We start from the raw sequence: 72089 nt of genomic DNA, 5'->3' as shown, positions 1-72089 counted from the left end.
TGCCTCAAAGAATTTCAACAGAAATGTCAGGCAAGATCTCCCCTTAAGGGAACTATGTTGAATTTGGCCTATTTTATCATGTGCTTTCATGTATCCTGAAACAACATCCTTAAAATGTATCCTAGAATTTTACCAACCACTGAAGTCACGCTTAATGGCTTATAATTTCCAGTCTTCTGCCTCCCAAGTCCCTTTGTACCTCTGATTTCTGTATTTGCTCCCCAGTTAGAAAACAATCTGCACCTCTGTTGCTTCAACACTAATATAATCTTGCACCTTATGGTCTACCTGCACTACACTTTCTTGTAGCTGTTGCACTTTATTCTGCATTCAGTTATTGTTTTACCTTGTACCACCTCAATGCATTGTGTAATGCTTTGATCAGTATGAACAGTATGCAAGTCAAGCTTTTCGCTGTATCTCAGTATACGTAGCAATAATAAACCTATTCCAATCCCAATGACGAGCAAAAGTCAAATATGATCACATCACGTGTGAACTGAAATTCATACTTACGATTTGTCACCAAGTAAGGCATCATCATTTGTGCACTAATGTCAAAAGCTGCTAGATCACTGTGACTTCCCTCTCTATCATGTGTCCTAAATGCAGACCCCTTTTAAAGCTACTTGTATGCTGAAAATTATATATAACAATGTGAAATCAGATGATGTTGACATGAAAATTTAAGTTTATATTTCAAGTAAATTTTCCTTGTGCTGTTCAATTTTGTCTTTGATGGTCTGATGCTACTTCACATGCTCTATCTGTAGCTGTTGGAAGTTGGATCCTTTTTCCTGGATGCACAAAGATGTCCTTCTGATACATGGTACACTCTTGCTGCAATTGGACTGATCAATTGAGATGGCAGTCTGGGACAACTGGCAATGGGGATGAGTGCGAATGCTGGAGTTGCCTAAGAGCTGATATCATAAGGGGTTGAGAATCAGGGAGTGCAGTATCCTAATAGGGTCTGGGTAGACAATGATCTGCTGGTCAGCTGCACCTAGTCCTGGTTACTATCCTTCCACTCTCCAGATCCATAGCTGTATCAGATAATGGATCCTGAGAAATGGGTACTTAGGCTCTGACATCTTCCTTTGTCTGCACTATTGGAGCAGGACAAGGGGTGGTGGTGTGTGAATGGGAAGAGGCCTATTGCTGCTCCTCAGGAAGAGTGATCTGCTCATGGATAGCTCCTGTCTGCTTAATCAGAAAAAAGACACTGCCGTATTGCTCTCTTTGAGGAGAACAGCAAGTTGATATGAAGCATGCCTTTGCTCTTGTACTCATTTTGGATAATCCAGCTGTCGTCTAATTTTTACAGAATTCTAATATATCTTCTACAGTGTCATCATTCTGTGCTTCAGCCAATAAAGACAAGTAACACATGTTCTCCTCTAGCCACCTTGAATGTCTGTACTAATGCCTTCTGCAATATATGGAAACACACTCCACCATTCTGTTGCTCCCTTGCACATTGTTGTATTTTACCATTTATCATGTATTCCCTTGCTTACTTTCTCTCTACAAATGCAACATCTCATAATTTTCTGAACTGAACTGTATTTGATACCTGTCTTCATCCAATCACTCTAGTGCTATCCTTTCATAGCCTAAAATTTTATTCTTCACATCTATCACAATAAAACAAAAAGGATCAAGTATAATGTTTCAACAATTATTGCTTAATGCTAAATGTTTACAAGAGACAACAGGCTGGTACTAGAGTCAGGAGATAAACATTTGTTGGTTAATTCAATCTAGAATTATTTTTACAAGATAAATCAGTTTTCTTAAGAATATCTGAGATTTCTCTCATCTTACATTATAAGCTTGAGTTTTTTTGTAAGAATAGGTCTTTAACAGAATGCATCTATTAATGTTTATAACTTCTGTAATATAAAATTCACAATGGCAAATCAGACAAGCAGCAGATTTTAAACAGCAACCTTAAACTTTAAGAATGAAAGCAAAAGAAATTGTTAGCTGATGCTCATTGGAGTTCAATGAAAAACAAATACAGTCTGCCCTTCCCCCATGCATTCTACTTCATTCCCTTGTCCATACAGGATAAAATAAGGAATAATCTCCTTCCTCTGGTGTGTGGTCTGTTTTCTGCAGCTTCATGCAGACAGTACAGAGACACAGGGTCAGGGGATCAGCAGAATACTAATAAGAAAGCTGATTGATGGAAGTGTCAGCTGAATAATGTGTTAGTTAATTAATGACTTCTGCCCGTTTAAAGGGCCCTTTTAAAGGAAGCTCCTGATCTCACCACTTCTATTTTGGGAAGAAGCCACCCCTGTAATACCAAGTTTTGCAAATAGCCACAGAGGGACTTCAAAGGCGAACATGACCACTGTTGTATTTGGGCTGATTCATTTGTCCTTTTTCAGAGCAGTCAGGCTTGATTCCAAGATTTAAAAATAGCCAAATGTTATTGAACTCATTCAGATTAAAACTTTAAAGGAACTTGCAATATCCCTATTAGATTTCTATATGATAAAGATGCATTATTATTGGGTCTGATGTTGCCTTGTCATCGATGCCCACACTCCATAAATGAATAAAGCATCTACAGCTTTATAAGTAACAAAAATTATGAATTAATGGACAATAGATGAAAAAAACAAACAAAAAGAAATAAATAACTGATGTAAACAACATTAAATGAAGACGTGATAATCAAAGGTAGCATCAGAAGATGATGAAGATATGAAGATGAATGAGAGTGGACAAGGATATTTTTAAACATATTTTATCATGGCAATAACCTTCCTGAATAAATATATCTCATTACTTTCCTTAGTAAAAGAAAATCAAAAACTGAAGATGCCGGAAATCTGAAACAAGAATTACTGGAAACACTTGACTAGACAGGCAGTGTCTGTAGAAGAAGAAATAGTTAACAGTTCACTTCTGGCAATTCTATTGAAGAGACCCAGACCAGAAATATTAATGGATTCTCCTTCAACAAATGCTTCCAGATATGCTTGCTGTCCCCAGCATTTTCTGTTTGTGTTGTTATTTTCTATTTACTTTTCTTTTTTTATATAATTATGTTCAAGAATGGCCACTTTTTAATCCTGCTTATGAAGAAGTCCTAACCAAATCTGCGTTTCTTGAGGTAACATTCAAAACTATAAGTGTCCATTTTGAGTATAGTATAATTCTAATCATGTAATATTCTGAGCCTATCCATGTGAAGTAACAAGCAAATTTTAACAGGATTCTATTTTCAGTTTTGCCCATCTATATTATTAATCACAGTATGTGTCTTACATTACCAAGACATAGAAAGACTGTCCCAAATATGAGATTTAAACTCTAAGACTGCCTCTTCAATGTAATATTGCATGAGTCGATATTAAAAGTATTCTCAAGTCACTGATTTAAAACACAAGAGAACATCAAGGAATGATTATATAATCTACAATAACCAGTTCATGTGGGGCATTATGGCAAGCGCAGTTTACTTATTGTTCATTCCTTTATTGATTGTGTGGTCTGTACATCAATGAAAATTAAGCTAATCCTAGCACTATTTCTATTTTTTTTTATTTTACACAGCTCACTGACTCTAGTCCCTGACACTGAACTCAAAACATTTTCTGGCAACTGAAAATGCAGATAAATAAAGGCTGAAATTTTACAATCTTTTCAAGAGTGTATATTATTAGCATCATGAGCTAAGTTATGCAAAACTGATTTTGCAATGACAGTACTTCATATTGGGGGCTCATCACCTTTGAATTATTACTGAGGAATGATGTTATATTTTTGGTAAACCCTGAAAGAGAATCTTTTGTATTTTTTATTTTAAATTATGTTCCTCAAATATTTTTGCTGGTCAATTAAGATTGGATTTATTTTTTGTGATACACAAAATAATTCAGCTAATTCAAGGAGGGAACAAAAAAAATTGGAACTATTATTAGAAGCCACTCAGGCAATGCAGGTGGCCTGCCGAGGAAACCATATGTGGTCTTCTGAGAAATACTGATCTCAATAGTGACTAACCAATAAGCATCTGCAGAGTGAAGTCTACCAAAGTTGAACCAAAGTTCCTTCTGAAATGACGTTAAGTCATTTTAATAATTTAAAAGTGTTCTTTAGATGTAATTTATTGCTGTTACTGGTATGCCTAATTTTTTTTTTGCAGACAATTACAAAAGAAAGAATATTGCCCATTTTTTGAAAAATCTTCGAAGCATCCAGGTAGCTTACATACCAAACAAAGACATATTTTAAAAAAGTCAATGTGAAGAGCTATTGAAATAATGTGTGCCAAATGGAAACAGGAACCGTAGATAACAGAAGAAATCACTGAATGGAATGGATTTCCCAAAATATCGGTAAATGAGAAATGTGGGATTAGAGGGGAAATTATACAGGTCTACACAAAGAATATTAACCTCTGTTAAAAGTGAACAAATTGGACACCTAACAGATGAGAGACTAAATACTGTAACTGCAGGATTAGAATAATTGGATTATTAAACATTATTGACTGTTTAATTGGATTTACAATGAATACTTGATACTATAGCTACAATATTCAGAGTGCTATTGCAGTGACCTCTAGCAGCATGTAATGGACTGTTGGAAAACATGAAATTCTCAGCATGCCTGCAGCGCAGCCTTACACCCTGAAGAAATTCAGATGTTGGAAATCAATATGATCTTGGCTCCGAATAATCCATACAGCATTTTCTACTTTTATTTCAGATTTCAGTTTCTTTAGTACTTTGGGTGGTAGCAGGGTCCAAAGTGAGTGGAGACGCTTCTCGTTCAGAAGGAGAGAACACATATAATAACAGAACCAAACTATCAGTATTGATTTTCCCTCAGTGTAATCCTTGCTGTCAAAGACATCATTTTGATTTTGGTCTGAGAATGACTCGGATTGCACTCTGCTAGTATGATGACACAGCACAACAGCAATGACGTCAGAGAGGATATATCCATGATTTAAAAAAAATGATCATGGTGGGACAGGTGAGAGTCTTTCTAGCAGGAGACAGATATACCCAGAGGTGATTGTGGTATTTAGGGTGGTAAAATCAGACTTGGTTGCTAATATATAATGTAGCTCTTCAAAGAGCACCACATAATGATAAGGATGAGGCTATCACAAGAGAGTCTTAACTTATTGGAGCTAAAGGCAAAAAAACACAAGCATATAATTTGGGTGTGTGATATGTAAATATTACTAGCACAAATTGGATAGCAGAAGCATCAGTGTGGAATATGAAGGAAGGAACAATCCATTCCCCAGGGTACACTCTCTACAGTAGAAGTGCTCCTTGTTCGTTGAAGGTAGTTCTCATCAGAACCCTGGCATTTATTCTTAGACTTCAACTTGTACTATTAAACCAGGAAGTCCACCTCTGCCAGCACACTCCTTTGTTGAACTGCAAATTAAGTCCAAACTTAGGCCTGAGTCTCTGTGGTAATCCTCAACATTATGGTGAGAAATCACTACTTGTGCCCTTGCCGGAACATGAGATCTAAACTTCAACAAAGATTTGCTTCATTTGCAAACTTTTACACTCTTTCAGAATTATACTCGTTATTTTTTGTCTCTCAAATAATTGATAGTGTCAGGTCTAATGTGAAATCTGGTAGTCTCAGTGACATCTGCCCTTAACCCTATTTCTCGTGACAGAACACCCACTGATATTATTTCTTATAAACCTACTGACTCTCAAAACAATATTGAGTATAGCTCTACCCATCCCACCGTCACTCCCCTTTCCTTATTACCTCAGCTCTGCCGCATTTGTACTCAGGACGATGCTTTCCATTCTAAAACATCTGAGTTGTCCTCAGGACGGGTTTCCCTTCCACCACCATCGATGCTGCCTTCGCCGCATTCCTCCATTTCCTGCACAGCTACCCTCTCCCCATCCTCCCGCCGCCCCAACAGGGACAGAGTTCCTCTTGTCATTACCGACCACCCCACGAGTCTCCATTTCCAGCACATCATTCTCCGTAACTTCCACCATCTACAACAGGATCTTACTACCAAACACATCTTTCCCTGCACCTTGCAAACAGAACAAGTACCACACTTGCCCCTACACCTCCTCCCTCACCACCATTCAGGGTCCCAAACAGCCTTTCCAGATGAGGCGGCAGTTCACTGGCGAGTTTGTCGCGGTCATCTGCTGTATCCAGTGCTCCCGACGCGGCTTCCTCTACATTGGTGAGACCCAACGTAAATTGTGAAACCACTTCGTCGAGCACCTTTGCTCCATCCTCCACAAAAGGTGGGATTTACTGGTGGCCACCCAGTTCAATTCGACTTTCCATTCCCATTTCATGTCAGTCCACTACAGGATGAGGCCACACTCAGGTTGGAGGAGCAACGCCTCATATTCTGCCTGGGTAGCATCTAACTTAAAGACATGAACATCAATTTCTCGAACTTTCGATAATCTATCCCCCCCCTCTTTTCCCATTCCCCTTTTAGTTCCTCTCTCACCCTTCTCCTCCTTCTCACTTGCCCATCACCTCCCTCTGGTTCTCCTCTTGCTTCCTTTTCTGCCATGGTCCACTCTGCTCTCCTATCAGATTCCTTCTTCATCAGCCCTTTACCTTTTCCTCCTATCAACTCCCAGCTTCTTACTTCACCCTCCCCCACACATTCACCATCCGCCTCAGCCAGTCTCATTTATAGTCACATAGTCATAGTCATACTTTATTGATCCCAGGAGAAATTGGTTTTCGTTACAGTTGCACTATAAATAATAAATAGTAATAGAACCATAAATAGTTAAATAGTAATATGTAAATTATGCCAGTAAATTATGAAATAAGTCCAGAACCAGCCTATCGGCTCAGGGTGTCTGACCCTCCAAGGGAGGAGTTGGAAAGTTTGATGGCCACAGGCAGGAATGACTTCCTATGACGCTCTGTGCTGCATCTCGGAGGAATGAGTCTCTGGCTGAATGTACTCCTGTGCCTACCCAGTACATTATGTAGTGGATGGGAGACATTGATCAAGATGGCATGCAATTTAGACAGCATCCTCTTTTCAGACACCACCGTGAGAGAGTCCAGTTCCATCCCTACGACATCACTGGCCTTACGAGTGAGTTTGTTGATTCTGTTGGTGTCTGCTACCCTCAGCCTGCTGCCCCAGCACACCACAGCAAACATGATAGCACTGGCCACCACAGACTCATAGAACATCCTCAGCATCGTCCGGCAGATGTTAAAGGACCTCAGTCTCCTCAGGAAATAGAGACATTTCTGACCCTTCTTGTAGACAGCCTCAGTGTTCTTAGACCAGTCCAGTTTATTGTCAATTCGTATCCCCAGGTACTTGTAATCCTCCACCATGTCCACACTGACCGCCTGGATGGAAACAGGGGTCAGCGGTACCTTAGCTCTCCTCAGGTCTACCACTAGCTCCTTAGTCTTTTTCACATTAAGCTGTAGATAATTCTGCTCACACCATGTGACAAAGTTTCCTACCGTAGACCTGTACTCAACCTCATTTCCCTTGCTGATGCATCCAACTATGGCAGAGTCATCGGAAAACTTCTGAAGATGACAAGAGTCTGTGCAGTAGTTGAAGTCCAAGGTGTAAATGGTGAAGAGAAAGGGAGACAAGACAGTCCCCTGTGGAGCCCCAGTGCTGCTGATCACTCTGTCAGACACACAGTGTTGCAAGTACACGTGCTGTGGTCTGCCAGTCAGGTAATCAAGAATCCATGATACAAGGGAAGCATCCACCTGCATCGCTGTCAGCTTCTCCCCCAGCAGAGCAGGGCGGATGGTGTTGAAAGCACGGAGAAATCAAAAAACATGAACCTCACAGTGCTCGCTGGCTTGTCCAGGTGGGCGTAGACACGGTTCAGCAGGTAGACGATGGCATCCTCAACTCCTAGTCGGGGCTGGTAGGCGAACTGGAGGGGATCTAAGTGTGGCCTGACCAAAGGCCGGAGCAGCTCCAGAACAAGTCTCTCCAGGGTCTTCAAAATGTGGGAGGTCAATGCCACCGGTCTGTAGTCATTGAGGCCGCTGGGGCGCGGCGTCTTCGGCACAGGGACGAGGCAGGACGTCTTCCACAGTACAGGAACCTCCCGGAGCCATGTTGAATACATGGCGAAGTACTCCACATAGCTGAGGGGCACAGGCTTTGAGCACCCGAGGATTTTATCACCTTCCAGATAATATTCCTTCCTCCGTCCCCTCACCTTCGTATTCTGCTTCTTCCCCCTCCTTTCCAGTCCCAGTGAAGGGTCTCGGCCCGAAGCACCGCCTATTCCTTCCCTTCTATAGATGCTGCCTGGCTTGCTAAGTTCCTCCTGCACTTTGTCTGTGCTGGACAATGAAGCCAGCGGCCGAATCGCAGGTTACAGTCCCGGAGATGTGATCACACATAACAGCCCCTGCTCTCAGTGAGCGGTGATCTGGTCCCACAGACAGGCGGCTGAGACTTCCCAGTCCACCGCCTCAACATTAAAAAAAGTTTTGCCAGAGAAGGGAGACTTTGAGCGAGCTGGGCGTCCACCGGCCAAACCCAGCGTTGGCCGGTCTGGCGGGAATCAGACACTGGTCCCAAAGCGCTCATTCGAATCATGCAAATATTGAGCCCTCCCGCCGTGTTCACCCCGGTCTGACCCGAGTAATATTGGATCCGTTATGTCTGTATATCAAGGGGCGCTGGGAGGGGGATGGGGGAACCTCTACAACCAGTCCGTTCTGCAGCTGATTCTCAATGCACTCTATAAACACACAGATACCTTGAACTAAGGAAGAAACCAGCTTCCAGTGTTAGCTCCTAAACTCGGCTCTACAATGTCGTTTAAGTCGATCTAAGCCCCGTTCTTTACTCGGTGAACCACTCGTTCAGTCTTCCTCTCTGAATGATTCTGATAAGCTGTTTGCTTCTCTTCTTAACCACAGCCCTTGCACTTGACCGACTGAGCTGTTTGGTAAATTAACATTATTATTCCGTGTCTCGAATTAATTGACAGTCAAAACTCGAAAGATTTTCCCTAAACCGAACGATTACGATGACAGACTATTCACGCCGGTTTCTTAACTTCAAAGGACCGGACAACTTTAATGTATTGATTGCTTTACACCGGGACTCGAGCTGATGTTTTGCGAATGTTGGACATCTGCCCGAATTCCTCGTTTTCTAACCCTTTAATTTCGCGAATCTGTAACTGTGGCAAGAACGGTATGTGATCGGGGGTGCAGGGTAACCTGCATAATTAAGGTAAAGAGGACTGCGTGTGGTGAGGTGGGGGTGGGGGCAGTGGTGGTTGGATAGATGACCACTGATCCTGATAAAAAGAGGAGGAGGTTTAAACCGTGTACCTGAAGGCAACTATAAAAGACCCCTCTGTCCTTAAATGATGTTCCTAGTTGCTTAAAAGCGCGCTTTTCTGAATTGGAAAACAACTTGATGCCTCCTGTAGCATTTGGCAGTTGTCTGTAAGTGTCAGTCACCTCTGGCCCTTCAGTACAATGCAGAGCATACTTTGAATTTAGAGCTGCCAAAATGTCAGCTATTTCGCTGATGATGTCATTTTAACCAGTCAGAATTGATGGGAAGGCACTAACAAGCAGCAAAGACATGTTTTACATAGTCTATAAAACAAAAAGGAAATTTATTTATTCTTCGGGCAAGAAAATATTCGAAACAGACTATTTCCACGAAGAAGATGCTCACTGCAAGTCTTCTTGCATAAACAATACGTATTTATTTACGGGTGTCACAATCATCAATTGCACAGAGGGAGAGAGAGAGAGTGAGAAAATCTCCAATAAACCACATTTACATATGTCAATTATTTTAAACCTTGCCGTTTAATTTAATAACAGTTAATACAATAAATTAATTGATTCTAAATTAATACTATCATATTTTAGTCGGCTTGTCACGATAAATCACACTCTAAAAATCGCCTATACAAATGCGAACCTAAAACGCTCATAAAATCGTCCTTTGTGGAGGAAAACGAAGCGCGTTTTTTACTGTTGCTAAGGTTCTTATTGTTTTCTCACAGTTTTTGTGCTCGAAGGTCAGCCTTTCTCTGAGTCTCTTTCAGTAGCTTTTCTGTATTGGGCTCAGATAATTAGATCAGTGCTATCAGTTTCACTGTCCTTTTTCTCCCTCTATTTACATGATAAAGGCAGTTTATGCAGGTTGCTGTTTCCCTTTAAATGTACTACTTTCTTCCACAGTGAATAATTCAGTGCATCACCTTACCATGTACTGGCAGGGATACCTAGGCCTTTGGGAAAAACAAATCGATGCTTTATCCAAAATATAGAGCTGTTTATATAATGTTATCACCAGGTGGGAAGCGGCCGCTTGCCAAATCGTAGCTATTGGCGATTAGATCACATTTACAGGATTTTACCCAGCGCTATCATTAAACACCATAGGAAATAGGCATTAAAGCGATTGGAACCGCATTACTGTGCTTTAGTCGATGCCTCCATTGGAATCTGTTTCGACAGTTTCCAACTTGTACATTATGTTCTCTCTAGGTTGAAAGCTATTTCCTATTAAATTAAAATGAAGCGCCTTAAGATCAAATTTTCTTCTGGCAGATTGAGCCCGAACTGGATTTCTCCTTTAATTTAATAGCTCCAGAAGCTTTTTCAGTTAAATCGACTGTTCATTATTTAGCACCATTTACGGAGCTGTGTGGTGAGTTTTAATGAATCCTTGGCACAAAGCGTCCTTTCAGGCGAGGGAAGAATAGACTCTATTTAGACCCTTACGGCTGTACGTCAAAGGCTAACCATAATACTTGTCAAGCTGGGAAAAATTCCCACTGATATGGGAATGTGTATTTGCGCCTCCAGCTAAGAAATCAACCGAAAGAAAAACAGGTATACAGAATAAAGCGAGAGGTTTCCAATGAGAAAACAATTGGTACCTGCTCAAGGTGAACCATGCGCAAGAAGTGAACACCTGAAGCTGGTCCCAGATCTTTTTTAGGGCGGGATGGAAGAGGGGGCAGTGGTTGGTGGATGGATAAACAGTTTGGCAGTGTAGTCACATTTTGTGGTTTGGCAATATTCATTTAAAATGGGCCTAAATATTAATAAAAAGTAGCAATTGCCTTTCTCCAGATTACACTCTCCTTTGAATTTGACTGTTTATGCGACTGTATTAACTCTTGTAGAATAATTCCTCGATGACTCACTTGAATAATAAGTCGCATTTTGTTGGCTGAAATAAACAATAGCTATGAAATTAGAGGTGTTTCTCATTGACTCCCCGCCCCCCAGGTTTTGTATCTCTGCAGAATATACAACCAGTGGGAAATTTCTGGAGAGAAATAACAACATCTATAAATTCGCTGATGATACAACCATTGTAGGCAGAATCTCAAATGGTGAAGAGGAGCGTACAGGAGCGAGGTAGGTCAGCTGGTTGAGTGAGGTTGCAACAACAAATCTTGCACGTCCGTAAAAGGAAGGGATTAATTGTGGGCGTTAAGAGTGGGAAATCGGGAAAACACAAAACCGTCCTAATCGAGAGGTTGGCAGTGGAAAAAATGAGCAGTTTCAAGTTCCTGGGTGACAACATCCCTGAGGATCGATCCTGGGTTCAACATATCCATGCAACTATAAACAAGCCACGACAGCGGCTACATTTCGTTAGGAGTTTGCGGAGAACTGGCCTATCACCGAAGATACTCGCAAATTTTTACCGTGGAGCGCTTTCTCACTGGTTGCATCGCCGTCTGGTATGGGGACGGGCACTGCACAGGATCAGGAAAAATGACATAAAGTTGTAATCTCAGCCAGCTCCGTCCTGGGCACCGGCCTCCCCAGTATCCAGGACATCTTCAGTAAGCACTGCCTCATGAAGCAACATCCATCATCACAGACCCTCACCATTCAGGGCATGCCCTCTACTATCAGGGAGGAGGTACAGGACCCTGAAGACGCACACTCGCGTTTTTGGAACAGCTTTTTCCCACCGCCATCGGATTTCCGAACGGTCCATGAATCCATGAACATTATCTTACTATTTTGCCCTCTTTTAATACTATTTATTTATTTATTTATTCCATTCATTCATTTATTATTATATTTTCTTATTGCAATTTTTATTTTAATGTATAGCATTGTACCGCTGTAATGCATTTCACGACAGAACTCAATGACAGCAAACCTGATTCTAGTTGATTCTGAACCTGCATAAAAGACCATCAAATCGAAATATCCCAAGGCGTTTGTCAAAATTTCACCAATAATTGATAAAGAGTGTCAGAAATAAATATTATTTCAGACCACAGGGGTAGATTTGAAGAACCGGTTTAGCAGGAGAGGCGGTGGAGATTTGGAGCGTTTCTAGTGCTCGCAAGTAAAAACAACGTCAAACATAGTGAAAGATTGAAGAACATGCAGCGAAGGGTGACAACTTTAAAATACAGACGTCGCTGTTACGACCAAAGGTCGCCAAACATGGAGTGTCAGTTGGTTATGAACACACTATTGGATGACCTCACTCACAACACGCTGGAGGAACTCAGCAGGTCGGGCAGCATCAGTGGAAACGATCAGTCAACGTTTCGGGCCGGAACCCTTCGTCAGGACTCCTGGCCCGAAACGTTGACTGATCGTTTCCACCGATGCTGCCCGACCTGCTGAGTTCCTCCAGCGTGTTGTGCGTGTTGCTTTGACCCCAGCATCTGCAGATGATTTTGTGTATTGGATGACCTCAAATTTATTTTCTATATGAAGGTCAGCCTGTTTTCCATTGGGACGGTCTAAAGATACCGAAGACCTAGAGGAGTCTTGTACCACAGATTTTTTTTCTGTATGGATCTGTGATGTGAAGATCTTTTGGAGACAACATCTAAAACAATGGTTGCCAATCGTCTAGCTGTCGGGGTGATGGTTTCTAGTAGAGTTATTGACTAGGAATCAAGATCTGTGGCAGAATGATTAAAAGTTTTAGTCTGCCTAGTGTCTGGTTGGAAGAAAATTCTCTTCACGTAACACTGGGTGTTAGACAACTTATAGAGCATAGAGAAGGATATGTTGGTGAAGTAAAATTGGGGTCGTCGGAGTTGATAGGCGGTTTGATCAGAATGACAACATGTTGGTGGGAAACAGGAAGGGGCCAGCGACTTCACAACTACCTCCTTTTTGAAAATATCGATTCTGCAGAGAGTGATAGATAACTTAGAACATTAGAAAAATCGAATATTTTCAGGTTGACTGTCTCTCAAAATACTTTAAGCACATTATTTACCAGAAGTGCAGACAAAACCAAATATATATTGATGAGAACTATTTTCATTCACTACGGGTTTTAAGTGCCTGTCCATTTCTGAATTTCCAAACTTTACACTGAGGTAATAAAGTGTTTCTGCAAACCGTGTCCAACCTCCTTAAACTGTCCGATTTAATGAATTCACAGCTCTATAATAGGCTCTGGGTTCCATTTGACTCACTGATGCGACTGACGGGAAACGGATCTTGTTTCCAGCCCGAGCCTAGAGCAAAGCACATTCATTAAAGCGCTATTCACAAGGTGGAGGCTGAGGGGCTGGGGGAGGAGCTTGCTGAGAGGCGGGCTGCAGGCAAAGCGATGGGATGATGTATTGCCCAGTTTATTTGGAGCAACCTTTCGGCAACTGAAGTCTGGGCTAGATTTAAGCTTGAGAGTTCGCTCGTTTCCTAGGATTTCTCACCACTCTTTTCCACTCTCAAGTACCGAGTCGCCTACTGCTGTGTGTTCGCTCAGAGCCAAAGTTTTCTTGAAACCTTGGAAATGTGCAGGAAAACTTTGTAGGCACTTTGAAGCGAGTGAGGGGCTGGCGACTGTTGAATCTCGACAGTGGGGGGACGGGAGATGGCTGTGCAAGCTGCCGTCATGAACCCTCACTTCATCCATTTCTGTTTCCCCGGCTCCTCGATGGAATATGAGCTGGAAAGTGCTTACAACGGGGCCCTCTTGGGAGAGATGGAGAGCGCCGGCGAGCTGAAGGAGACTACCAGCGCCCTGCTCAGTTTCATAGACTCAGCTTCCAGCAACATTAAACTGGCTTTGGACAAGCCGGTCAAATCGAAGAGGAAGGTCAACCATAGAAAGTACTTGCAGAAACAAATCAAGCGCTGCACTGGGATGATCTCCGCGAGTGGTAGCGGCGCAGGACCTGGACTGGAGGCAGGCGGCAAGAGGCAGGCTTCTCCCCCGTCCTCCACCTCCTCCTCCTCCACCACCAGCACCGGCCACTTCCAGTGCAAACCTCCGCCGAAGAAGGACGGCTCGCAGTCCAGCCTTCAGAGCAAGTCACTGGCGGCCCTCTTCGACTCGGTGAGGGACCTGCAGCGCTCGGCGGCCGGCGGCAGCAGCAAGAAGGTGCCGTTGAGGAATCGTAACTTGCCGCCGTCCTTCTTCACCGAGCCAGCCAACGTTAAGATCACCTCCACCTCGGGCATGTCTCTGAAAGACCTGGAGAGGGGCAATCCAGAGGCCGCAGAGTTCTTCGAGTTGCTCGGGCCGGATTACAGCAACATGATCTCGGGGCAGGAGCCATTCCCCGGGCGGATCCCGCAGCAGGGGAGTTGCGAAATCGGAGCTCACGACTCGTACCGCAGCAGCACCGCTCTCAGCGCCAGCTTCTCTCACTTTCCCGAGCCCTGGTTCCAGTGCAACCCCTCGAAAAAGAGCCCTCCCGCGGGTTGGAGTCTTGCCGCCCCCGAAAGCGCCCGGACAGCGGGCGGACTCACGTCATTGTACAGCAACAGCCAGCCGACGAGCAGCTCGCCCATGGAGGAGCCGCCCGCAGGTTTAGCAGCCTTTTCGCAGTTCTTCCCCGAATACTCGCTGCCTCCCGTCTCTTATGAGTATAGTCCGGGATTTAATTGCGGCAGACAAACCTTCCCCGGCCTTTAATTCTTTTTTTGAAACACTGCGAACGACCTTTGAACTTTTGTATCTGTCCAGGTGAACTCGAAAGTTCGTCAAAGGGTCCTATTGTACTTCTGAACACGAGAGGCGAATACCCAAGCTCCGCATGACAATGGAGAGAGCCACTGCGGGCTGAATACACTCCACAAGGGAAACGCACAGACACGCGCGTTACATGGAATGCACCAAAGATAGGAAGTATCTTGGTTGCTTAGTTTCTTTAAGGTCAAACATAATGATCCGTCCGTTACTATTCTGTGTTAACCTAGTTCAGAAAAGCGAGCATTAAGTGTAATAAAGTTGGCTCTGATTTTGTATAAACCTTGTGCTGACGTGCAAAACGGGTCATTTCAACTGCCAATGTTGCATGAAACTCAGAAGGAAAGAACTCAGACGGGCGCTGCCCTTCAAACGCCGTGTAGATGCAATTGCACTTTGTGGATTGAAAGATTTGACCAAGTAAATCCGTATTGATTGAGCAAACAGTTGTGTACGTGACAACGGACGGCAAGTCCCGCATTATCAGGATGTAATAATAATACGCTCTATTATCATCAAAATTTGTCCGAAATGATATAAATTTGAACGCATATACCAAAACATTGGGGAGCTAAATACGACATACCGAAATTGTGTAAAAGGCACTAAGGTCAAACACAAGGTTAACATTGAACCATAATGGCATGTAGGTTTGAAACATATAAACATTTCTACATTGTTATTTATAGTCTGAAGGACAGACGGTGTTAATGCTGAGTGTCCGCATTAATACTTAGCCTATTTCTTGGTTTTCATTTTATAAAGCTGTATTCCTGATACCCTGCTGACGTCAATGTTAGTTTGCCGATGTTATCTTTGTTCATTTCCCAAAGAGACAAACAACTTTGTCAACAACTACCCACCGGGATGTTCATCTTCTAGTACGTGCTGTACTGTGTTTTCGTGTCCTGCCTGTTTAGAAACCACTTCATCCGTGAGTTGTATTACGAGAAAGGTACCAATTGCAGCTACCTCTCGAATTTAAGGTCAACAGACAAAATAAAGCTGGTCTTTATTTTCGGAATGGATGCCGCCTGTTTTGAAGTTTATTTTCTTTTGCTGAGGGGCGGCGGTGATGGTGGGTGGGGATGAAACGCAACCGAAGACGACAGGAAGCTGCAAAATTGCTGGATGACACGGTCATTCTCTCCTTCCTCATGGCCCGGCACTATCTGCGCTACCGACCAAACGTAAAGGGAGGAAATCACACTCGGTGGGAGATAGCTCATCCCTTAATACTCGCTCATCCAAATGCGAGAAGGCGCCTAACATATGTTCAACCCTTTTAGTTGAGCAAGGCTAATTGCAATACAATCGTATAGTTTGTCACATTGTGATTTACAAATGGCTCTGGTACTGATTACTATTCAGAGGTTTACTGTTGTTCCATTTATAACGTTATTTATTGTGCTGCATCATTCAAGGATTTTCACTGAGGAAAGCATGATCAATTGAAATGCTACCACATTAAATGTATATTATGTATGCATCAATAATCCTCAAATAATTAAAAATTCTCGATGGGAAAGGCCAGTTTTCGACAACTTTCAGGAAAAATGTCCTATTTTGTTAACAGTCGAGTGATTGTTAAAACGTTACTCATAAAATCTTATGGTAGAATTCAATCCATTTAACATTAAAATCAACGACCCCCTTTTTGTAGGCCACAGATATGAATTCAATTTGTTGAGTTTCTTTCTCTCCGGGAAAAATGTATTTATAACAATATTCAAATTTTCCAGATTTCCAAACGTGAGAGCTGCACTGCCGCTTGAAACATTCGCAGTCTGAGATTTCTAACTTCATTTTTTGTCTCAGTCAGATGCACATAGAATCCGAACATACATCAGTTGTGACCAACGGCACACCTGCATTTTAAATATAAGTTTTCTCAGGGTTTGCGAAGAAAGAGTTCGATCCGGGATTAACTTTATATCAATTTTATACCTTCAGGGATCGATCGTTGATTGGAATTGGAAACCTTCACGGGATTTAAACATTCGCGGTGATATTGAGTCTTCCAAATTGCTGACGGAAACTGGTCAGATCTCCAGTGCTGTGGCCGTCGAATGAACTGGCAAAGTACCTCCCTGTTTTGAGCGGTATGCCTAATGGTATACCGGATTAATTCAATGTTAAAAGGGTATTTGAACGGTAGTTAAGGCAATCCTTTTAATTTTTCTTCAACACTACAGTATTCTGAACATGTTTGACCCGGGGAGTCTGTAAGACATGCACAGATGAGGGGACTTGTGCAAAGATTGTGTTCCCATATAACTAAAATTCAATTAACTCGATTCAATCAAGAAGAGGGTTGAAAACTACATATAATTGCATATGCCGTTCCTCACTATAAATATTATGAAGCATGCTGTCCCCGTGTCTCTTATTTTTAGTTTCTTCCTCGTTGTTTCGCAGTATTACTTGAAACGTGTACAATAGATTATAATAAAGTTGTCCTTAAGTTCTTGTCTTTATAAACGAACGCCAATTTACGTTTCAGGATGATCGCTGAAACACATCTCAGAAGACATTATTTTAAACAATGCTCAGCAATGGATATCAAGTTAATCTCTGGTAATGCCGGCACGAAAATTAAGTCAACAGTAAGTAAATGATGAAAGGCAGCGTGAACCCGGAATAACAAGCCCAGCAGAGAAGAACCTGAGTTTGGTTATTCCATTCAGCAAATGACCTCAGTTATTTTTTGCGATTAAGTAAAGGTAATTAAAACGTGTATATTTCATTTCAGTAGAGCAAGAACAACCAAGCAACATATTTTGATGTTGATATTTGAAGCAACTAATAATTCTGTCAGTATTCTTATTTATTGTTTTTCTCGAAAACTTCATCTTCCTCCAGGAAGGCATTTTCTATGTGCTGGTGTGATATCATGAGCAGTCACCCCTTATCTCACTGCAGGCTGGATCCTGACAACTGATTCTAAAGTAGCTCTTCTTCCAAAAATATTTTAAATTACTGCTGGGAGTCTGATATAATTGGGATATTGGGATGAAAAATGAACAATTAAATATTTTGAGCAGGGCACAAACAGTATTGTTATTTTACTGGAGCCACTTTTTTTTTTAGGATTTTGCAATTTGGGGGCAAATCGTACCAGGTGTAAAATGAAAAAAGAGTAAATTTAATCCATGTATAAAGTGACGTTGATCTATGTATAAAGTGAATTTACTATAAAATGACCCAACAATACAGTTCTAAATTTTAAAAAAAAGACCAGAAAGTACTTTTTGCTTAATTTTAAGAATATGTTTTAGCTGTCATTGTTAGACTGCTTTCATATGCCCTAAAGCATTTGTTCTTTTGAGTATGATTCTCACTGTTTCTGGTGTTAATAAAGTAGGTCTATGTAGAAAACTGATGTGAAATCCCCATGTGAGATTCTTGCCCATTTCTGATTACCGTACGATTTCAACCAGAACAGTTGCCCACTCCTTAATATTTTGAGGAGATGCCAATTATAGAATGATGTCATGTGTCATTTTCTATGACCATATTTCAGGTGAATTGAGGCAAAATTGGAAAATCGTGAAGTGCAAGCAACCTGTGTTAATTTGACATGGTGCAGTTCAACCAAACAACCACATTTATTCTCTTTCTGTTACACCATGATAACAACACGATATCTAGTCACTTTCATCTATATGGTTTATTCCATGAGTGCTTAAACAGTGGGTGTAGTTTCATGAAATCAGTGAATACTGCTTGTTACACCTTAAAAAGAGTGTGATAATTTATTCTTCAGTCTGCTGGAAGGTATTCCAAGGGCTTCAGAAGATTGATAGTAGCCATGATGGAAAGTGGCTGAGTGTGGGCATGTTATGGTAAAACAATAAGACAATAGGAATAGGTGCAGAAACAGGCCATTCAGCCCATTGATTCTGCTGCTCCACCATTTCAAAATGGCTGATTTATTATCCCTCTCAAACCTGTTCTCCTGCCTTCTCCCTGTAACCTTTGACATCCTTACATATCAAGAACCTACCAGCCTCTGCTTTAAATATACCCAATGACTTGGGCTCCACAGCTAGCTGTGGCAATGAATTATATAGATTCACCACCCTGTGATGAAGGAAATCCTCCTCATCTCTGTTCTAAAGGAATGTCTTCTATTCTGAGGCTGTGTGCTCTGGTCCTAGACTCCATCAGTATATGAATCATCCTCTCCATGTCCTTCCTATCTTAACCTTTCAATATTCAATAGGTTTTGTCGAGATTCCCCCCTCAGCATTACATCCTAGTTTTATCCTTGAGTCCTCTAAGATTGTATTTGACTGCCTTCCCACTGATCAACCTGCAAGTTAACCTCTGAGCTATCCTACATGAGGTCTCCCAAGTCCTATGCACCTCTGATGTTGGAATTTTCTCCCCGTTTAGAAAATAGTCTACATCTTTATTCCTTCTACCAAAGTGCATGAACATACACTTCCCTGCACTATATTCTATATGCCACCCCTTTGTCCATTCTCCTAACTTGTCTAAGTCCTCTGCAGACTTCCTGCTTCTTCTGGGTCCAGCACGTAAATGTCATTACAAAGAAGACACAGCAGCACCTCTACTTTCTTAGAAGTTTGCAAAGATTTGCCATGTGATTTAAAACTTTGACAAACTTCTATAGATACATGGTGGAGTGTATACTGACTGATTGCATCATGGCCTGATATGGAAACACCATTACCCTTAAACAGAAAGCCTACAAAAAGTAGTGGGGACAGCCAAGTCCAACAAAGGTGAAGCCCTCTCCAGCACTGAGCACATCGACAAGGAGCGCTGTTGTAGAAAAGCAGCATCCACCAACAAAGACACCCACTATCCAGACCATACACTGTTTTCACTGCTGCCATCAGCAAGGAGGCACAGAAGCCTTAGTTCTTACATGACCCGGTCCAGGAGTATTTATCACCCCTCAATCATCAAGTTCCTGAACCAAGAGGGATAATTTCACTCACCCCAACACTGAACTGATTCCAATATATGGCCTCACTTTTATGAACTCTGCTACTCATGTCTCAATATTTATATATTTTTATTATTTTGTTTTTTTCTTTTTCATATTTGCACAATTGTTGTTTGTCCATCTTTGTTTGTGTGCAGTTTTTCATTGATTCTGTTGTGTTTCTTTGTATTTATTGTGAATGCCCACAAGAAAATGCATCTTAGATTTGTATATCGTGACATATTTGCTGTGTGATAATTAATTTACTTTCAACCTTGAACTTTGAACACTACCTACCCTCCCCCAGCAATCTTTGTATTGGCCGCAAACCTGGCCACAAAGCTATTAATTCTGTCATTCAGATCATTGATTTATAAAGGCAAAAACAAGCAGTCCCAACACCGACCCCAGCAGAATACCACTAATCATCAGCAGAAAGGGCACAATTTATTCCCTATGTTTGCCTCCAGCAAGTCAACCAATCTTCCATGCATGTTAGAATCCTTTCTGTAATACCATGGCTCTCATTCTGTTCAGCAGCTGCACCTTCTGAAAGTGGCTCCAAGTACCCTGCAAGCTCATCCTTAATAATGGACTCTGACATTTTCCCTACCACTGAAGTCAGGGTAAGTGGTCTATAATTTCTTATCTTTTGTCTCCTTTCTCTCTTAAAGAGAGGAGTGATATTTGCAATTTTCCCGTCCACCGAAACCATTCCAGAATCTTGTGATTCTTGAAAGGTCACTATTAATGCCTCCACAATCTCTTCAGCTATCTTTTTTAGAACACTGAGGAGCACATCATATGGTTCAGGTGACTTATCTACCTTCAGACCTTTCAACTTCCCAAGCACATTCTCCTTAGTAACAGCAACTACACTCACTTCTGCCCCTTGACATTCTTGAATTTCTGGCATACTGCTGGTGTCTTTCACAGTGAAGACTGAGTTTGTCTACCATTTCTTTGCCTCCATTACTACTTCTCCACTGTGATTTTCCAGCGGTCTTATATCCACTGTCACCTCTCTTTTACCCTTTATATATCTGAAGATACTTTTGATATTCTCTTTTATATTATTGGCCAAGGCTTCATAATGGAGGATACATAGTAAAGGGGTCTGGAAAGCCCAGGAATCACCGAGCTTTATACTTTCATGCCAGTGGGTTGCTTTGTCTAGAAAGTAGCAGCAGGTGAAAAGTACCTAATGCATGGATGTAGTGTAATGACAGGTCAAAAGCTTTAAATTCCTCAGGGTCAATATTACAAATGACCTGATTTGGTCCAACCAAGCACAGTCCACTGCCAAGAAGGCCCATCTGTGCCTTTACTTCCTGAGAAAACTAAAGAAATTTGGCCTGTCCCCTAAAACCCCCACTAATTTTTATAGATGCACCGTAGAAAGCATTCTTCTAGGGTGCATCACAACCTGGTATGGAAGTTGTCCTGTCCAAGACCGGAAGAAGCTGCAGAAGGTCGTGAACACGGCACAGCACATCACACAAACCAATCTTCCGCCTGTGGACTCACTTTACACCGCACGCTGTCAGAGCAGTACTGCCAGGATAATCAAGGACACGACCCACCCAGCCAACACACTTTTCGTCCCTCTTCCCTCTGGGAGAAGGCTCAGGAGCTTGAAGATTTGTACAGCCAGATTTGGGAACAGTTTCTTCCCAACTGTGATAAGACTGCTGAACGGATCCTGACCCGGATCTGGTACCCTCCAAATATCCGGACCTGCCTCTTGGTTTTTTTGCACTACCTTACTTTCCATTTTTCTATTTTCTATTTATGATTTATAATTTAAATTTTTAATATTTACTATCGATTTGTAATCCAGGGAGTGGGAATTGCAGAATCAAATATCGCTATGATGATTGTATGTTCTAGCATCAATTGTTTGGCGACAATAAAGTATAAAGTAATATATCTGTAGCCTCACACACTGGTGCATGGCTCAATGTCCATGTAGCAGTAATTTGACTATTACGAGCCATGCTGAATGTTCCTGTGCCCTTCTGCACTTCTCACTACCCTGCGATGCTCTCTCATATTTCACAAGCATCACGCACTGCCAGATAATCAGCCATGGCAGGCACATCATCCAGTTGCACCGCTCTGCACTTACTAGCATGCTCCTGCCTCAATAGCTGCTACTGCAGCAGACCAATGGATGGATGCCATTCTGCACCCGTTGTGTGAGCGGTTTGGACTACAGCATGGTGGCCATTACTAAACCAGCCTTCTCAATGTGCTGGTATTAGGTTTGCTGACCGCAAAGTTCTAAACCAAAATGAAGACTTTAAGCAAAATCGGATATAAATAGCCATGAGTACCCTTACTAAATGGAGGTTATACTGCAACTACCCAATCTTCAAAGATGAGTTCACTTCCCTGTTTATTCTCCATGGAGTGTTTAGCTGCCAATGCCCACTACTTCAGTGGTGGGTCCCATCTTCCTATCAAGGAGAAGATTCTTCCACCTAACCAAACAGTTCAAAACACAGTTTATTTATTTTCAATGGTACACATTTAAGTCTTAAAACACATTTAAAACTCACCAAGGATTTCTATCTGAAATATTTTCAAATTATAAACAATTTCTAAAACACAAACCATTAAGCATAAAGCACAAAGGATCTCTTAAACATAAAGGAAAAGGATTTCCAAAACACAGGTACAATTCCTAGAAACTAGAAGTCATGCCAATAAGTTGCAGAGAAACAAGTTGTCTGTTATAGACAACAAAGCTGAAGGAACAGATTCTTCCTCACCCCGTGTTTCTTTCATGGCTTCCTCTTGAAGTTCCTTACCCCACTGCTAATAAGCTTGAACTGCTCTATACATTTATATCCTTTCTCTGCCACTTGGGTGACTTCACACACGTATGGTATTTCCTCACATATCCTTTTAACATAAATGGTCTTAAAGCATTTTCGGAGATATAGATCTCAGCTTAATGTTCACAGCTCACAATTAATGCTGTAAATGCTGTGATGTTAACTTCTCAGCACATAAAACCCTTCTAAGTATAAACACATCAGTTATTGATATGCTAAATTATATTATTCATCTGATGTGCATACATTCTTGAACTAAGCAACTTGAGAGTCAACTTGTCTGTTTGAAACAACTCCAATCAAACAACACATTGTCTTACATATATATTGTGAGCTAGCATCTACTCTACACAGACAGGGCATTTTCTAACTATAGAGCATGTTTGCAAAGCTGTTCTGTAGAGAGTGCTTTTATAACTTCAAGCAGATTACTGCTTTCCATTTACCTTTTCAGAACTGAAGACTGACTTCCATTTATGACCAGAAACTAGAGAAATTTTTGTTGAAAATTCACTTATAACTGTTTTTGATCATACAAATGATAGGTGGAAAGCAAACTTAGCAAACATGAGATGAAAAGCAAATATCCATCACACCAGGGGCTGACCATACGATATGCTCATGTCCAGTGTCCCTTCTTGAATCTCATTCCTTCCTCATTGCAGAATCTCTTCAGATTTACAAGACAAGATGGAAACATGATACTCTTTCTTAATGCCTTCCTACATGATAAACTAGCCCATGACCTTCCTTCTCTTGGATGGTCATGTGCCCACATCAGGTCAGGCCTCTGGCACAGGGCACTGAGTAAACAACTGATCCAACTCTGAGATGGTCATCAAAAACAGGCTGCTTTATGAATGCCCAATCACAAACAAGAGAATGTCTGCAGATGCTGGAAATCCAAGTAACACAGACAAAATGCTGGAGGAACTCAGCAAGCCAGGGGCAGTATTTATGGAAAGGAATAAACAGTCACTTTTTTGGACCCAGACCTTTATGAATGTATAGGATTCTAAAGTAAATTCAATACAATATTTGTAATGTTCTGTCTAACAGATAAACCACACACTCTCTTGGCTACTGGACAGATATGAAGAAATACACATGAAACCTCGCTGATTTCCTTGGCTGCGTAAGTCTAGGGAATCTGTAAATGCAAATATTTAAAAATAGCAATAAATAACAAACATGAAATGACAAGATGAAGAGTCTTTAAAGTTAGACCATTGGTTGTGAGAGCACCGGAAACAGAATGAATGTAGTTATCACCTTTAGTTCAAGGGCCTGATGGTTGAGGCGTAGTTAGAAAAATAGAGGGCTATGGTCATCTTGGATAATTTCTAAGTAAATACATGTTCAGCACAGCATTGTGGGCCGAAGGGCCTGTATTGCACTGTAGGTTTTCGATATTTCTAATACACACTCCACTCTCGCCAAACCCGTGAGATTGAGATGGCCCTCCCACCCCAAACCTTAGTTGGTGTGGATGCTGTGTAACTTGCTATCCGATTACAACTCAGTGCCAAGAAATAACAGACAGCGTACTGCATACAATTAAAAGAATTATGTTTACGAATCTTAACTCAACTAAAGGGTTAGTAAAGAAAAGAAAGAGAAAAACAAATAGTGTCCATTCTACTTAAACAGCCAAACGTGCACAAGCTGGAGCTCAACTCTTCCAAAAGTCACACATATTCACCGATCCTCAGTCGACCCCAACACCTTGCTCCATCGAAACAAGGTCCCCTTCTGGGTGGAATCCTATGACTGGTTCTCTCCAGTGTCTTCTCTCTTCATCTCCTGATGAACAAATGACCCAAGACCAACCTTAGTGTCCCTTACAAAACCTCCTAGTTCCACCATCCTAATGGGATAACACACATTCCTCAGCGTCCCTTATTTTCAACAACAACCCAAACAGGCTAAAAGCAGAACAGACTGTTCTTACAGAGCGGCTAAAATGAAATAACTACAGCATAGCAGTAAACATATGAACCAGGGTGTTACACACACTATTCTGCTCTTTCGTTTCCTCAGAATATCCTCATTTCCTTGATTTATTTCTTCATTTTTTTTGTTTTTCTTTCTTCCTTCACAAGTTATGGAAATGATACATTTGGATGCAGAGTAGCACACACAGAATGCTGGGGGATTTCAGCAGCATTTATGGGGAGGGAAAAAGACCCGATGTTTTGGGCTGACACTCTCTATCAGATTCAGAAAGGATGGGGAAGAAGCCAGAATCAGCAGCAACTTAACTTGAGGCATGAGACTTGACTGACCGTTAGTAGAGCAAGCACTTCCAAAGGAAAAGGATGAGGCACTGGAACGCAGGAAGAACCACAGCACTCATCATCATAACACATCTGAAACTCAGCAATCTCATCCGACCTTACCAACCGAACAGACATTATTGGAGACGTATAAGTTAGGTGTATGGGAGGGGTAGCACCTCTAGATGGGGGGCTTGTCGCACTCCTTGGAGTGGCTCGTCATCTATTGGTCTCCACCTGCATCTGCATCTGCAGGACTTTGCTTTTGGAGTACTTTTTGATTAGATCAAGCATCATTTACTGTATACAACACAAAATGCGCATTACAGGAAAGGTGGAACGTTTTAGAAAACAATAAAAGATGACTGAAAAGGAGGGAGGAAGTAGCGCTTCAATAAGTATTTGGGATGTAAAAGAGTAGCTGAAACTAATAACAACGCATAGGGAACACTGCAGCAACTCAGTGGGTCAAGCCACATTGATGAGGGCCTGATAAAGGGTCTCGGACTGAAACGTCAACTGTTCATTCATTTTCATAGTTGCTGCCTGACCTGCTGAGCTCCATCAGCATTTTATGCACGTTTATCGATGGAGGGAATGAACAGTTGGCATTTCTGTTTGAGATGATTCATCAGAACTGAAAAAAAGGGAAACGGATGCCAGAATAAAAGGACGGGGGAAGGGGGAGGAGCATGCACTGGCAGGTTATGAGTGAATCCAGGTGAGCCCGGAAGCTAGATAGGTGGGGAAGGGGTGAAGTGGCAATGATGTGAGAAGCTGTTAGGTCATAGGTGAAAGAGGCAAAAGCTTAACACAGTGGTATCTGATAGGAGAGGACAATAGACTATGGAATAAAGGGAAGATGGCCAGGTCATGAGAGTGTGAGTGAAGAAAGAGAGGGGATAAAAGGGCCATGGAAAAAGGGAAAACAAAAGGTGGTGGTGGGGGGGAACAGAGGGAAGTGGTTACTGGAACTTAAATTGATACAGATGTCATCAGGTAGGAGACTACCAAAATGGAATATGAGGTGTTGTTCCTCAAATCTGCATCTAGCAACAACCTAGTAGTAGGGGAGGACATTGACGTGTCAGTGTGGGAATAGAAAGTTGATGTAAAATGGCTGGCCATCGGGAGACCTGGCTGTTACTGTGGACGGAGCAAAAATGCTCAACGAAGTGAAATCCCAGTCTGCATTGGCTGAGACTTAGTAATGTTATGGTAATGCAACAGGATGGATAAAAGACTAGCTAATTTACAGAATGCAGAGAAGTGTGATTATCAAGTAATTTTCAGTCTAGCAAGCTATGACATGTGGGATACCACAGAGACCCATGCTGGGCCCTCAACTGTTTACAATATATGAGTTAGGTGAAAGGATTGAGTGCATTTAGTTATGTCTACAAATGTCTGCGAAAAAAAACTATTAATCTGGTACCCTTGGGACTTCGGTATTAGGTTTTCTGTTCTGTCGGTTGTTCCTCCTGATAATAACCTAACAAACTTGTGCTACACAGTAGTATAGTCAATTTTTCAGTCAACCAGGTGAGAACTCCAGGTGTTATTCTGAAGAGTGTGGAGAAGGAGCCTTTTTTGAATTTCTAAGGAGCATGGGAATGAGACTCCTGTGAGTTTAGTAAATGTCACCCACTGGGACAAAATGCCAAAGCATTGGGATCTCTGAACAAATGCATGGCAGGTGAGTGGAATTTTACTATAGGTGGAAAAAATGTAGTGAAAATATTTTAAAATTCATACCTTGTTCTTTACTGATTCAATGGTGACAATGTGATTAAAGAGCCATAATTCTTAAAAGTGGGTTCACAGGTAGATATAAAAAACAGCTTTTAGCATATTGGCTTTCATAAATCAAGGTACTGAGTACAGGAGTTGGGATGTCATTTTGAATTTGTATGTGTTGTTGATTAGGACGGATTTAGAGTATTGTGTGCAGTTTTGGTCACCTAACTATAGGAAACACATCAATAAGGTTGAAAATTTGCACAGAAAATTTACAAGGATGTTACTGGGACTTGAAGAGCTGAGTTCTAGGGACAGTTGAATAAGTTAGGGCTTTATAGGAATAAGGTAAGGTGTAATAGGTTTACAAAATTATGGACAGGGTAAATGCATGAAGGCTTTTTCCCTTCAGGCTGGGTGACACAAGAGCTAGGGGTCGTAGGATAAGGTGAAAGGTGTGAAATATTTAAGGGGAACCTGAGGGGAAACCGTTACTCAGAGGATGGAATGAGCAGCCAGCAGAAGTGGTAGATACAGGTTCAATTGTAACATTAAGAGAGTTTGGATGGGAGAGATTTGGTGAGCTATGGCCTGGGTACAAATCGATGGGACTGGGTAGAAGATCATGGACCGAAGGGCCTGTTTCTTTGCTGTCATACTCGATGATACAAAGGTAGAAAATGAATTAGTGTTATAAAGTCACTTAGCAGGGAAACGGGCTCACCACATTCATGCTGGCCAGTGAAATTCCATTCATATTAATCCCATCTTCAAGCACTTAGCTCTTAGTCTTCATTGCCAGCTGACTAGCAAATGGAGTTGAGATATGTGGACATGAGTTCAGTGGAGCAGGAGCAGGCAGAAATGATAGGCCTTAGAATATGAATTTGGTTGGTTCTGTTCCTTCCCATCTACATCCCTGACACTTCAATCACTTTAAGTTCCGTTGCCCTGGTCGCTTCACTTTCACTGACCCTATACGCTTTTACCACCCCCCCCCCCCCAAATCAGGAAGACCTTAAAACTCTCCATTTCTTTCTAGACACCAGACTTGACCAGTTCCCCTCCACTACCTCCATCCTCCATCTGGAAGAACTAGTCCTCACTGTCAACAATTTCTCCTACTTTCTTCAAACGCAAAGTGTAGCCATGGGCACTCACATTTGGTTCAGACATACTTGTCTATTCATTGGTTATGTTGAACAATCTGTGTTCAAAGCCTACCCTGGTAATGCTCCTCTTCTTTCTGTGCCACGTCAATACCTGCACTGGTGCTACGTCCTGAACCTATGTCAAACTTGTCAAATGTATCAACTTTGCCTCCAACTTCTACCTTGCCCTCAAATTTACTTGGTCCATCTCTGACACCTCTCTCCCCTTTCTCAATCTCTCTGTCTCTGTCGCTAGAGACAGACTATCTGCTGATATTTTTTACAAATCTACTGACCCTCACAGCTATCTTGACTATAAGACTTCCCACCCTGTCACTTGTAAAAATATTATTCTCTTTTCTCAATTTCTCTGCCTCTATTGCATCTGTTCTCAGGTTGTGGTTTTTCATTCCTGAACTTCTGGGATGTCCTTCTTCTTCAAAGGATGGGGATTTCCTTCTATCACCATCGATACTGTCCTCACCCACATCTCCTATAGTTCCTGCACATCCACACCTACCTCATCTTCCTGCCACCATAACAGGTTAGTCTTTATCTATGACCCCACATGCCTCCATATCCCATACATCATTCTCTATAACTTGCATCATCTATAATCAGACCCCACCACTAAACAGATCCTTCCACCGCCCCCCCCCCACACTATCCATTTTCTGCAGGGATTGCTCTCTGTGAGATCCCTTGCCCACTCATCCCTCCCTACTGATCCCCCTTCTGGCACTTGTCCCTTTAAGTGGAAAATGTGCTACACCTGCCCATATGCCTCTTCCGTCATGACCATTCAGGGCCCCAGACAGTCCTTCCAGGTGAGGCAACACATCACTTGCGAGACTGTTAAGGTCATTTATTGTATCTGGTGCTTCTGCTGCTCTATATCCGTGAGAAATGACATAGGTTAGGGAACAGCTTCGCCGAGTACTTTTGCTCTGTCCACCAAAAAAAGATGTAATTTCCCAGCTGCCATTCATTTCAATTCAACTTCCCATTCCCATTCTACATGTCGGACTATGGGCTCTTTTACTGACATAATGAGGCCTTTCTCAGGTTGGAGGAGCAACACCTCATATTCCATCCAGGTAGCCTCCTACTTGATAGCATGAACAATGATTTTTCTAACTTCTGGCAGTATCTTACTTGACCCCTTCTCTCTTTTACTATTCTGCATTCTAGATTTCCTCTTAACCATTCTCTTCTCCCACCTAGCCCATCACCTCCCTCTGTTGCCCCTTCTTTCCTTTCCCCCATGGTCCATTGTCCTCTCCTATCAGAATCCTTCTTCTTCAGACCTTTGCCTCTTCTATCCATCACCTTCCAGCTTCTCTTTTCATCATCCCTTCCTCACCCACCTATCTTCCCCCTCAACTGGTTTCAACTATTACCTGCCAGCTTGTACACTGTCCTCTTCCCCACCTTCTTATTCTGACTTCTCCCTTCATTTCCAGTCCTGATGAAAGGCCTCAGCCTGAAACCTTAACATTTTATTCCTTTCCAAAGATGTTGCCTGACTTGCTGAGTTCCTCCAGCATTATGTGGCTGTTTCTCTGGATTTCCAGCATCTGCATAATTGCTTGTGTTCCTTTTCTTGTTCTTTTTCACTTAAAAGGAATAAAGGTTTGCTTAGGAGAAGCAGAAGACATGAGAGAGGAGTAGGCCAAAATTGACCGGAAAAGAACACTGGCAGGGAGGATGGCAAAAGAGCAATGGCTGGAATTTCTGGAAGCAATTCCGAAGGCACAGGATATATACATTCCAAAGAGGAAGCAATATTCTAAAGGCAAGATGACACAACTGTGGCTAACAAGAGAAGTCAAAGCCAATATAAAAGCCAAAGAGAGGGCATATAATAGAGCAAAAATTAGTGAGAAGTTAGAAGATCAGGAAGCTTTTAAAAATCAACAGAAGGTAATTAAAAAGTAACTAAGAAGGAAAAGATGGAATGCGAAAGATAGCTAGCCAATAATATTAAAGAGGATACTGAAAGTTTTTTCAGATACATAAAGTGTTAAAGAGAGGCAAGAATAGATATCTGAAAAAAGATGCTGGAGAGGTAATAATGGTGCACAAGGAAGTGGCGGATGAACTGAATAAATATCTTGCATCAGTCTGCACTGTGGAAAACACTAGCAATATGATGGAAGATCCCAGTGTCAGATGTCAGAAGTATGTGAACTTGTCATTTCTATGGAGAAGGTTCTAGGGAAACCAAAAGGTCTGAAGGTAGATAAGTCACTTGGACCTGATGGTGTACATACCAGGGTTTTTAAAGAAGTGGTTGAAGAGACTGTGGAGGCATTAGAAATTAATGATCTTTCAAAATTCACTAGATTCTGCAATGAATCTGGAAGACTGGAAAATTGCAAATGTCACTCCACTTTTCAAGAAGGCAGAGAGGCCAAAGAAAGGCATTAATAGGCCAGTTGGCTTGACCTCAGTGGTAGCGAAGATGTTGGAGTCGATTGTTAAGGAAGAGGTTACCAGGGTACTTGAAGGCACATGTTAAAACAGACCGTAGTCAGCATGATTTCCTTAAAGAAAAATCTTGCCTGACAAATCTGCTGGAATTCTGTGAAGAAATATCAAGCAGGATAGACATAAAGAAAATTGGTTGATGTTGTGTACTTGGATTTTCAGAAAGCCTTTGACCAGGTGCCACACATGAGGCTGCTTAACAAGTTAAGAGCACATGGTATTACAGGAAAGATACCAGTATGGATAAAGCAGTGGCTGATTTGCAGGAGGCAAAGAGTGGGAATAAAGGAGGAATAAAGGGAATATCTGGTTGGCTGCTGGTGACTAGTGGTGTTCCATTGGGTTCTATGTTGGGACCACTTCATTTTACATTATATTTCAATGACTTGGATGACAGAATTGATGGCTTTGTTGCAAAATTTGAGGAAGATACAAAGATAGATGGAGAGGCAGGTAGTTTTGAGGAAGTAGAGAAGCTACAGAAGGACTTAGACTGATTAGAAAAATTGTCAAAGAAGTGGCAGATTGAATACAGTGTTGGGAAGTTTATGGTCATACACGTTGATGATTTAATGAATTCTCTGATGCCAACTATCTGCAAAACACCATTCTGTTTATCAATGCTGGGCATCTTTGCAATGGCAGAAACTTGCACAAAGAAGCATGGTAGGTTTGGGACAAGCCCTGCCAATGTAACAGATGAAAACTTTGATATTAAACTCTGAATTGCAGTAATTAAGGCATAATATTATTAAAAATCTCTTAACCTTAGATAGCAAAACAATATATTCTGCTATTTTTATTTTATGACTCATTGCTTCAAAATCATATCCTTCTGTGTGTGTGAATACTAAGATGAGTCTGGAAGCATTAGTATAGCTAAATTGTGGAAGAGGATAAATTAGAAAGCAAATTCTTGATTCCTGCATTTAACAGTGCACGCAGTGGCATAAGAAATTGGTTACCATTGGAAACTGAAAATGGAATGTTCGGTGATCTGAATGATTAATTGGAGAAAAGTTTGACTCGACCAGCACCCAACTCCAGTGAAGTAGCTTGACAGCTTGGTGGCAGTGGAGGCATTGTGGGTAGTAGTAGTGAGGAGAGCTTGATGTTGTCACGTGTATGGAATCATAGAGTTATAAAATGGCAACAGGCTCTTTGGCCATCAATTCCATACCATCTACCAATCAACCGTTGATACTAATCTGATATTAATCAAAAATGTATTCTCTCCACAGAGTTGTCAACTCTCAACAAATTCTAATGCTCACCTTTTAATTAGGGGCAATTTCAGTGGCATTTTAACCTACCTACCAGGATGCCTTAGGGATGTGGGAGAAAACTGGAACACCTGGAAGAGAAGAATGCCATCACAGGGAGAACATGCAAGGTCCACATAGACAGTGTCAAAGGCCCTGGGTCTCTGGTGCTGTGAAGCAACATCTCTACCAGCTGTGCCACTGTGTGACCCAACATTTTGCTTTTGACTGATCGCACTGAGCAGCAATATATAGAAAAGAGAAATGTTGATCTCATCAACAATAATGATGAGTGTGTTACTGAGAGGAGGTAGAGCAGCTGGGAGAATTGTGTGAGCACAACAACTTGAGATACAACATGGACAAGACTAAAGAGATGATTGTGAACTGTAGGAAAGTGCAAGTTGACCTCTCCTCGATCACAAATGGCTCCTCCATGGAGAGAGTTCGGAGCACCAAGTTCCTGGGAGAGCACAGAATGGACGATTTCACCTAGTCACTCAACACTACCTCTTTAGTCAAGAAAGCACAGCAACATCTCCACCTCCTAAGGAGATTGAGGCAAACAAGCTTCCCCCCTCCCCCATTCTAACCACATTTTACAGAAGCACTGTTGAGAGTCTCCTGATCAGCTGAAATAACAATCTAGCATGGGAATTACAAGGCATATGCCCACCAGACCTTTGTAAGGGCTGCTGAGAGGATCATTGAACTCTCTCTTCCACCCAACTGAGATATTTAACGGAAGCACTACCAACGATGGGGTCTTAGCATTGTCAGTGATCCCTCCCATCCATTCAACAATCCCTTTGTCACTCTACATCAGGCAGGAGGTACCATAGCATTAGGACAAGGACTGTCTTCCCCCCAGGCTGTGAGAGTGCTAAACACCCTACCATCACCTAGGTCTCATCACTTCTGAAGCACCAGTAGCGTTATACTGTTTACTTTTAAACTTGAGTCATAAATGCACCTTATTATTTGTTAATTTATTTGTGATAATATTACTTTATGTGCTGTGTGTGAGTTATATGTGTAACACGCTGTAAGGATTCACTGCTGATGTAATGGCTTCTCTGTAATGTTCACTGCTGAGGTAACGGTTTCTCTGTAGCAGCACTGTTTGGGTTATGGCTGGAGATAACAGAATTGTGGTTATGCATGTTAGCCAATCAGACATTGTTGCTCTGTCTTGTGAATCTGGAAGGATGGTTTTTTGCAGTCTTTTGTCGAGGAGAGATGAAGAGGGAAGACGCATGTGGAGAGAGCTGGTAGACCACTGGACAAAGTGGACTGGGATCTGAGGGTCTGAAGGCCGGCGACGCACGGAGGAGACTGATGGTGGAAGAATGATTACTGAGGGAGCTCCAAAGTGCACTTTTGACTTTTCCTTGAATTGGGCCCTTTTTTATTTTCTGTACTAAGCCTGTATTCAGATTAAGATTCATAAAGTTCAATTATTTAATTGCATATGGTGTACTGTCTGATATTTTGTGCTGTGGGTTTGTAACTGGGGGTACATTACACAGCATCCACACAAATGTGATTTCCCAGTTTGGCGGGGCTGAAGGCTGTTTCCCCAGACGAACACGAGCTGGGCGAGCCTGAAGGTTACAATTATAGGGGCAACTTTCTGGATTGATTCCATTGGATTATGTGTGATCACCCTGTTTAAATCTGTCCTCGTATGAATACTGCTGGGGTACTGGTGAGGCCCGAATTGCAGAAGGCCTCGGGTGTACATGCGAGCAGGATGGCAGTGATCATCAGGAACACTATGAAGAGGGAGGCACCTTCAAGCGGGGGATGCCCCTGGCACATTTGTTCCTGGTGACGGTAATGTCTAGTGCCCCTGTGAGGCACGCCAGGGAAAAACTATTGGAAAAGGGGGGAAAGTTGACCGCTGAGTCATTCAACTTCGGGGACTCCCTGGTGCCTCCGGGTTGGAAAAGGAGGCTGGTAGAGAAGATGTTGAAGCTGGAAAGTGTCTTTTCCATTGGTGAGTTTAATGTGGGTTGTTCCAAGGGCACTTGTCACACTATCCGGGTGACCGAGGACACTTCGTTTAGAGAAAGGTCACTGCGAATGGCCCCTGCAGACGTGGGAGACGTGCGGCAGCATTTGTGTAAGCTGAAGGAAGCTGGGATCATCACTGAGTCCCGAAGCCCCTATGTGTCCCCAATAGTAGTGGCCTGGAAGAAGAACGGGAAGGTATGCATGTGTGTGGACTATAGGACTCTGAACAGGCGCACCGAAACTGACCAGTATACGGTTCCGAGGATTGAAGACGTGCTGGACTGTCTGAGTGGTACAAAGTAGTTCAGTGTGCTGGATTTGAGGAGCTGATATTACCTGATCCCTATGAGTGAGGCTAACAAAGAGAAGACGGCCTATATATGTCGTCTGGGACTCTTCCAGTTCGAAAGGCTGCCCCAGGGCATATCAGGAGCCCCTGCAACCTTCCAGCGGGTCATGGAGAAGGTGGTGGGGGATATGAACTTGCTTGAGGTGTTGGTGTATTAGGATGACCTCATAGTATTTGGTTCCACCTTGGAAGAACGTGAAGCGAGGCTACTGAAGGTGCTCTGCTGCCTGAAAGCTGAAGGGTTAAAACTTTCCCTGGACAAGTGCCAGTTCTGCAAAACAACTGTTAGTTATGTCGGGCATATAATCTTATGGAATGGAGTAGCTACAGACCTGGCTACGATAGAAGTGGTGACCACTTGGCCAAGGCCCCAGACTTTGAGCGCTCTGTGTTCGTTTCTTGGGTTCTGTGGTTACTATCGGAGATTTGTGAAGGACTACGCCAAAGTGAGTCACCCTCTGAATCAGCTTCTGTGAGGTTACCCTCCCTTGGGGAAGAAAGGGAGGGGGAAAAAGGACAGGAGGGTAGAGGATATCTTAAGCCGTCAGAGCCCTTTGGACAGAGATGAGATGTAAAATGTGAGGAGGCCTTTCAGTCGATGAAGGAGCTGCTGACCCAGGCGCCGGTGCTGGCTGTTGTGGACCCCCGATTGCCGTATGTACTGCATACGGGTGCCAGCCGGGAGGGTTTAGGGGGCATCCTGTATCAGGATCAGGGCACTGTGTTGAGGCCTGAGGCGTTTGTCAGCCAGAGTTTGTCACTCTTTGAGAGAAACTATCCCACGCACAAGTTGGAATTCCTGGTGTTGAAATGGGTGGTGGTGGATAAGCTGAGTGACTATCTCTACCAGGGCTAAGTTTGAGGTGAGGACGGACAACAAGCCCCTAACTTATATCCTGACCTCGGTGAAACTGGATGTCACAGGCCATCGGTGCTTGGCTGCGCTGTCCGCCTATGATTTCACCCTGATGTACCGGCCGGGGAGCCGGAACATTGATGCGGATGCTTTGTTCCGATGGGTGCATGAGCGACTGGTCAGGGATGAGGAGTGGGAGAGCGTTCCTGACCCTGGGGTGAAGGCCATGTGTCAGTTTGCCATCACCATGAAAGCAGAGGGAAAGGAGAGGCAGGGTCGAGCAGTGGATCAATTGGGGGCTTCTGATGACACCATACCCCAAGTTTACTGTAACCTGACTGCTCTGAAGACAAATCAGCTGCCGGAAATGAGTTCTGGGGAAGTGGAAGCTGCCCAGCAAGATGATTCGGGCATTGGAACTATTTGGTCCGCGGTCGAAAAGGGAGACACGGCTCAGGTGGAGAATACGAAACACGCTTCGGTGCCTCCATTACTGAAAGAATGGCCTCGGTTGGAGTTGAAGAAACAGATCTTATAATGGGTCATGTCACCCCTGGACCGACCTCGGCGTTGCCAGCTGGTATTGCCCGAGAAGTATCAGAGGATTGTGTTGAAGTCGCTTCATGATGATTCTGGACATTTGGGGGTGGAAAAGACCTATGGATTTCTCAGAGACCGGTTTTACAGGCCTCGAATCTCCTAAGTTACAGAGAAAGGTTGAACAAGTTGGGTCTTTATTCTTTGGAGCGTAGAAGGTTGAGGCGGGACTTGATAGAGGTATTTAAAATTATGAGGGGGATTGATAGAGTTGACGTGGATAGGCTTTTTCCATTGAGACTGGGGGAGATTCAAACAAGAGGACATGAGTTCAGAGTTAAAGGGCAAAAGTTTAGGGGTATTATGAGGGGGAACTTCCTTACTCAGAGAGTGGTAGCTGTGTGGAACGAGCTTCCAGTGGAAGTGGTTGAGGCAGGTTTGATGTTGTCATTTAAAGTTAAATCGGATAGCTATATGGACAGGAAAGGAATGGAGGGTTATGGGCTGAGTGCAGGTCGGTGGAACTAGGTGAGAGTAAGAGTTTGGCATGGAATAGAAGGGCCGAGATGGCATGCTTCCGTGCTGTAGTTGTTATATGGTTATATGTTACATGGAATGAAGTCAGAGGTCGAAGAACACTGCAAGTCGTGCATTCAATGGATACAGCGGGAAGACACTGCCTACGCGGGCAGCTCCTTTGTCCCACTTGCAGAGCGCAGGGCCCCTTGACCTGATGTGTATGGATCTCCTGTCCATAGAACCGGATGCCAGCAACACGGCAAATGTCTTAGTCATCACAGACCACTACACCAGATACGCGCAGGCTTTCCCTACCAAGGACCGGAAGGCGTCCACGGTGGCCAAGGTGTTATGGGAGTAGTATTTCATTTATTATGGCCTTCCCAGGTGGATACATAGTGACCAGGTACGGGACTTCGAGAGCAGACACATCTATGAGTTACTGGGCATGCTTGGAGTCGAGAAGTCGAGGACCATGCCCTATCACCAGCAGGGCGATCCCCAGCCTGAGAGGCTTAATTAGATCTTGCTAGACATGCTTGGGACCCTGGAGATCAGCAAGAAGAGTAGGTGGAGTCAACATATTGGGCATCTAATTCACTGTTACCACTGTACACGAAATGAAGCTACCGGGCACTCACCATATTATCTGATGTTTGGTCGCGAGGCAAGGTTGCCCATTGACCTTTGTTTTGGGACTGACGAGAGTGACTTACCACCAAAGCCTTATCTGAAGTATGTGTCTGATATGAGAAGAGAGCTGAAAAGGGCTTATGAATTGACTGGGGTCACCACCATCAAGCAGAATCGAGCAAATGAGGTATGATCAAAAAGTGAGGTTCTCCCAACTCCTGCTGGGGGATTGAGTCCTCTTAAGGAATTTGGGGCTATCTGGAAAGCAGAAACTGGCTGACCTCTGGGCAGCCACACCCTATGTGGTGGAGAGCCAGATGTCAAACCTATCAGTTCTCCGGGTGAAACCAGAGGATGGGGATGGTCCTGTCAAGATTCTCCATTGGAACCACCTGTTGCCCCGGGACAAGAGGTGCAGGTAGACCCAGAGACCAACTTAGAGCCTATACCTAGTAAGAGGACTCTGTGAAAATTTGGGGTGACTGCAGGGCCCCTAGCGGGAGAGGCTGGACCAGGGCCCGCCCATGAGAGGGATACTGATTCGGAGGATGATGATCTGGACGTGTGGTACATGCTGCCTTTTGCCGACTCCCCATTGATTGAGGACGAGACTCCTGGCCCTTCTCCCGCTGAGTCAGGTGAAGTGGGGGGGGGAGCTATCTGTGGGCAGCCTGGGTCACAGCAGGACCCTGAAGGAGAGGAAGCAGGGCCTGGACATGGGACAGAGGGCTCCAAGTTCCAGGGGGGCACGAGTGATAGACTGGGGGGAGGACTCGCCAGGTAGACCCAAAGTATCTGCAGTAGGGTCTGAGACTGAAGGGTTAGGTGAGAAGGTACGGAGGTCTCAGAGAATTAGGAGACCACCGAATAGGTTGGCCTATGTAGCGCCTGGGGAACATGGCGTGATCTCTACTGTTTTGGGGAGCCATGTCACTGCCTTTTGCACCTGGATTGAACTCTGTGTTTTGCAGGAAGGTTGGCGAATTATCTCAACGTCATGAGGACATGACTAAATTTGGTGGGGGGAGAGTGTAATGCACTGTATGGATTCACTGCTAATGTAATGGCTTCTTTGTAATGCTTCACTGCTAAGGCTAATGTAATGGCTTCTCTGTAATGTTCACTGCTGAGGTAACAGTTTATTTGCAGCAGCAATGTTTGGGTTATGGCTGGAGATAACAGGAGTGTGGTATGTATGTTAGCCAATTGGAGATTGTTGCTCTGTCTTGTGAATCTGGAAGGATTTCTTTTCGCGGTCTTTGTCGAGGAGAGATGAAGAGGGAAGACACGTGTGGAGAGAGCTGGTAGACCACTGGACGGAGTGGACTGGGATCTGAAGGTCTGAAGGTCGGTGACGCTCAGAGGAGATCAATGGTGGAAGAATGACGACTGATTAAGCTCCAACGTGAACTTTTGACTTTTCCTTGAATTGGGCCTTTGTAAAATTTTCATTACTCACCCTATATTCAGATTAAGATTCATAAAGTTCAATCATTTAATTGCATATGGTGTACTGTCTGATATTTTGCATTGTGGGTTTGTAACTGGGTGGTACATTACACAGCATCCACACAAACGTGATTTCCCAGTTTGGCGGGGCCAAAGGCTGTTTCCCCAGACGAACACGAGCTGGGCGAGCCTGAGGCTTACATATGTACTGTGTTGTACATCTTGGCCCAGAGGAACATCGTTTCATTTGGGTGTATACAATAAACTTGAACTTGATCTTGAAGGAAGAGGAATGTGGTGTGGGATAGGTGGGTGTAACCCTCAGTTCGGCTATTGGCTTAACCTAGGGGTTGATAGCCCCCGGCCTGGCCAGGCCAAATTTAAGAAATCTTGTTTGGGTGGATGCTACGCAATGTGCTCCCTGTTACAAATCAGCAGCACGAAATAACAAACAGTGTGCAATATGCAATTAAACGATTGAGCTTTATAATTCTTAATTTGACTATATGGCTAGTAAAGAAACAAATAAAAAGGGCCTATTCTCATGAAGCAGTCTAATGCGCAAATACTTGAGTTCACAGTTTCATCCTTTTGTTCCCGTCGACCTCCTCCAAGCGTAGCCGACCCTCGGACCCGTGCTCCTAAGTCCACTTTGTCCGGCGGTCTACCAACTCTCTCCATTTGCATCCTCTCTCTTCATCAGTACCCGACAAAAGACCCTCAAGATCCCTGCTCCCAGACACACAAGGAAGAAGAACATCCCACTCATTGGTCAACATGTCCCATTATCTCTAGTCATAACCCAAACATTGCTGCTACAGAGAATCCATTACCTTAGCAGTGAAACATTACAGAGAGGCCATTACATTAGCAGTGAAATCTTATAGCGTGTTATACTCTCCCCCCACCAAATTCAGTCATGCCCTAATGATGTTGAGATAATTCGCCAACCCTTCCTGCAAAACACAAAGTCCAATCTAGGTGTATCAGGCAGTGACATAGCTCCCCAAAACTGTAGGGGTCACACTCTGATCCCCTGGTGCTATGTAGGCCAGCCTATCCGATGGTCTTTTAATTCTCTGAGACCTCAGCACCCCCTCAGCTAGCTCTTCAGGTTCAGATACCACTAAGGATACTTCTGGTCTACCTGGTGAGGCCTAACACTCGTGCCCACCTGCAACTCGGACCCCTCTGTCCCGTGACCAAGCTCCGCTTCATCCCTTGCAGGGTACAGGCTGTCCACAGATAGCAACCCCCGCCCCTCCCACCACTTCACCTGACTCAGCGGGAGAAGGGCTGGAAGTCTCTTCCTTAATCAATGGGGAGTTAGGAAAAGGCAGCATATACCACACATCCAGGTCCTAATCCTCCGAATCAGTATCCCTCTCAGGGGTGGGGGCCGGCCTAACCTTGCCTGCTGTGGGCCCTGCAGTCGCCCTGTGTTTCCACAGAGTCCTCTTACTAGATGTAGGCTGCAAGTCAGGCTCTGGGTCTACCTGTACCTCTTGTCCCAGGGGCAGCAGGTGATTCCAGTGGAGAATCTTGACAGGCCCATTCCCATCCTCTGGTTTCACCTGGAAAACTGGTAGGTTTGGCATTTGACTCTCCACCACATAGGGCTTAGCTGCCCAACAGTCAGCCAACTTGTGCTTTCCAGGTAGCCCCAAATTCCTTATGAGGACCTGGTCTCTCAGCAGGGGTATATTATAGGGGTAGTGGAGATATAATTTGTCCATCCGTGCTGATCACCCCATCCTTGACTAAGCTGTTTCACCGTGAACATGATCTGTTATGAGTCAACATGATGCTTTCAGATCATAGCACATACCTCCGCCGCACTGCTCAGGTGTGTTTCTGGCGTACAGGGACTAGCGACCCTTGTGCTTGTTTTGTGTTCTATCGCTGAGCAGCAGTGAACCATCTGATTGGCCTATCAGAGTTCGCTTTGGGATCTAGTTGACTTGATCAGCATTTCTGATCTGGCTATTGTTCACCATTGCACTTAATAAAAAAAAAACCTCACCTTTTGTTCATACCTCCTCTTATTTCCTTCATTCTGCTTGGCAGCCATGACCCCAGCTAATCCATAAGCCGTTTTCAGCTCTCTTCTCATATCAGACACATACTTCAGATAAGTCTTCAGAGGTAAGTCGCCATCGTCAGTCTCAAAACAAAGGTCAATGGGCAACCTCGCCTCGCGCCCAAACATCAGATATTATGGCGAGTACCTGGTAGCTTCATTTCGGGTACAGTTGTAGCAGTGGACCAGCTGTCCAATATGTTGACTCTACTGCTCTTCTTGCTGATTTCCAGGGTCCCGACCATGTCTAGCAAGGTCTGATTAAACCTCTCGGGCTGGGGATCACCCTGTGGGTGATAAGGCGTGGTCCTCCACTTCTCAACTTCAAGCGTGTCCAGTAACTCGTGGATGAGTCTGCTGTTGAAATCACATCTGTGATCACTATGTATCCGCCTGGGAAGGCCATAATAGATGAAATACTTCTCCCATAACACTTTTGCCACCGTGGACGCCCTCTGGTCCTTGGTAGGGAAAGCTTGAGCATATCTGGTGTAGTGGTCCGTGATGACAAAGACGTTCGCCAAGTTGCTGGCATCGGTTCTATTAACAGGAAATCCATACACACCAGGTCCAGGGGCCCCGCACTCTGCAGGTGGAACAAGGGAGCTGCCCGCGTAGGCAGTCTCTTCTGCCATATGCATTGAATGTATGACTTGCAGTATTCTTCGACCTCTGACTTCATTCGGGGCCAGTAAAAACCAGTCTCTGAGCAATCCATAGGTCCTTTTGACCCCAAATGTCCAGAATCATTATGAAGTGACTTCAACGCAACCCTCCGATATTTCTCGGTCAGAACCAGCTAGCAATGGCAAGGTCGGTCCGGGGGTGATCTGGTTTTTCAACTCCATCTGAGGCCATTCTCTCAGTAATGGAGGTACCACTGTGTGTTTTGTCTTCTCCACCTGAGCCATGTCTCCCTTTTTGACCACTGACCAAATAGTGTCAATGCCCGGATCATCTCACTGAGCAGCTGCCACTTCCCCAGAACTCAATTCTGGCAGCTGATTTGTCTTCAGAGCAGTCAGGTTAGAGTAAACTTGGAGTATGGCGCCATCAGAAGCTCCCAATTGATCCACCGCTTGATGCTGCCCCTTCTTTCCCTCTGTCTTCACAGTGATGGCAAACTGACACATGGCCTTCACCGCCAGGGCAGGAGATCTCTCCCACTCCTCACCCCTGTCCAGTCTCTCATGCACCCATCAGGACAAAGCAGCAGCATCAATGTTCCGGCTTCCCAGCTGGTACTTCAGGTTGAAGTCATAGGCAGACAATGCTGCCAACCACTGATGGCCTGTGGCATCCAGTTTCGCCGAGGTCAGGATATAAGTTAGGCGTTTGTTGTCCGACCTCACCTCAAACTTGGCCCTGTGGAGCAGAGGTCCCCAACCACCGGGCCGCAAAGCATGTGCTACCGGGTCACAAGGAAACGATATGATTTGGCGATATGAAACGATATGAGTCAGCTGCACCTTTCCTCATTCCTTGTCACTTCCACTGTTGAACTTTAACGCACGCGAGGTCATTAGTGACCCAAGACATGCAAAGGAATGAGACCGTGATCCATTGGTGAATGTTTCCGTTGAATCTTTCATGTCAGTGCAGGAAGGCGATCAACTCCTCGAGCTTGCAGATGACGGTGGGCTGAAAAGTGTGTTTGACATAACATCTCTGCTGGCATTCTGGATCAAAGTCAAGGCTGAATATCCTAAGATAGCTACGAAAGCACTGAAAACATTGCTTCCATTTCCAACATCATATCTCAGCGAAGCAGGGTTTTCTGCAATGTATGCAATGAAAACTAAATTGCGGAATAGACTGGACATAAGGAACCCCCTTCGAGTACCGCTGTCTCCCATCAACCCTCGATGGGACCGTCTTGTTTCAGGAAAACAAGCTCAGGGCTCCCACTGATTCAGCGATATTGGTGTGTTGCAATGATTTTATATGTTCATACGGGGAAAATATGCGCTGTGTGTTTAATATCCGAACGTTACTTAAAATGTTATGATGTTACTGACTTATAAGTGATTTATAATTTAGTGGTCCCCAACCTCCGGGCCGCGAAGAATGCAACAGTACAGTGGTAGCCAGAATGCACCCATCACATCTTTAAGAAAAAAGCTGAAATAAACAAGCTAATTGATTACGTACCAGGTGGCACCTAATCAATTAGCTTGTTTACTTCAACTTTTTTCATGAAGATGTGCTGGGTGCGTTTTGGCTACCACTGTACCGCTGCATTCTTTGCGGCAATGTATTGGTCTGTGGCCTGGAGGTTTGGGACCATTGTTATAATTGACTTATCACTATATTCATGCGAGGAAAATATGCGCTGTGTGTTTAGTCATTAGATAAATCCCTTTAGAAACAAAATTGAGTGTATTAGCTATGGATAAGTGACTTACAGTTGACTTATCACCTATATTCTGGTCGTGATTAACACCCCCGCCCCCTGGTCAGCTGGTCCGCAAGAATATTGTCAATATTAAACCGGTCTGTGGTGCAAAAACGCTTGGGGACCCCTGCTGTAGAGGTAGTCACTCAGTTTATCCACCGCTGCCCATTTCAATGCCAGAAATTCCAAATTGTGAATGGAATAGTTTTTCTCAGAGAGTGACAGACTCTGGCTGACAGGTGCAATGGGTCTCAACCCAATACCCTGATCCTGATACAGGACGCCCCCAGACCCTCTCGGCTGGCATCCATGTGCAATATGTACGGCAATCAGGGATCCACAAAAGCCAAGACTGGTGCCTGGGTCAGCAGCTCCTTTATTGACTGAAAGGCTTCCTCACATTTTGCATCCCAATGTGGTCCAAAGGGCTCCGACGGGCTAAGATACTCTCCATCCTCCTGTCCTTTTCTCCCCCTCCCTTCCTTCCCCAAGGGAGGGTAACTGCACAGAGGCTGATTCAACCGGTGACTCACTTTCTTGTAGCCTTTCACGAACCTCCGATAGTAACCACAGAACCCAAGAAACGAGTGCAGAGCACTCACAGTCTGGTGCCTTGGCCAAGTGGTCACTGCTTCTACCTTAGTCAGATCTGTAGCTACTCCATTCCATAAAACTATGTGCCCAGCATAGCTAACAGACGTTTGGCAGAACTGGCACCTGTCCAGGGAAAGTTTTAACCCTTCCGCTTTCAGGCAGCCCAGCACCTTCAACAGCCTCGCTTCCTGTTCTTCCAAGGTGGACCCAAACAATATGAGGTCATCCAGATATACCAATACCTCAAGCAAGTTCATATCCCCCCACCGTCTTCTCCATGACCCACTGTAAAGTTGCCCTGGGGCATCCTTTCAAACCAGAAAAATCCCAGGGGACATATAAATACCATTTTCTCTTTGTCGGCCTCACTCATGGGGATCTGGTAATACCCACTCTTCAAGTCCAGCACAATGAACCACTGCTTTTTCTGATGGACAGAGCGTAGGTGTTCAGCGAAACAATCTCCCAGTCTGCGTCGGGTCTCGCCAATATATATGTGTAGCACGGAACAAGTGCTACACATGCCCTTACACTTCCTCCCTTACCACCATTCAGGGCCCCAGACAGTCCTTCCAGGTGAGGCGACTCTTCACTTGTGAGTCGGTTGGGGTGATATACTGCGCCCAGTGCTCCCGATGTGGCCTTCTATATATTGGCAAGACCCGACGCAGACTGGGAGATCATTTTGCTGAACACCTACGCTCTGTCCGCCAGAGAAAGCAGGATCTCCCAGTGGCCACTCATTTTAATTCCACGTCCCATTCCCATTCTGATATGTCTATCCACGGTCTCCTCTACTGTAAAGATGAAGCCACACTCAGGTTGGAGGAACAACACCTTACATTTCATCTGGGTAGCCTCCAACCTGATGGCATGAAAATTGACTTCTCAAACTTCCGCTAATGCCCCACCTCCCCCTCGTACCCCATCCGTTATTTATTTATATACACACATTCTTTTTCTCTCTCTCCTTTTCCTCCCTCTGTCCCTCTGACTATACCCCTTGCCCATCCTCTGGGTTTTTCCCCCCTCCCCCTTTTCCTTCTCCCTGGGCTCCTGTCCCATGATCCTCTCTTATCCCTTTTGCCAATCACCTGTCCAGCTCTTGACTCCATCCTTCCCCCTCCTGTCTTCTCCTATCATTTTGGATCTCCTCCTCCTCCTTCCACTTTCAAATCTCTTACTAGATCTTCTTTCAGTTAGTGCTGACGAAGGGTCTCGGCCCGAAACGTCGACTGTACCTCTTCCTAGAGATGCTGCCTGGCCTGCTGCGTTCACCAGCAACTTTGATGTGTGTTGCTTGAATTTCCAGCATCTGCAGAATTCCTCGTGTCTGTGCTAGATGTGGTCCCTGTAGGCAGTTTGTCGACTTAGGGATGGGAAAAAGTATGGCTATTTCTTAAGGCCAAATAATGAGTCTAAATTTCCTGGAAGACTTTCAACAGCACTGTGATATTTTAATTTAATATGCTGCAAACTGGAAATATGGTGACTGCAAGTTTGATCACAATGTATAAGAGAACTTAGGATAAGTGCATGGGTGGGAGGCTATGGAAGGCTATGGTCCAGGTAAAGGTTGATGGGACTAGACAGAATAACAGGTCGGCATGGACTAGCTGGGTCAAAGCAACAAACACAAATTCTCGAGGACCTCAGCAGGCCATGCAGCAGCTATGGAAAAGAGTAACGAGCTGCCATTTCAAGTGGAGACTTTATCACCTTGTACTTTTTCCTCCCCTCCCCCCTTCTGACTCTGATTTCTCCTCTTTCTTTCCAGCCCTGATGAAGGGTCTTGACCCGAAACGTCGACTGTTCACTCTTTTCCATAGCTTGGCCTGCTGAGTTCCTCCAGCATTTTGTGTGTATTGCTTTGGATGTCCAGCATCTGCAGATTTTCATGTGTTTTAGATGGGCCAAAGGCCTGCTTTTTTGCTGTAATGCTCTATGACTCTATAAATGGTTTCTTGTTTTCTCATGGCTGGAGTAATCAATCAGTTTAAGATCTCCAGAGCTGTTATCCATAATCACAAAGTATTTCAGATTCTTTCAAATAATCTAGCCCTTCACATTTTATTTGTAAATACATTTATTTGGGTACTTAAGAAGAAAGAGTGAGTGCTGTCACAGAAGCTGGCACATGGTATGGTTATTTTATTGGCTTGTATTCTAACTTTATTTATTTTCATGTAGAATAATTGTACACAACTTCTACATCAAAAATTTCCAAGACTAATGTGTTAAAAATGCACCTAATCCTTCACTGCTGCTTATTACGCTATTTCTAAAGTAATGTAATTTTTGTTTAATTTGATTTCATTTGATTCTCCTTCAGTTTCACTGCCATTTCCTATAGCTAGCTTTTCTTGTTAAAAGTGACAAAGATGGATATCCAAGTTTGCTAAATGCTTAATATTAATAACAATGCAAATGTGTTGGCAATTTTCTTCATAGTTTTAACTGTCTGGAATAAAATAAGTTTGTTTCAATGAATTTTTGGAACTGTGATTCCTCATCTTGGCAATAAAAGTTGAAATAATAAATAAAATACATTTTTGCTGTGAATTATTCAAAACCTGAAATAATTTGTTCCATGATTATCCTTTCTCCTCATTCCTGCATGTCTTTTTGTATGTTGTAGCATAAATGGATGGGAATTTGTCCCAAATACAATTAAGTTATAGTTCACGTGCATAAAAATGGAAATATTTGTGTTTTACTGTGTGAAATTAACAATGGAAATGCACGTTGTAGGTTAGCAAAATTTATATAAGAGATGCTAATTTCACAGTTTGTATTTGCACTGGAAAAAAACTTACAGAATGCATTATATTATGAATATAATATGGCAATATTTTATGGTAGCAAACTCACCACTAAATAACACAAAAAAAGATAAATTTAGGTTGCCTCCAGAATAGCATTAAGGGTAAAATGTGCTACCCTTAAGTACACAATTACAGTAATGTCCACATTTCCATCTTTTTAAATTTTGTTCTGCTGTTCTAGAGCTTTGGATCATGTCTATGGTAATGGCAAGCAGTTTGTTGAGAGTCAATTTATCCATTCTCAAAAATTTGTCAGCGGATCCATCTCCAGCTCAGAGCATTCTCCAGTTGAAACCTTTCTAGCTTATCTTTTACTTGTTGTAATTCAAGTGCCTAATCCTTGTCGCAGTCTGCATCATCTTGGTTGCAGTCTTATAGGCGAATTACTATGGGGAGTGTTTCAATGAGTCATCTGTCAAGATCCCAGCACATGCTTGTTTTTCTTAAACCTACCACCATTCAGATACTTCCTTTATCCAGTCTTATCCCTTTGCACTTGTCCAAGCTGATCACATCTGACACTTGCCACTTCAGTTCTCAACCTATTCAGATTCACTTGTTCCCAATTAGTTGGTGCTCTACCTTACCTACTTGTGAATAATGAAAGCACAGGCATGAAAACAGGCAAGACTGGCTTATTATACCTGTCTCATTGTTAGGTCCTTACTGTTGTTGTCCCATTTCCTCAGATCTTTTTTCTCCTTTTTGTGTGTTTATCTGATTCCCTTTGAAACATAGTGATTCATTCTGTTTTAATTTTTATATCTTATGTGAAGAACTCTAGCTACCTCCTTTACAATACCACTGATAAGTATGCATTTAGGGCTTATTTTTACTGATTAATATAATTGTTCAATGATATTTTCCTTTTTCAAAAACTTAAAAAAACAACTTCAAACAGTTATTAGAGCTGATAGGCCCATGTTCATAAATCCATAATCAATTTTTTTGAGGATAGGTCTAGTACCTCATTATAACTGTACAGTTTCTCTTAGGTATTTATCATCAAGTAAATCAGCACGGCATCTTTTCTATGAACCCCATTCTCTTTCTCCAAAACAAACTAAATATAAATTAATTTCTTTGGTAGATTCATTGTACTTGAAGTTTTATCCTTGGCTAAGCTTTCTTACAATATTGCTTATTTGACTTGCCTTACTTTTTGAGAAGGCCATCAGAGAATCTAGAAAACATTGGCTCTATTTCCAAATGACATAAATAAAAGCAATAATGGCCAGAGAACTCTCCTGAAACACCCGTTTCTGCATTCTGTCATTCTGAAGCATTTTCCGGCATAACTAAATGTTTATGTCCTCTGATTGAAGCAAGTCTCAGTATATTGCTGTCTTTCAGATCTGAATCATGATTAACATTCAAAATTATCATCTGATCATATGTATACTTTTCACTGCACTACAGATGACATTGTTGGTCATGCATGCTGAACCCTGCTACCTTATAGTTTGAGTCAGGAAGAAGCTTCTGTATTGTGTTGAGATATGGTCTCCAGAAAATGATGTGGTATCACTTGGGAAAGTGCAAAGACCATTTCTACGGATAGGAACAGAAATGTGAATCTTTACTTTTTGGGGATGACTTAACATGCAGGTACTGGAGGGAAGGAATGTTTATGTTGGTGATTGGGTCCAAATTAAGCAGGGTACTTTGGCCTTGATGATATCGAACTCCTTGAACTCTTCTAGGCAAGCAGAAAATATTGGCATTGATATTGGTTTATTATTATCACATGTTTGAGTATCATCCAGGTAAGTCAGCATTCTGTATTCTTTCTACTATCTTAGTAAGTACACTGAGGTAGCAATTAGAAATCAGAGTGCTGAAAATGTTGTTGCAGCTTCAGAGAAACTGTAGTGTCGGTGAACATATAAAAGGGAAAAGAACTCACTTGAGAGATCAAAAATCCACCTTTAGCTTATGAGAGGTTCGTTCAAGAGCTTGATAACTGTGGGATAGGAGCTGTCCTTCGGTCTGGTGGTATATGCTTTCAAGCTTTCATATGTTCTGCCCCACTGAGAGGGGAGTAAATAACGAGACTGGGGTAGTACTTGATTATGTTGAATGCTTTCCCAAGGTAGTGGCAATTGTAGACAGAGCCATTGGAAAGGAGGTTGGTTTGCATGAAACTGAGCTCCATTCACAACTCTCCACAATTTCTTGCAGTATTGGGCAGAGCTGTTGCCATATCAAACTATAATGCATCTGGATAGAACGCTTTCTATGGTGCACATATAAAAATTGGTAAGAGTCATTGGAGACATGCTGAATTTCTTTAACCTTCTGAGGAAGTAGAGGCACTGATGTGCTTTTCAGGCTGTAGCATGAATGTGGCTGGACCAGGACAAATTATTGGCAATACTTACACTTAGCAACCTGATCCATCAACCATCTCCTCCTCAGCACCAATGATACAACAGGGGTACTCCATTGCAGTTCCTGAAGTGGATAACCAGCTCTTTCATTTTGTTGATATTGAGAAAGATTTCATTGTGATATAATACCTATGCATATTCCACTAATACTTATAAGAGATGGCTTTGGGACCCCTAAGTTGTGCTCCTTGGCTTGAAATGCTTTGCCTCTGAGTTTATTGTCCATCCATGGGGAATATTTTTCTGGTCTGGATAAGTCTGTAGTTAATGGTAGCTCCAAAATGTCAGTAGTCAGAGGGTCTGAAAAACAAAAATTGTTGAATGTTGGGGGGAAGTGAGTAAGCTTTATATTGCATAAATATTACTTTCCACTTTTCACCTTTGGTCCACAATTGGGTGGGTCTTGATTAATTTGGTCGCAGACTGTCTTATTCTATGAACTCTGTTGGTGCATTCATCTTTCTCATTACCACTGAATATCATGTCATTGACAAAATTAAATGGTCAGAAAATGCATTTTGCATTCCCTCTCTTGTTCCCCTCTTCCTCATTCATATTCTCTAGTTTATTCTATTTGTTCCTTTCCTCTCTCTCATTACACCTTCCTTTGTCTTTCTTTTACTTCTCTCCATTTTTTCTGTAATTTATTTTTTCTTGAATTTCATCATCAAACATTTCCATAAGATGTATTTCAGATATTGTACATATATATCATATAATCATATTTGTAACAGATCTCCACATAATATTTATCTGAGGTATGCACTTATAGAAAGGAGAGGAAAGAAAGAACAATCGAAAGAAGAAAACTATGTACAGAGTAGGGAGTGAATTTTTTTTTACAACATATTCATTGATTTGTGAGAATAAAATCAGGCCTATGAGGTGTTATGTAGTTAAACCACTTTTTCCAGTATGAATAAAATTGTTCTAACTTATGATTAACAGATGCTGTTAATCTTCTTCATTATGTAAATGTCCATTGTAATTTCCATCCATACATTTAAAGTTGGGCTCTCCTGTGATAACCACTTCCTGGTAAGGGTCTTTTTACCAGCCACCAGCAGTACATTCATTAAATGTTTATCTCTTTTCAACCATTCTTGAGGTATATACTCAAAGTATATGGTCTTACTCTCTAAGGGTATTTCACATTTAAAGATGTCTTGTAGGGCATTATGTATCCCACTCCAATAGTCTTTGATAACGGGGCATTCCCAGAAAATTTGCATTTTGATTTCCACAATTTCTCCAGCAATTACTATCATAATGGGATTTCTGAGAGGGTGTAATAAAATATCTTATCAAGTTTTTCCATCTGAACTCCCTCCATTTCTGTGAACTGGTACACTTCCATTGATACCTCCGTATTATTGTCCAGTCTTCCTCAGATATTATTATCCCTCCTTGCTTCTCCCATTTTGTTTTAATGTATGAAGTCGAATGTGTTTTAAGATTTGACAAACCCTTATACATGCTTGAAATGATTTTACTACCGTTGTCTGAATTATATGCTTTTCTAAATAGCTCTATCAAACACGTACTTGCCTTGGTTACATTTTTAACTGTCCTATTAACATACCGTTGCATCTGTAAATACCGGTAAAAGTCTTGTTTTTCTAATAAGTGTTTCCCTTTGAGTATTTCAAAACTGAACAGTGTTCCTTCTTTCATTATATTGCAAATAGCTGTTATTTCTTTAGCTGTCCAGTCCTTAAATCTAGCATCCAGTTTATTCGGTGTAAAATCCGAGTCATATGCACACCATTTAAGAATTGGCAATACAGGCAATTTTCTCTCTCTAGTTCATATTCTTTTGTAATAGTTTTCCATATCTTTAGAGTCCATTTCACCCACGGGTTGTCAATATTATTTATGTAACTCTGTAGGTTGTTATCAGCCAAAATTGCCTGTATGGGGATGGAAAGTATCCTCTCCTCAATATTTTTCCATTGAGTGTCATATGATGGGTTGCACCAGCACATCACGGCTCTCAACTGTGCTGCAAAATAATAATCTCTAAGAGAAGGTAGGCCCCATCTCCCCTTTTCCTTGCCTAACTGCAAAGTTTCGAGACGAACCCAAGGCTTTTTACCTTGCCATATATATCTTGATAGCATCTTGTTCCATTCATTGAATTGATTTTGGTTAATCTCTTTTGGCAGGGTCTGAAAGAGATATAGTAGTCTGGGCAGTATATTCATTTTAATAGATTCAATCCTTGAACTGAGACCAAGAAAAGGAATTAGGTTCCATCGTGTTATATCTTTCTTAATTTTTTTATATATAGGCTGGTAATTGCATTCTGATAATTTTGTCAAATCTTTTGGCATAATGATGCCCAAATATTTGATGGACTCTGTTTGCCATGGTCAAAGATATCTACTTTCAATTTCTCTTGGTGGGCTATAGTTATATGAAAGTAGTTGGGTTTTATCTATGTTGATCTTGTCTCCTGATAATTGGCCATATTGTTCAAAGGATTGCATCAATTTAGTCAAACTCCCCTCCCTGGGCTCTCGGTTGTCTGTTGGCCTTAGTCAGAACACTTCCTTGATCTTCCCCAACTTGTAAGTCTTCCAATCTTTTCCGAATCGACGTCTTGAGTTTCTGCTGATCCCTTCGCAGGTGGGTTATTGTTTCTTCTCGCTGGATTAATTCATCAGTACATGACCAGAGTGTCGGCTCAGAATTCCGTTGCTCCTTCTCCACGTTGATGAGCGTGAATTCCAAGTCTGCAATGGTCGTCCCACAAGTGCAGCACTCAGTCTCCGGCCGGCATTTCTGAACACTCAGTTCAGCGGTGCAAATCCCCTCTCTCTCCTGTGTCTCATTCAGATTGACGACCTAGGTTTCCATCCCCAGGTCCACCACCGTCTGTTCTAACACCAGGAAGTTCAACTGGTATGTTGGGTCATTCTTCTCACATTGCACCAAACTCCTCCGGCCAAAAACTCCTCCACATGTGACACTTCGCTTCTGTTGCCCGGGCTCAACCACTCGCCTCACCTCATAGTCCCCCCAGGCGAATCCAAGCTCTAGGCGGTCACCCACATACGCCAAAACTCCACACACCTTAACTTCCCCCATGGTTTTCCTCATGCCCCGCAGGAAGGATGCAGGGGCTCCGGATATGCCCTTGGGCATCTTTTCGGATCAGAAGGATCCTAGGGAACTAATAATGGCCATCGTCGGCTCACCAGCCGCACTCCTCCGGATCTGGCAACATCCACTCCTCAGATCCAGCACATTAAACCACATCGCGTAATCCACACACACGCTGCCTTCATCTTCCACGGCGCCAGGGTCCAGTTGCCGCGACCTCTCTCTCACTGAGGTGTCTTCAGCGGTCAACTCCCCTCCCTCGTGGTAGTTCGGAGCATCTACTAAGAGGGTCTCACCCTCAGCTACTTTCCCCAGGCCGTACCACCGCTGGGTCTCGCTTGAATTCGGTACTGGCTCAAGGCTGCTACACACTTCCTCAGAAGCAACTCGACACGCTTGGTGCCCATACAATGCCCCCATGAACTCCAGGGTCATTAACCAATCATTGTCTTCTGGATAACTACTGGCACTGGTACCCAAAATCTCCGGTGCCCTTGCGGTTGTCAAGGGTAAATGCTTCAGACACCGGTTGTAAAACGAACTGTACAACAACTTGACCTGCGCCCCAGGGTCAAGGATGGCTTTAGCATCGCTTCCCTCTATCCATAGCAACACCCTGGGCCGTGATCCCTCTAAATCAGGAATAGGGTCTTTTCCTTTTGGAAGTTCATTGGTACATTGCTGGGAACGTGCTTCCCCAGAGACCCCAAGCCGTTCCCCCATTGGGCCTCCACTAAGTTTCCCGACACCTCTCTGATCAGCTGAACAACTGAAGGCTGATCCCCTGAAATGATCCCCCTGGCACTGCAAGCAATTTAGCCGCCCTCCTAGCCAGAGAAGACACACTGAAAACTTTCCCCCATCTTTCAAATAACTGACAGCTGTCACTACGGTGTAAGTGAACCTGCCAGCTCTAACACCATCACCAGCCCGCCTACTCAAACTTTCAACCAATCCCTGTCGCTCTCCCTCAACCGAGCACTGCCACTCATCTAACAACTGAGAGATCCGCTCTGCCCACGTCTCGCAGGCCTCTGCCCCTCTTGGGGTGGACACTATCCCAAGTGCCAGGCGGAGTCTGCCAGAGCTAGAACATTTATTCGCAGTCACTACCTCCAAATCAGACCACTCTTTCCTCTCTCTCCCAACCGCATGGACAGCCCCGAGTTCCATCTCCAACTCATCAATGCTAGTCTGAACTCGAACAAAGACCTCACCCACCATGCATGCAGCAATAACTGACAAATAACCCACAGGGACACACATTACTGATTTAAACAGGGCACCCACACAGCATACCAGTAGATCCAATCCCGGACAAAAGTCCACACAATGTAGCCCCCCCGGCCACCCTCAGGGTCGCCCAGCTCGCTGTCGTCTAGAGAAACAGCCCTCGGCCCCACCAAAGTGGGTAATAGTTTGTGTGGATGCTGTGTGATGTACCCCACCCCGCCCAAATAACAGACAATACACCAGATACGATTAAATGATTTACAGTTTATAGATATTACTGGAACTATATAATTAATAGAGAATAAAATATAAAAGGAAAATAAAAGGCGCCACACTTATCAAAGTTCAATCTCTTCATGCACAAACAGTTGGAGCTCAGGACCCTTTTTCTTCACCCTGCGACCCCTCAGACCACCTCGACTGGCCGCCTAGGACCAACAATGGTGGTCGACCAGATGCTCCACACGAGTCCACCTCCATCTCCTCTCCTCACTGAACGTCCCACTTGGGGGTCCGACCCTGTTAGCGGACTCACAGCACCTGGTCCATCCTCTGTCTCTCTCTCCCGCCTTCTCCCCCAAAACCCCACACATACAATATCTTCAGATACACCAAAAACATAACAACTATCCCAATTGGTTCGTAACATCTTCGTATCACATTCTAACCCAAAACAAGCTGCTAGCGAAAGAACTTTCTCAGCGTTTAACATAACAAAGAAGCATTCCCAAGTATAACATAACAAAGAAGCCGTTTTAATTAGCCTACGCAGTAACATAAAAGACAAAACCCCCTTACATTCATTTTTTTATATGATCCATAATGTGAAGTGTCCTTCGTATATTGTCTTGTGTTTGGCATTGTTGTATGAAACCTGTCTGATCATTATGTATCATTGTGGGTAGAAACTCTTCTAATCGTTTGGCCATGATGGAGGTAAATATTCTATAATCCACATTAAGAACAGGTATTGGTCTAAATGACCCACATTCCATTTTATCCTCGCCTTGTTTCGGTATAGCTGAGATTATCGCCTCCTTCCAGCTGGGTGGCATTTGTGCCTTTCTTAGAGCCCAGTTCAGTGTGGGGAGTAAAACAAGGATTAACTCACTTCTGAACTCTTTATACCACTCTGCTGTATATCCATCTGATCCTGGTGACTTGCTTAATTTAAGCCTACTAATTGAAGTTTTTAGTTCAGCTTCTGTTATGGCAGTAGTCATCTTTCTATTTTGTTCCTTGCTTAAAGTAGGTAACTCTAAAGAATTCAGAAAGGTGTCAATTTGGATTAAGTTTCCCCCTGGAACTTTGGAATATAGAGTTTTGTAAAACATTTCAAAAGCTTCATGAGTTTCACTTAGCTTATTTTTTATCACTTTTTTTCTTGGATCCCTAATTCTATGAATTGTATTTTCTGTTATCTTTTTTTTCCAGTTTCCACGCCAGTATTTTCATAGATTTAGATCCACTTCCATAGTGTCTGTTTCAGAAACATTAATTTTTTTTCTAATTTCTTGTGTAGCCAAACTATTAATTTAATTCCTAATTTTTAAAATTTCCTCTGGTGTATCCTGTGCTAAACTCAATTTGTGTTTTTTTTTCTAGCTCCCTCAGCTTATTTTGTAATTCCTCTAATGTTTTATTCCTTTTTTTTTCTTATATGAAGATATCGTTATAATTTTCCCTCTTAAGACAGCCTTCAGAGTATCCCATAGAATGGGAGGTGAAACCTCTCCATTATCACTGAATTCTAAGTAAAGACCAATTTCTTTTTTAATTTGTTCCTTAAAATAGGGGTCATTGAGTAGATTTGCATTTAGTTTCCAAATAGTATTCTTTGGTTGTAGGTCAAAATCAACAGTTAAATATATAGGTGCATAGTCACTTACATCTATTGTCCCAATTCCACAGGTGACTATTTTGTCTCTATCTTTTCCAAATGTTATGAAATAGTCTATTCTTGTATATACAGAATGGGGGGCAGAATAATGAGTGTACTCCCTTCTGTCAGGGAAAAGGTCCCTCCGTATATCAATTAGACCAACATCCTCAAAAAGAGTGTCAACTTTCTTATGTAAGGACTTTGTTTCATAAGTTTTTCTATTGAAAGAATCTAACTTTGGTTGTAATTGTAAATTTAAGTCTCCCCCACATATCAAGAGATCTTCTGTTTCCATTACCATACTGGATTTCCATCTACGTTCCCCCTTACCAGAATATATCTGCCCTCCTTATCTCCCATTTCGAATACTTTTCCAAAATTTAGCTTGCTTGAAATAAGAATAGCAACTCCTCTCCTATGTCCTGATTTATATGAGGAGAAAAACAAATTAGTGAAGCCCATTCTCTTTAGTTTTCCATGCTCATTATCACTTAAGTGTGTTTCCTGTAAATATACTACATGGGCTTGTTCCTTTTTCATTTTTGATAGAATTTTACTATGCTTGACTGGATTCAACAGCCCATTGACATTAAAAGAAATGAATTTTACTTTGTCTTTAGCCATGTGTATTTATCTGTTAGTATATCATTGAAATTTGCAGAATATAATTTAATTGATTTACTCCCTGAACAAGTAAGAGCCAAGAAACGTGAATAATAAAAAAAAGGTAATGAAGGTGTGATTCCAAGGCTGGGATCTCTAGATGACTCTGGGTTGAGCTAGAAGAAATGTCTAGCCGTGGGGGATAGCTGCTCCTACCTGTGAGTTGAGGGCCCCTGCTACAATACCTATAAAAGTAAGGAAAAAAAATCTACATCCATTACACAGAAATGATTTCCCTGTGTATTCCTCCCATGTATATATTCTCATTTAGGTGGGGAAAAAGGGATGAATAAATGAATTAAAAAAAATTGTGTAATATAAAATCCACATTCTAATACGTATTTCTTGATACAGGTATATCACCGTCTATTTTTGCTTCCATTTATTTTCTCAGCACTGTTAAAGTTAGCCAAACCTTATGGCTCTTCTGGAGGAGGTGAGGGCTGTCCTCGGAGAACTCACAGTCTCTTCCTAATATCCTTCTCTCGTCCTGTTCCTGTCCCCTGCTTTCTCGGTTCTCTTACTATTTCCCAAGCAGATCAGGATAACTGCTCAGCCAGACTTTCCCTTGGTTTGACCACGCTAACGGGCAACTTTCTGTTATTTACGTCTGTAGTCGCCTCTTCCACCATCTAATATAGCTGTATCCCTTCTTGGTAAAACACCCTCAGTTTAGCAGGGTACGGGGTTTGGAATTTAATCTTTTCTTGCTTTAATATTCATTTTGCTTTGGAATATTCCTTCTGTTTCTGTAGGACCGCCGGGGGGTAATCATGATCGAAATATATTAACTTCCCGTTCCAAAACACTCTCTTCTTACCCCAGGCCCTTCGTAGAATCTCCGCCTTGCTCTTGAATCGAAGGAATCTAAGTACTATTGAGCGCAGTTTACTTTGTCTGTCTCTGGAGGGCCACGGGACGAGCGCACGATGCGCCCTCTCAATTTCAATCTCCATTGTTGGGGGAATTCCCAGCGCTTCCCGCAGCAGCTTTTCTACACAGTCTATCATCGACAATCCCTCCGCTCCTTCGGGAACATTATAAATCCTGATATTTTTCTGTCGCGATCTTCCCTTCTGGTCAAGCAATTTACTTACTTGTTGACTTAATATTTTTATCGACTTACTTAATATCTGTTCCACGTTTTGCACATGATCTTCCACCTTCGCAATTCGAGCCTCTGCCACCGCTATTTTTTGATTGACGTTGGCGAGCTCTGCCTTTATATCATTGAGTTGCTGCTTTATATCTTTTTGGACTTCCCTTATCTCTTCCAGAATCCTTATCATATTTGCCACTTTGCCTGCGCGAGGCCCAGCATCAGCCTCGCTGCCACACGCACGTGTAGGAGAGCCGCGCGTTGTACCTCTCTCTTCCATAGGCTCCCCATTGGTGCTTTTTTTAATCTCGATTCTTTCTCCCCATTCTTGCTCCCCTTATCAATTCAGATATTTTCAAAAGATCTTATATTTGATGGATTAACAGGGCAAAATATGTGTTTTTCCGAAGGAGCTGTTGATTTAAGCTGCCATTCTGGACGATGACGTCACTGGAACCCTCTCCATTTATTTTTATCGTCTTTCTTTTTTCTCCACCCATTATGCTGTCCTGGACAATGGGTGCATGTTGACTATCATTATACCCTGCAGGAAGCAGAAGGTTGAGACCCACCTGAGAATATATTGATGTGTGGCTTTAGATTAATTGAATATTTGATTTAATTCTATTTCCATACCATTTTGCTCTGGTAGTTAGAATGCTCAGATCATGGAGTTTTTGTTAGAGTCAGGAACTAGGTGTGACTTGGCAATCGTAAGCATTGATTCGTGGATGGTTTGGTGTGTACACTGCCAACTCCTGCAACATACAGAAAACATTTGTGCTTCCATGGTGGTTTGTATTGAACACAGGCGTTTATGGAGTGTGGTGAACGCTATTGTATATTAAAGGTATAAATGCACGTGCAGTTTTGTACACATTGCATACATAGAATATACAACAGGACTGCACAGAAACAGGCTTTTTCTCCCTGATGTCCATGCCAACAATGTTGTCAACTTAAAGTCATCTCACCTATCTGGACATGGTCTCTATCCCTTCATTTCCTGCCTGTCATGTGCCTACCTGAATGCTTCTAAAATGTTGCCATCACATCTGCTTCCACCAGTTCCTCTGATAGCATGTTCTGGGCAGCTATCAGTCTGTGTAAAAAATTGCTTCCTAAGTTTCCTTAAAATGCTCCCATTTCCTTTTAAGCAATGCCCTCCTGTATTTGATACTTGCATCCTGGGAGGAAGACTGATGATCTACATTGTCTCATAATCTTATATAATACCACCAGGATGCTTCTCAGTCTTTGAAGTTTCAGAGAAAATAGTCCAAGTTTGTCCATCCTCTCCTTTCCACTCCAGGCAACATCACAGTGAGCCTCTTCTGTGTTTCCCCCCACAAAGCTGCCGCATCCTTCCTGCAGTGACAAGAATTGCAAATGTGGCCTACCCAATTTTTAGACAGTTACAATATGACTTCCTTACTTTTAAACTCAACATCCCAAGCTATGAAGGCAAACATGCCATATACTTACCCGTACGTTGCCATTCTCGGAGAGGAATGGACAAGGACCCTAAGATTCCTCAGTACACCAATGCTCCAAAGAACCCTGCATTTACTGTATATTGTAAAGAGTGGAGGTATTTAATAATTTCCTTATTGTGGGCACATGGCCAAGTGGTTAAGGCATTGGACTAGCGACCTGAAGGTCGTGAGTTCGAGCCCCAGCCGAGGCAACGTGTTGTGTCCTTGAGCAAGGCACTTAATCACACATTGCTCTGTGACAACACTGGTGCCAAGCTGTATGGGTCCTAATGCCCTTCCCTTGGACAACATTGGTGTTGTGGAGAGGGGAGACTTGCAGCATGGGCAACTGCTGGTCTTCCATACAACCTTGCCCAGGCCTGCACCCTGGAGAGTGAAGACTTTCCAGGCGCAGATCCATGGTCTCTCAAGACTAACGGATGACTTTTTTTATTGTTGGAAGAAGAAATCCATCTGTGCTGCACTGAAATCCAAATCCAGACAGTTGCATATAAGATTCAAGATTGTTTATTGTTCTTCTGGTGGCCCAGTCAAATCTGGAGTGAGAAATGAGGCAACTCACAGGTCTGTGAGTGAGATTGAAAAAGGAGCATTCGCTGTTTTCTGGTGGCCCAATCGAATTGTGATTCATAAGTAAGGGCAAATAAAAATAAGGCAGGGACAAGTGGAGTGGCCTTTGGTGGAGCAGCCATTGTGTGAGAGGACCAGTGTTAGAACGGGATGGCTTTGGCTCATCAGGCTTTGACGAGAATAGGCTTGGGCGATGTAAGTATCTGGGAAGTTTCTTCTTCTTCATTCTCCATCTCTTAGTACATACTTAGAGCAGTAAGACTGGCTCCAGGGGCTGTGTTGTGTCCTTTGTGTGAGATGTGGGAATTCTGGGAGACCTCCAGCCTCCCGGATAATCTGCACCAAATGCACCAAGCTGCAGCCCCTTGGAGAACATGTTAAGGAACTGGAGCTGCAGCTCGATGACCTTCGGCTCATATGGGAAACTGAGGAGGTGATAGATAGGAGCTACAGGGAGTTTGTCACCCCTAAGGAGCAGGAGTTAGGTACCTGGGTGACTGCTGGGAAATGGGCAGCCAGTACAGAGCTCCCCTTTGGCCGTTCCTTTCAATGACTTATATCGTTTTGGATGCTGTTGAGAGGAAGCTGCAGAGGCCAGGTCTCTGGCACTGAGTCTGGTGCTGAAGTGAAGGGGGTGAAGAGGAGTGCAGTAGTGAAAGGGGATTCCATAGTTAGAGGAGCAGGCACGAGATTCTGTGGATGTGATAGAGACACATGAATGGTATATTGCCTTCCTGGTGCCTGGGTCAGGGTTGTCTCGGATAGCGTGCATGGCATTTTAAAGGGGAAGGGTGAGCTGCCAGAAATCTTGGTACATAATGGCACCGATGACATAGATAGGAAAAGTGAGGACGTCCTGAAGAAAAAATTTAGGCAGTTATGTAGAAACCGCCAGTGTAGTAATCTCTGGATTGGTGCCTGTGTCATATGCAACTGAGGGTAAGAATAGGATTATTTGGCAGGTGAATACATGGCTGTGGAGTTGGTGCAGGGTGCAAGTTTTCAGATTTGTGGATTATTGGGATCTTTTCTGTATGACTTGTACAAAAGGGATGGGTTACACCTGAACATGAGAGGGACCAATGTCCTTATAGGGTGGTTTGCTAGAACTGTTTGGGGAGGTCTTAAACTAATTTGGCAAGGGGATGGGAATCTGTGTGCTAGGGCTGAGGATGGGCCAGTTGGCATACAAGCAGAGACAGTGAGACTGTCAGGCAGGATGGGCAGATGATGGGGAAAAATTGCAGTCGGTGTTGGGACCACTTCTGTTTACATTGTATGTCAATGATTTGGATGACAGAATTACTGGCTTTTTGGCCAAGTTTGTGGACAATACAAAGATAGGTAGAGGGGCAGGTAGTGTTGAGGAAGCAGAGAGTCTGCAGAAGGACTTGGACTGTTTAGGAGAATGGCCAAAGAAGTGGCAGATAGAATACAGTGCTGGGAAGTATGTGGTCATGCACTTTTGGAGAAGGAATAAAGACGTAGATTATTTTCTAAATGGGGAGAAAATTCCAACATCAGAGGTGCAAAGGGACTTGGGAGTCCACGTGTAGGATTCCCTAAAGGCTAACTTGCAGATTGGGTCAGTGGTGAGGAAGGCAAATGTAATATTAGTATTCATTTTGAAAGGACTAGAATATAAAATCAAGGAAGTAATGTTGAGGATTTATAAGGCAATGATCAGACTGCATCTGGACTATTGTGAGCTGTTTTGGGTGCTTTATCTAAGAAGTGATTCGCTGGCATTGGAGAGTGTTCAAAAGAGGTTCACAAAACAGATTCCGGGAATGGAAGACTTATAAGAGGGGCGTTTGATGGCTCCGGGCCTGTATTTGGTGGAATTTAGAAGAATGAAGGGGGATCTCATTGAAACCTACTGAATGCCGAAAGGCCTAGATAGAGTGGATAAGGAGAGGATGTTTCTTAATGTGAGGGAGTCTAAGCGAGAGGGACATCCATTTAGAACAGAGATGAGGAGGGATTTCTTTAGCAAGAAGGTGGTGAGTCTGTGGAATTCATTGTCAAGGGCGGCTGAGGAGACCAGGTCTTTGGGTACATTTAAAGTGGAGGTTGATAGGTTCTTGATTAGTCAGGGCATGAAAGGTGACAGAGAGAAGGCAAGAGAATGGTGTTGAGAGGGAAATGGATCAGCCACGATCATATGTTGGGCAGACTCAATGGGATAAATGGTCTAGTACTACTTCTATGTCTTGTGGTCATTCTTCAGCACACAGTGCAAAGGAGAATGAAATGATTGTCACTATGGATCTGATGCAACTTAAAAAAAGCACAATAAGCATAAAAAACACAATTAAAAAAACAATAAATATAAATATATAAACTTAACTAGGTACAGGTGTATCTGTAGATTGGGTGACCCTGACAGGAAATTATAACGTAATAGTGTTTGGGGGATGTGATGGGGTGGGTTTATGGGTGGAGGTGCTGGTCAGCCTAATGGCTTGGGGGGAAGTAACTGCTTTTGAGTCTGGTGGTCTTGGAATGGATTCCGCAAAACCTCTTCCCTGATGGGAATGGGACAAATAGTCCATGAGCAGGGTGGATGCTGCCTTATCATGTGTTGTCTTCTACATCTCTCTCCAAAGAAAACTTTGGCCACCTTGTGATACAGAGCTGTGTTGCACATTGAGTGGCTTAGACCAGAAGGTGGCATACATGAAAACATTTAAAGCTTGCTGTATTTCAAGTGGCAGAGTCAGTGATTCTGGGTAGGGTTGAGTGTCTACAGCACTGCCTCACTTGATGTCTGCTCTTGGAATTGTTAGGTCTGGAGATGATGTTGTCCAGCAGATCTTCCAGAAATCAAGAATGAGCTGAAGATGTTATGGTTACAATTGTTTTATTGGACGTTGATCATTGTACAGGTCAAACCGCGTCAGCCTGTACCGGCAAGCAAAACAGGTATAAAGTAACAAGGTAACCTGAGTACATGCTTCCGGTTTGGAATTGATTTAGATAAGAAACCTATTTAACAGGTACTGACTGAATCACACCTCAGCTTTGCAGACAAGTAACTATAGAGCCAAATCTCCTACCTTTACTGGCCAATGGACGATTATACAAACACAGAAGAAAACTAAAACCACAAGGAAAAACATAATAAAAACAACAATCTGACTCTAATCCAACACAATCCTCTGGTAGGTCAGGGCAGCTCCTTACTCCCGTCTCCCCCTACACCTTCTGACAATTTGGGATGGTACTTCCTCCTAACCATCATATAATTCTGGAAATGCAGTCAAAAAGTACCAGAGCACCTCTTTCTCCCATAACAAGGGATTCCTGGAGTTCCATTCATAGCACTCAGAGACAGCTCCTGTGCTTTTGTCTCTCAGAAATATCTGCTGCATACTTCTGTTCAATTCAATTCAATTCAAGTTTAATTGTCATTGAACCATACATGAATACTCATGAACGAGACAGCATTATTCCGGGTCAAAGGCGCAAAACACTCACACAGCACAAAGCACACACAAGATAGCAAGCACATAAAAATATCGGTGAGATACAGCCATACAAACAAAAAAAAATATAGTCCAGACCTTGAGCCCATGAATGCCACAGAAATCTGCAGACGACCACAATACAATACAATTTGTCTTCCACCTGGTGAACACGGGGCGGGGGGGGGCGCGGGTTCAGCACTGATTCTAGCTGGGACACCATGCCACACCACCCTCGGTGAAGCGCTCTGGCTCCTGTGCCTCTCTCCTGGTGGCTGTAAACAAGTGACACCATGGACGGGGTCTAGTCCTTGCTACGACTGACCAAGTCCTCAGTAAAACTGACTGGCTCAGTAGCTTCAAGTTCAAGTTTATTGTACATATATACATTCAATTGAAATAACATTCCTCCAGACCACGCAGGGCATATATCACATACAGCAGATAAATCAAAATATTAATCAAATAGTTAATAAAATATAATTCAAGGTGTGTGTGGTGCACAGCACAGCACAGGTAACACTAACTAGCTGTCTATCCTGGTGATGGGACCTCGATGGTGGCAGGGTATTCATTAGTCACAGCTTGGGGGATGAAGCTGTTACCCAGTCCGGTAGTCCTAGTTCTGATGCTTCTGTACCTCCTTCTGGATGGTGGTCGGTCAATGAGTTTGTGGGATGAGTGATAAGGATCCTCAATTATACTTTGGGCCCTTCATATACAACACTCGCCATAAGTGTCACGAGTAGTTGGGAGGGAGACGCCATCAATCCTCTCACCAGGTTTTGCTTCTGGACTCTAGTCTGTCACCATTAAACTGCTTTAAGTGTGGATAAGATGGATCAAGTTAGTTTAAAAATGAGATGGCCAACCCAAGATATGAAAGCGATATTTTCTTGTGTTTTGCTGATGTATAACATTGCTGTAGCACTTTTAGTCTTGGCATTTGAATTGCAGCAGGCACAACAGTTTTTCATTTACGTTTATTGGTGAGTTCTTAATCTCTAACAAGCTCATAGCAGAGTGCATACAGTGACGCCCGAGAACCTTGAGAAACTCAAACCAGGTATCTGTGGTTTATTCAGGTATTTCTTCACAGTCATGCCATATAATGTAATACATCACAAATAACAATATAAACTTTCTCTATAAATGTATTTTGTCACATGATTAACTGGCAGCATGGCATTTGATGGTAGATCGTATAATATGAGTCTTGTGAAAGCATACGAGTGCTGTTAATAATTTATATTGAAATGGCACCATCTTGTGGTCTACAGTTTATCTAACTGTATTTTGGCTTAATATGCTGGAAATGAAACTAACTGAATCTAGCTGTTCATAAAATGAACAGAAACGCATATAATAAAGCAGTCACAGGCTTAAAATATATATTGATAAAGAACACTAACGAGCAGTTCAATAAGACAATTTTTTTATAATAGAATGAAGCCAACTTGTAAAGAGCAGCAACACACATCAAAGTTGCTGGTGAACGCAGCAGGCCAGGCAGCATCTGTAGGAAGAGGTACAGTCGACGTTTCAGGCCGAGACCCTTCGTCAGGACGTAAAGAGCAGGAGAGGCCAACAGCCTCCCAGGTCTGTTCAGCAAGAAATCTTAAATTGTATTAAAACATCTAGAATTCATATGGTATATTTCCTGAGGATTTTCCTTATGTTTTTCACAGTGGTATTATCAGATAAATACTGACACTGAAAGGGACATTAGGAAGGGAGACGAAAAAGCACAGTAGAAGGTATGTTTTAAAGAGGAACTTACCTTCTGTAGAAAGGACATTATTGCCTCTTTCTCCTTCTATAACTCCAGACAGTAAGCACCCTTCTCAAGGGATCCTAGAAGTCACAGCACTCAGCAGCAGCATGTGCATTTTAGATCCTTCAGTAGCATTCTTGGTATACTTACGAGATGATCAAAAACACATAATTGGTTCTTTAACTTGAAACGTCAACTGTACCTCTTCCTAGAGATGCTGCCTGGCCTGCTGTGTTCACCAGCAACTTTGATGTGTGTTGCTTGAATTTCCAGCATCTGCAGAATTCCTCGTGTTTGCGTTTTTTAATTGGTTCTTTAATTCTTCAGGACACTAAACTTGCTGTCTTTTTCGAATTTAGTTTGTCTTTGACTCCAGTCCAGACAAATGTGGTTGATAATATTATGCACTTTATTAAGTGACATATTTAATCATCTGATATTTGATAAACTGTTTCAAACCTAGGTGACTTCAGTAAGAAGGCCAGGAATTGCCTTTTCTGAGAAAATATGGAAGAAGAAAATATACTGTTCTTAAAGTGGATGAGACAAGTGTTGTTCTAGAGTTTGCTGTAGTTCTTTCCTGGCTTACTCTCTTTATTTAGGTTGGTGATTGTCCTATACTTTCCTTAAGGAACAATGGAAGTTTTAGTTACCGATTGACAAGGCCATTACTGACAAGGCCTGCACCTTGTGCATGGTAACTGCGCCACTGGAGTGAGCCGGAGCAAGTTTCATCCACAAAACTGTTGAGATAATCTTTGACTGACAGCAAAGCCACGCTCTGTGGTTTTACTATCTCAAAGCCGTAAAGACCTCTTCAAATTCTTTTAATGTTCCTCCCAAATATATGAAAACAAACTGAGATAAAAAAATTGGAAAAAAGCATTATCAATAAAAAATTAAAACATGAAGCAGAATAATCTAAAACATTTGAATTTTTAAAATTTGATAATTTTAAATCATTAAAAAATTCAGTGAACACAACACATAAAAATTCTAATTTACACAGCTGCAAGTTTCCATTAGGTCCTCATTTAAACACCAGGAAATGCGTAGAAGTTTGTACTCTGTGACTGGTGTCTATCAGGAATTTAGAAGTAGAATGAAGTGACAGATTCACTACCAAGAATTTGTTTGCAGTTTCAGGATTTCCATGTTCATATACACAGGTATTGAAGTGTTGGCATTAATCTGAGTGCTCCCAGCAGCTCACTGTCAAACTGCCGGTAAAAGCCAATTAAGTCCCAGTTTTACATTTCAATGGGAGTAAGAGATAGACTCAGTATATGATTTGAAATTTCTGCCAGGCAATCAAGTTATTACAATTGATGTAGTGAGTAATGATGTAGGAGTAGCTAATTCTAACTACCAGCCTGAATAGAAACAATAGTGAACTCTGATTCAGCTAATCAATCCATCACATCTTCTGCAATAATAAACATACAGCATCTAACCTTGATAAGTTATTTCTACCTAAAGTAACATCAACTTAACACTCTGAGTCATGAATAGAGTCTTACAGACATGGAGTCTCCTTTGCTTTGCTTTTAGTTTAGTTGCACGGTGGTTTTTTTGGGGGTTTTTTTTCCTTTTCTCTATTGAGATATATATATAAAAATTAGCATACTATTATGTTACCTTAGTATATTATGTTTAAATTACATTGTTTGTATCATTTTTTTTTCTGTATTAATATCTCCTGTAATTTTATTATATTCTAACAGTGTATTAGTGCCTATATGGCTTACCTTTTTGTATACTTATTCAATAAAAAGATTTAAAAGGAGACATGGAGTCTCTATGGAGCTATATAATGTGAAAGCAAGCCCTTCAGTCCAACTGGTCCATGTTAACTACAAACGTAAGATCCCCATTTGGACTAGTCCCATTGCTTCTACTTGGCCTATTTTCCTCTAAACTTTTCCTATTGATGTCCTTGTCTTTTAAATGTGGTTATGGTATCTGATTCAACCATTTCCTCTGGCAGCTCACTCCATACATGGACCACTCTCTGGGTGAAGAGTATGCCCCTCAGGTTCCTATTAAAGTCCTAACATATTCAACCCTTCCCTATGACTCAGGTCCTCAAGTCCTGGCAATATCCATGTAAATGTTCTCCATAGTCTTTCAATCATATTGATTTATTTCCTGTAGGTACAGAATGTGAGCAGAACTCCAAATTTGACCACCAAAGTCTTATACAACTTCAATATAACATCCCAACTTCTGTACTTAATACTCTGATTTATAAAGGCCAATGTGCCAAAAGCTCTCTTTACAACTCTATCTACCTGCGACACCACTTTCATGGAATTGTGGATCTGTATTGTGATCTGTATGCACTGGTGCATATCTAAATGCAAACTAAAAGAAATAGCATGGATGTGAATTCATTTGGTCAGTCCTGAACAAACTCCAACAAAATCGATTACTCTCAGAGCCTCTCTCTCAGTGGCTACGATAGTGGTGTTTCAGAGGATCTTGGATAGGCACATGAATATGTAGAAAATGGAGAGATATGGACCATGTGCAGACAAGAAAGGATTAGGTGTCATTAGTTTAACTTGTTCAGAGCAACATTATGGGCTGAAAAGCATTTTCTTGTGCTGTCCTATTATATGCTCTATGTTCTAGAAGCTGGTTGAGCATGGACCAGTTTAAATAACTCTACAAGATAGTGATGCTTCATATTTAGTATAAGGGTCATGTAACAGGACTGTATTTATCAACTTCATGATTGGCTATAGAATATCAATGACTTGAACCAAGGTCCATTCAAATGATCTTAACCCATATCTAGTGTATAGTAAAGTCTTCTCACAAGGTAGCCCAATAAATGTAGCAATTACTGGCAAGCACAAAGATTTTCCCTTTTGAATCTTGGGTTGCTACAATTATCTCTTTCCTGTAGATGCAGGACTTGAACTTCACCTCTGGTGATCAATTGCTGGCCAAACCCCACTTCTGTAGAGAGAATCACCCTGTGAGAATTTCTTTGACTAACTATCCATCACATCACTGGTGCAAAGGCTGCTCCACTACTCCAGACCCAAGGTATATGAGGATCCTTGAATAAGGCCAAAAGGGCAAGACAGATGAGTGACGACGTGGCATGTTTTTCTAAGTTAGAGAGGGTCAAATGCATGTGTGTGTAATTTGAAAGCACTCAAAACCTTTATCATATGGTGAGTATTGTTAATAGTTATATTAACCATTGATTTAATTAATAAAGAAAGAAGTAGCCTTCACACTACTTCTACTAGGAGTACTTGGTTTTGAAATTATAAGGATAGCTGCAAGAACCAACACTAATGCAACATGGACTTGTGGCAGATCTCATTCAGAATTCACTTGCTTTCATAGGTCTCTGAAGATGGGTGCTGATTGGGTTCCCCTACTGAAGACTGTTGTCCAAATCCTTTTCCTCCCTCTTCTGGCCTTCATAAGAAACAAATAAAGTCATTGACAATTCACATCTTGTGCCTTCTCCATCATGGTTGAGTGCCACTTTCCTGCACCAACTCCATATCCCTTCATTACTTAATATTTAAAAGCAATCAGTCCTACATAGACTCAATAACCAAGTATCTGCAGTCTTGTTGATCAGAGAATTGCAAAGGTTCTGTCATGGTCTGGTCCGTGAAGTCTGGATTCCGGTTCACAGTCCGGTCCATCGCTCCTTATTCCAGGTTTTCTGGTTTTCCCTTTTCCTTTTGGGTTCTCTAATTGAGGCAGCTGATTCACATTTTGGGCTGGCTACGTAAATAGTTCCTTGGTTCAGCTTCAGTTACTGGATTTTTCCTGTCTGAATCCCTTCCCTGCCCCTTCTTCCTGAAGCCTTATCCTGCAACCAGTGTCTGAAGCTTTGCCTTCCCTGCAACTCTCGCCTGCAACCTTCGCCTGCACTGCTGTCGTTTAACTGCCGGAGCAAGATAAGGAATTGTCTATTGTTGTTTTAAACTGTCTCTGTGTCCACGCCTTTGCTAGGTTGGTCTGGCTGTTTGCTGCTACCTTGTGTTGGGAGCTATCTCTTTGTGCCCTCGCTTCTGCTGGGTAGGTCCGGCTGTTTGCCTCTACCTTAAGTGGAGATCTGTCTCTCCATGTTCTGTGTATGAGTCCCGGCCCTATGTCCTGTTTCCAAGGAGGGGTCCCGGCTCTGTATTCTGCCTCCCCGTCTCCCCCTCGACCAAGGCTCCGCCTCCCCGTCTCCCCCTCGACCAAGGCTCCGCCTCCCCGTCTCATCCTGTACATGTGCCGTGCCCAGCCCAGTGCTGGGGTTCCCTTGTCCTGTCCAGGAGTACCTCGTCCTGTCCAAGCCACGTCCAAGAACCTTGTCCTGTCCAAGTCAAGGCTTTGTGTTCTCATCCTGTCCATGTGCCTCGTCCTGTGCAGGAGTTCCACATCCTATTCTGTAGCCACGTCCTGTTCTGTAGCCATGTCTTGCCCTCGCCTAGTTCTGGAGTCCGAGCCCGAGTCAAGACCTAGGTTCTGGGTCCTTGTCCAGTCTCCGGCTCAGAGACCGGACCCAAGCCTCGTCACGTCCTCGCCTCGAGGAACCCAAGCCTCGTCACGTCCTCGCCTCGAGGAACCCAAGCCTCGTCACGTCCTCGCCTCGAGGAACCCAAGCCTCGTCACGTCCTCGCCTCGAGGAACCCAAGCCTCGTCACGTCCTTGCCTCGAGGAACCCAAGCCTCGTCACATCCTGTAGTCACGTCATGTCCTTGCCTAGTTCCTGGGTCCGGGCCCAAGTCAAGACCCAGGTTCTGGGTCCTTGTCCAGTCTCCGGCTTGGAGTCCAAGCCCAGGCTCCTAGTTCCTTGTTCCTTGTCCTGGTCACACTTGCCTAGCCAATGTCCCAGCTCCTAGTCTGCATCCAGTCATGTCCCTAACTCTAGTCCTGTCCTGTTCCTAGTACTTCAGTGTCTGAGTCTTTCATTTGATTCCGCTCCCAGCGCCCCTCATTATGACAGATTCACTATGATCTGGGTGAAGAAATTTCTTACCTCGCTCAATCCATTATTGAGCCTATTGTACTTGTAGTTCAATACCACAGGAAATCATCCCCTGCTCCTACTTCTCACTGTCAAGTTCAAAATCCAAAAGTAAAGCTTTCAATATGGTCATTTCTGGCTTGGAACAGGGATGGCAGAAGGTAATAGTTAAGGATATAATTCCCCGCTGCAGCAGTCTTTGAAAACTTCAGGAAGTTTTTACCATTTCTGACAATAGTAATGACCATATTTGTCTTCAACCAGCTCTCCTCATGAGTAATCACTCAATAACCTGAAAATCAAGTCAAGTCCAGTCAAGTTTATTGTCATTTAACTACATACATATATATAACTTACTTAACCATATAATGTACGTAGAAATGAGGCATTTCTCTGAATTAGGGTGTGAAGCACAGTAGTGCACATAACACATGATAACTTATGCAGGCAAGGATAAAATTTACAGATGAATGACACATAAATAACAAACTAAAGTGTGTTAATACAAACATCCATATAAGTTGCTGGTGAACGCAGCAGGCCAGGCAGCATCTCTAGGAAGAGGTGCAGTCGACGTTTCGGGCCGAGACCCTTCGTCAGGACTAACTGAAAGAAGAGATAGTAAGAGATTTGAAAGTGGGAGGGGGAGGGAGATCCGAAATGATAGGAGAAGATGGGAGGTGGAGAGGTGGAGCCAAGAGCTGGACAATTGATTGGCAAAAGGGATATGAGAGGATCATGGGACAGGAGACCTAGGGAGAAAGAAAAGGGGGAGGGGGGAAAACCCAGAGGACGGGCAAGGGGTATAGTGAAAAGGACAGAGGGAGAAAAAGGAGAGAGAGAAAAAGACTGTGTATATAAATAAATAACGGATGGGGTACGAGGGGAGGTGGGGCATTAGCGGAAGTTTGAGAAGTCGATGTTCATGCCATCAGGTTGGAGGCTACCCAGACGGAATGTAAGGTGTTGTTCCTCCAACCTGAGTGTAGCTTCATCTTGACAGTAGAGGTGGCCGTGGATAGACATATCAGAATGGGAGTGGGATGTGGAATTAAAATATGTGGCCACTGGGAGATCCTGCTTTCTCTGGCGGACAGAGCGTAGGTGTTCAGCGAAGTGATCTCCCAGTCTGCGTTGGGTCTTGCTAATATATAGAAGGCCACCTCAGGAGCACCGGACGTAGTATATCACCCCAGCCGACTCACAGGTGAAGTGTCACCTCACCTGGAAGGACTGTCTGGGGCCCTGAATGGTGGTGAGGGAGGAAGTATAAGGGCATGTGTAGCACTTGTTCCGCTTACAAGGATAAGTACCAGGAGGGAGATCGGTGGGGAGGGATGGGGGAGATGAATGGACAAGGGAGTCGCGTAGGGAGCGATCCCTGTGGAAAGCAGAGAGGGCGGGGGAGGGAAAGATGTGCTTAGTGGTGGGATCCCGTTGGAGGTGGCGGAAGTTACAGAGAATAATATGATGGCCCAGAGGCTGGTGGGGTGGTAGGTGTCCCATGATCCTCTCGTATCCGCTTTGCCAAACACCTATCCAGCTCCACTTCATAAGCTTTTAAATAAATCAGCACAATGGTAACGGTCAGATCACTGTGAAGAGAGCTTTAAAAAGGCCAAAAGAGCTTTGTCACAATCTAAATTGGCCTGTAACGCATCACTCTATGGTGTGGGAGTAGCTATCTTACACATCGTGCCATTGGGTGAAGAGCTTCCAATCACTTTCGCACACACCTTAAGTAAGGCTGAAAGCCACTATGCCCCAATTGAGTGCGAAGCATTCACAATTGTCTTTGGAGTTAAGAACTTCCATCAATTCCTCTTTGGTCGACAGTTTACACCATTGACAGATTATTGCCCCTTGCTGTCGGGTTTTGGTCCACATGCAGGCATTCTTTTCCTGGTTGCTATTTGAATGCAATGCTGGGCTCTGTCACTATCTGCAGCTAGTGTAGCTATCAACAACTTGTAAGTGACAACGGCCCACAGCTCCTCTCTGAAGAGTTCAAGGCATTGATGGAAGCAAATGGTATTCAGGATGTCAAGTCAGCACCATGTCATCTAGCCACCAATGGCCTTGCTGAACAATTCATACAAACAATGAAACAAGCCCTCAAGACTTCAGTGGAACATCAATCCTTCAACCCAATGACAGAGTGTGCAATACTTTATCTCCTATTAGCGAATGAAACAGAGCAGGTGACAGAAGTTTGTGTAGGGGAACACTTTGCATTTAGTAATCGTGATGCCATTAGTTTCAAAGGCAATTGTGGAAAAGGATAGTTCTGGTCCTTGGGTTAATATCCTAAATTAGAGAAAGGCCAATTTTGATGGTATCAGAAAGGATCTGGCAAGTGTGGACTGGGACAGGCTGCTTTCTGGCAAAGGTGTACTTGGTAAGTGGGAGGGCTTCAAAAGTGAAATTTTGAGAGTACGAAGCTTGTATGTGCCCATCAAGATAAAAAGCAACAATGATAGGTTTAGGGAACCTTGGTTTTCGAGAGATATTGAGGCCCTGCTTAAGAAAAAAAAGGTGCTGCAAAGCAGGTATAGGCAGGTAAGAACAAATGAGGTACTTATGGAGTATAAGAAATGCAAAAGAACACTAAAGAAAGAAATCAGGAAGGCTAAAAAAGGCATGAAGCTGCTCTAGCAACAAGGTGAAGGAGAACCTAAGGGCTCCTACAGGTATATTAAGAGAAAATGGATTGCAAGAGACTAAACTGGTCCTCTGGCAGATCAGAATGGTAATCTATGCATGGAGCCAAATGAGATGGGGGAAACCTTACAAAGATTTTTTTGCATCTGTATCTACTTGGGAGACAGAAACCGAGTCTGTAGATGTGAGGCAAAGCAGCAGCAATTTCATGGACCCTATACAGATTACAGTGGAGGAGATGTTTGCTGTCTTGAGACAAGTTAGGGTGGACAATTCCCCAGGTCCTGGCAAGGTGATTCCTCAGATCCTGAGTGAGGCAAGTGCAGAAATTGCGGGGGTACTAGCAGAGAATCATCTATGGCACCAGGGAAGGTACCAGAGGATTGGAGGTAGCTAACATTGTTTCACTGTTTAAGAAAGGCTGTAAGAATTAACTAGGAAATTATAGGCTGGTAAGCTTGATATCAGTAGTGGGAAAGTTTTTACAAGTTATTCTATGAGACTGGATATGTGAGTATTTGGATAGACAGGGACTGATTAGGGGTGATCAGTACGGCTCTATGTGTGCGGTAAGCCATGTCTAACCAATTCTATGGAGTCTTCAAGAAAGTTACCAGGAAAGTTGATGACAGCAAGGCAGTGGATGTTGTCTACATGGACTTCAGTAAGGCATTTGACAAGGTCCCACATGGGAGTTTGGTCATGAAGGTTCAGTTGCTTGGCATTCAAGATGAGGTGGTAAATTGGATTAGACATTGGCTTTGCGGGAGAAGCAAGAGATTGGTAGTAGATGGCTGCTTCTGTCCGGAGGCCTTTGGTTAATGGAGTGCTGCAGGGATC

The 72089-nt window shown here is 43.0% G+C and overlaps 1 protein-coding gene across 2 annotated transcripts; it reads left to right on the top strand.

Moving 5' to 3' along the window:
* The first annotated feature begins 13591 nt into the window (after window positions 1–13591).
* Window positions 13592–20490, top strand: LOC140200255 (protein FAM181B). 2 transcript variants are annotated; one of them, XM_072263300.1, is made up of 3 exons: window positions 13592–17055; window positions 17457–17676; window positions 20451–20490. In XM_072263300.1, the coding sequence occupies exon 1, from the start codon at window positions 13853–13855 to the stop codon at window positions 14897–14899; it is 1047 nt and encodes a 348-aa protein (XP_072119401.1). In that variant the 5' UTR covers window positions 13592–13852; the 3' UTR covers window positions 14900–17055; window positions 17457–17676; window positions 20451–20490. The 2 variants fall into 2 exon arrangements, with proteins under 2 accessions (XP_072119401.1, XP_072119400.1); XM_072263299.1 differs by lacking the exon at window positions 20451–20490 and having other exon boundaries at window positions 17457–18143.
* The last annotated feature ends 51599 nt before the right edge of the window (window positions 20491–72089 follow it).

This window comes from Mobula birostris, chromosome 7 (genome assembly GCF_030028105.1).
Source record: "Mobula birostris isolate sMobBir1 chromosome 7, sMobBir1.hap1, whole genome shotgun sequence".
In the NCBI taxonomy this organism is placed as follows: domain Eukaryota; kingdom Metazoa; phylum Chordata; class Chondrichthyes; order Myliobatiformes; family Myliobatidae; genus Mobula; species Mobula birostris.
Note: the sequence above shows the minus strand (reverse complement) of the source record. Positions and strands in the feature narration are given on the sequence as shown.

Coding starts and splice junctions, on each gene's coding strand:
- LOC140200255 (XM_072263300.1), top strand. CDS start 13,853: ATGGCTGTGCAAGCTGCCGTCATGAACCCTCACTTCATCCATTTCTGT.